Below are 72,089 nucleotides of genomic sequence, written 5' to 3'. Positions count from 1 at the left end.
ATCTGATTTGCTGGCATAGAGTTGCTCATAATATGTTCTTATAATTGTTTGTATTTCTTTGGTGTTGGTTGTGATCTCTCCTCTTTCATTCATGATTTTGTTGATTTGGGTCATTTTTCTTTTCTTTTTAAACCCCTGGCCAGGGGTTTATCAATCTTGTTAATTCTTTCGAAGAACCAGCTCCTAGTTTCATTGATCTGTTCTACTGTTCTTTTAGATTCTATTTCATTGATTTCTGCTCTGATCTTTATTATTTCTCTTCTCCTGCTGGGTTTAGGCTTTACTTGCTGTTCTTTCTCCAGCTCCTTTAGGTGTAGGCTTAGGTTGTGTATTTGAGACCTTTCTTATTTCTTGAGAAAGGCTTGTATTGCTATATACTTTCCTCTTAGGACTGCCTTTGCTGCATCCCAAAGATTTTGAATAGTTGTGTTTTCATTTTCATTTGTTTCCATGAATTTTTTAAATTCTTCTTTAATTTCCTGGTTCACCCATTTATTCTTTAGTAGGATACTCTTTAGCCTCCATGTATTTGAGTTCTTTCCAACTTTCCTCTTGTGATTGAGTTCTAGTTTCAAAGCATTGTGGTCTGAAAATATGCAGGGAATGATCTCAATCTTTTGGTACCGGCTGAGACCTGATTTGTCACCTAGGATGTGATCTGTTCTGGAGAATGTTCCATGGGCACTAGAGAAGAATGTGTATTCTGTTGCTTTGTGGGATGGAATGTTCTGAATACATCTGTGAAGTCCATTTGGTCCAGTGTGTCATTTAAAGTCTTTATTTCCTTGTTGATCTTTTGCTTAGATGATCTGTCCATTTCAGTGAGGGGGGTGTTAAAGTCCCCCACAATTATTGTATTGTTTTCAATGTGTTTCTTTGCTTTTGTTATTAATTGGCTTATATAATTGGCTCTCCCATGTTAGGGGCATAGATATTTACAATTGTTAGATCTTCTTGTTGCATAGAGCCTTTAAGTATGATATAGTGTCCTTCCTCATCTCTTACTACAGTCTTTGGTTTAAAATCTAATTTGTCTGATATAAGGATTGCCACCCCAGCTTTCTTTTGGTGTCCATTAGCATGGTAAATGGTTTTCCACCCTTTCACTTTCAATCTGGGGGTGTCTTTCGGTCTAAAATGAGTCTCTTACAGACAGCATATCGATGGGTCTTATTTTTTAATCCAGTCTGATAGCCTGTGTCTTTTGATTGGGGCATTTAGCCCATTTACATTCAGGATAACTATTGAAAGACATGAACTTAGTGCCATTGTATTGCCTATAAGGTGACTGTTACTGTATATTTTCTGTGTTCCTTTCTCGTCTATGTTGCTTTTAGGCTCTCTCTTTGCTTAAAGGATCTCTTTCAATATTTCTTGTAGGGCTGGTTTCGTGTTTGCAAATTCCTTTGTTTTTGTTTGTCCTGGAAGCTTTTTATCTCTCCTTCTATTTTCAATGACAGCCTATCTGGATATAGTATTCTTGGCTGCATATTTTTCTCATTTAGTGCTCTGAATATATCATGCCAGTCCTTTCTGGCCTGCCAGGTCTCTGTGGATAGGTCTGTTGCCAATCTAATATTTTACCATTGTATGTTACATATCTCTCCTTCTGAGCTGCTTTCACGATTTTCTCTTTTTCTCTGAGACTTGTAAGTTTTACTCTTAGATGTCAGGGTGTTGACCTATTTTTATTGATTTTGAGAGGGGTTCTCTGTGTCTACTGGATTTTGATGCCTGTTTCCTTCCCCAAATTAAGGAAGTTCTCTGCTATAATTTGCTCCAATAGACCTTCTGCCCCTCGCTCTCTTTCTTCTTCTTCTGGGATCCCAGTTATTCTAATGTTGTTTCATCTTATGGTATCACTTATCTCTCGAATTCTCCCCTTGTGATCCAGTAGTTGTTTATATCTCTTTTTTTCTCAGCTTCTTTATTTTCCCTCATTTGGTCTTCTATTTTGCTAATTCTCTCTTCTGCCTCATTTATCCTAGCAGTTAACAACCCCATTTTTTATTGCACCTCATTAATAGCCTTTTTGATTTCAACTTGGTTAGATTTTAGTTCTTTTATTTCTCCAGAAAGGGTTTCTCTAGTAACGTCCATGCTTTTTTCAAGCCCAGCTAGTATCTTTAAAATCATGATTCTGAACTCAAGGTCTGACATCATACTAATGTCCGTATTGAGTAGGTCCCTGGCAGTTGGTACTGCCTCTTGTTCTTTTTGTTTTGGTGATTTTTTCCGTCTTGTCATTTTGTCCATAGGAGAATAGATGAATGAGAGAACAAAATGCTAACAGGGTAAAAACATCCCCAGAAAATATACTCTAAATAAATCAGAAAAGACCTGAAACCAGGGAAAAGGAAAGGAAAAAAAGAAAAAAGAAAAAAAAAAAGAAAATGAAAAAGATAAAAACAAACAAAAACAGAATATGATCAAATATGATCAGGCTGGTGCATAGATCAGTGCCACACACTAGATTTTGGGTGTATTTTGGTCTGTTAGAAGAAAGTGCCTCCCAAAATTTTAAAGAAAGAGAAACTTATATATGTATAAAAATAAGGATTAATACAATGAAGGGATGGAATATGACTGTAAAGATGAGAATTATAAAAAATTTTATAAAAGGAATTGTTAATATAAGAAGTTGATTGAAAAAAGACAGTAGAGGATTTTTAAAAAAAAGAAAAAAAGGGGAGAGAATGTGATCAGGCAGGAGAGTAGAACAAAGCCATACGCTAGAGATTTAGGGTATATTTTGATCTGTTAGAGGAAACTGTATCTCAAAATTTTAAAGAGAGAACATCTTATATATATATGCCAAAAATAAGGGTAACTACTATGAAGGGATAGAATATGACTCTAAAAATGAAAAATAAAAATGTTTTTTTTTAAAAAAGGGATTGATAAGATGTTGGTTGAAAAAGGGAAAAAGAAAAACTCAAAAAAAAAAGTTAAAAAAAATTAACTTTGAAAGACTAAAGAATCATGATAAACAAGCCATGGATTCTATGTGCAGTATTCCCCTAGCTCTGGAGTTCTGCCATTCTCATTGATTGGTAAACTTGGTCTTGGCTGGTGGTTCTTGCTGATCTTCTGGGGGAGGGGCCTGTTGCCGTGGTTCCTAAATGTCTTTGCTGGAGGCAGAATTGCCCCGCCCTCGCTCGTCTGGGCTAAGTAATCTGCTCGGGTTTGCTCTCTGGAGCTTCTGTTCCCTGCAAGCTTTCGGTTTGGCTTTGGAGGACAAGGGTGAAAATGATGGCCTCCCAATCTCCACCCCAGAGGAGCCAAGAAGTTGGGTTCCCACTCCTCAGTGTGCCCCCAGAGAAAAGCAGTCAATCACTCCCGTCTCCCCGGTCTCGGGCCACACTCCGTGCTCACCCAGCCTGTGACCGAGCGTTTCTATCCCTGGCACCCGATCCCGTGTGGAGTCTCCAAATCCAGCAGATCCCTGTGGTGCACTCCCACGCTGCTCCTCCAGGGGAGGAAGGGGAGTCTCCCTGGATCTGCCGCTTGTTGGGTCCCTGCTGGAGGAGCAGTGGCCCAACTGTACCACGAATCACAGTTTATGGCAACCCCGAGCTGAGAGCCCGCACCTGGGCTCCGCCTCTGCAGCCGGCTTCCCTGCTCCGATACCTGGGAGCTCTGCCACACTCAGGCACCCCTGGTCTTTCTGTGACCCCAACGGTCCTGAGACCACACTGTCCCACGAGGGTTCCACCTCCCGCTTAGCCACTGGAGGAACGTCCCTCAGTGGACCCAACTCCTAAAAGTTCCAATTTTGTGCTCCACTGCTCTATCACTTGCCAGAAGTGGCGGGCAGAGGCCCCCTCCCCTGCCGCCTATCCTCCCAAATGTTGCCTCAGATTCACTTCTCCGCATGTCCTACCTTCCAGAAAGTGGTTGCTTTTCTGTTCAGAGAGTTGTTGCTATTCTTTTCTTTGATCTCCTGTTGAGTTCATAGGTGTTCAGAATGGTTTGATCCCTATCTAGCTGAATTCCTTGGACCAGACAAAATCCAGGTCTCCTACACCTCCGCCATCTTGCTCCACCCCTCACATTTATGTCTTTAATCTATTTTGAGTTTATTTTTTTTGATTGGTGAAAGAAAATTATCCAGTTTCATTCTTTTGCATGTAACTGTCCAGTTTTCCCAGCACTATTTATTAAAAAGACTGTCTTTTTCCCGATGTATATTCTTTCTTCCCTTGTTGTGCCTATTTTTGTGCCAACACCATATTATTTTGATTATTATAGCTTAGTAAGATATCTCAAAATCTGGGATTGTGATGCTGCCATCTTTGTTCTTCTTTCTCACAATTGCTTTGGCTATTTGGGTCTTTGTGGTTCCCTACAAATTTTAGTATTATTTGTTCTAGTTCTGTGAAAAGTACTATTGGTATTTTAGTAGGAATTGCATTGAATCTGTACATTGCTTTCAGTGGTATGGACATTTTAACAATATTACCTCTTTTAATCCATGAGCATGGGCTATCCTTTCATTTGTTTGTGTTATTTTCAATTTCTTCCATTAGTGTCTTATCGTTTTTACAGTATAGGTCTTTGACCTCTGTGATTAAGTTTATTCCTGGGTGCAATTGTAAGTGGAATTGTTTTCTTAATTTATTTTTCTGCTACTTCATTATTAGTGTATAGAAATGCAACAGATTTCTGTATCTTAATTCTGTGTCCTTTAACTTTAATGAATCCATTTATTACTTCTAGTAGATTTTTAGTAAAAGGATTCTATATTTAATGGATACTGGTATACATATAATATATAACTAGTAGATTTTAAGTATATGGAACTACTTGTACAAAATAATAGTAAAAAGAGCTAAACACAGATATAGACCAATTGCAATAGCATAAAACACTTTTGTACTGATAAAAATGAGGAGACATTGTGCAGTGATATAAATAATTGATATTGCAGTGTTTTTAGGGGTTTCATTTTTTTTTTTCTTTTTAAGTAGACATTAACTATCCAAACTCACATACACTCACAGACAGTGTAACCTGAGGAAAGGGATGGAATACAGTATTGAGGTCAAGGTGGCTCTGGAGCCAGACAGATTTAATTTAAGTCCTGATTTTATTAGTTCTTTGACCTTGAACAAATTTTTATTTGTTTATTTATTTTTTCTAGGTCTCATTTGCAAACTGAGAAACATAATACTACCTTCTTCATAAACTTATAAGCCTTAAAAGAGATTAATTTGGCAAATAGCAAAAGCTAAATATGTTTCAGCTAGTGTTATTATTATATACTTCGATTGATCAAACATTTACATATTAATTGCTATATGTCAGGTTCTTTCTGTAGCTTTTTTAATGGCATGTCTCCCTAACTAGTTCGTAGTAAGCAGACACTATATGTTGTAATTTTCTTGTGTTTTATATCTATAGTACCTAGCAAGGCAACTTACACATAATATTTAATACATACTATTAGATGAATCAAAATGTGTTGCTCCTTTCCTAAACATGAGCAGCTCTTCACCAAACTTATACTTCCATATGGAGGGTTTTTTGTTTTTTTGTTTTTTGGGTTTTTTTGCCCCAAGGAGTACTCATCCTGTATGCTGGTTATTGTCCTTTTATTATTTGTTGAAATCCTGTCCTTACTTTACCCCCAAGGAACGCAAGACCAGCTGGCACAGTAGGGAATGTGATCAGAACATGAGACTCAGAGTCAGCAGCTCCCATCTCAGTGTGGACTATGTCCTAATGCACAGTATGACTTTGGGCTAATTCTCAATTCCTTCTGTCTCTGAGCATCCATATGTCAGGAAGATTTTATGTGATAGTCCTCAAGGATTTAAAAGAAGGCTTCTAGAAATCAACATCTCAGAAAGAAATGAAAAAGCTTATTCTTTTATTACAAATGATTATTGGGGAAGAAAATCAGAGAAGGGAAGTGAAAGAAAAGCTCATGCCAGTGATCTAATTTTCCCCATACACAGTGTATCTCTCTTCACTTGCTGGAAAATTTTGATCGAGGAAAGCATTGTGAAGACAAACCACAGCAGATTAAATAAACAGAGCTGTACATTTCCATGTAACAAGGCAAAAACAAGTATGAAATCATCGATATAAAATTTTTGGCATCAGATGGGAAAGGAAGCTAATTAATTCCTGCATATGGGTATGGGTGTGTGTATGTGTGTGTGTGTGTACTTTCTCTTTGTTGTTGCTATGTTGGTTATCTTGTATTTCTGACCATCAGATGGAAAGTGTGCTTTATAGGCTGAAAACTGTATTGACCTCCTGAAAACAGATCTTTGGTTTTATTCTATATTATTTTCATTGTCACTAGGATCACTCATGTTTTGTGGAAAGAGAGGGAACAATAGAGGGCCCCCTATAATCAAAGCAGTGGCTACTGAGCAAATGGTACAAATGTTTAAACATGTAAATCCAAGAAAAAGACAATGGTTGGAAGTTCCTTTACCAAATGCTAACTGTATCATGCCTAGTAGAATGAATTGGGAAAAAGTCTGAAACTCCAGGCGTCCTTTGTCAAAGCCTTTCTTTTTTCCCCCCAGATCTAAATAGACTTTTCTCATCCTAAATACTCCAAACAAAAGGAAATCAGTTGGATAAATACCAATGTGTCTATTTGATGGAATAGTATTCAAACATTAAGACAGACAGAAAGAAATATCTTTCACAATACAGTATTAAGTTGAAATTCTATATGAAATAACATACACAGTATAATCTCTATCATCTATATGTGTACACATACCCTCAGAGAAAATTTGGAAAGGAATATATGTTATCAGTGGTGGTTTCTGAGTTATGGGAGGTTTTGTATTCTATCTGTTAATATTTTTTTGCTTGAGCCTCCATTACACTTTTTAACCAGCAATAAAATTGAGAATGTTAAGATGCTTCTGTTTAAAATGGTACAGTTTTCATTTTAATAGGTAGAGGGTTTGACGAGTGGTAAAATAGGTATATAATCAGGTAAATGAAAAGTTCTGTATTACAGATACCCAGAAAGAATCTGGGTCAAAGAAAGTAGTGACAGATGACACAGAGTCCGCATTTGATGAGAACTCATTGTTTTAACTCTAAGACTAGTTTATGATTATTTGACTTGGAAAAGACCTTAAGAATCAACTAGACTTAACTTGACAATTTACAGGTGAGGAAACTGAAGCTCAGGGAAGTAAAGTGATTTTCCCAAATTCCAGAAGCAAGATAGTAGCAGTGCTAAGAAGACAATCTAACCTTCCTAGACCTTAGACCATGCTTTTTTTTTTTGGTCCACAGCTGCCCAGTTCTTGCTCTGTCACCTATGTATACATTTCTTTAAGTCTGGGAGATTCCCTCTGATGCAGGGTAATTATAGATGGTCTATTCTATCCCTATTTAGGGGTCCTTTGGAAGACTAAATTAATTCTCAGAGAGGTGGGGGATTCTGATTCTCTGAAATGAGAATCTAAGACACAGGCATTGACCTGGTGTCTGCCTGAAGCTCCTAGTTTGGTTGCAAAGATGACCTGGGGACAAGCTAGACTTAGAACATCTGGGATTCTCAGGAAAAAAACCTAAGATTTATTCTGATCTGGATCATCTCTATTTTTTCCACTAGTTGTCATGGCAATGCCTGTACAATCTCAATGTCTGAATCTGACCATCAGTAGGGAAGGCCTTATGTCTTGGCTTACTTACAATGTACTCATTCTTTAATGAGTACAGTTAAAGCTTGAATGACATTTTCTATCAACAAGTACATATTGAATGAGTACTGATAATGAATTCAACATGGTGCTAGGCACTAGAAAGCCTCAGAAGAACTAAAGTACATGTTTCTGCTCCTCAGTGGTAAGCAGATTGGACTACATTGGACTGAGCTTTGTGCTTTCAGGCACACAGTTTCTTTGGGCCTGTGTCACATCTTTAAAGTAAAGGTGACATATCTGTAAAATGTTATTTCTAAGAAGCTAAAGGTTAAATTGTGGTGACAAAATTAACACACTTGATTTGACAAAAAGAACATGCAAAACAGCATGAAATGACATGTTGATTGTCTAACTAGTAAGGGAAAAGTCAGCTAAGATTTACTTAGGTTAGGTTGGTATCCATGGAAAAGCAGATCTTTTCAGTTAAACAGAATCTGGAGAGAATTTGGATGAGAGGAACATTAATTGGGTGTCCGATGGGAGTCGCGAGTAAGGCATGTAAATTCTCATGGTAAACAAGAAGTAAAAATTCTGAAGCAGTTCATGGTGGATGCTTCATTTAGAAGAGGAATTTATTTTAGGGAACTTAGTGTTTGTAAATTCCACTCCAAAATAAAGTTCAGTTGGAGCAGAGTCAATGTTTTACTGTTTTTCTGATAAATAAGTTCATAGAATCTAATATTATATGTATACTATGTGCCAGACACTCTTACAGGTACTCATTGTTAATCTACTCATTGTAGTAGATTAATCTACTCCACATGAACTCTAGAAGTTAGCAAACTGAGGCACAAAGAAATCAGGTAGTTTATCCAAATTTTCATAGCTAGTGAATAGAGGAACCAAGACCCAAACCCTGCTAATTCAGATGCTTCTTTTCTGTTTCCTCATGTTTATAGAAATATATTCATAGAAAACATGGCCCTTGTTTTTAAGAAACAATACCAGTGGCCTCTCATAGCCTACTGAAGTCATGGATGTTTCTATACATTCTCTGATCCAGTGCAGTGGTGCATGAGATGGTAGATTTTCCATCCCTGGTCTGTGAATTAAGGTTAGTAAGGAGCCATGGCTGAGGCTAAGATCCCATGGGCCAGTGCTGAATTTCAAAACTCTCAACTCTGCTTGTGGAATTCTGCTCACAGAGTCAAAGTGGGTGGGAGTGGGAGCTGAATTCCATATGGAAGGTGGAATTTCCTTATTCCCATTCTTAAGCAGTGAGGGTCTGGAAATTACAAGTCTCCTTCAAGGCAACTAATACTTCACCAGTCTTATGTGATGCTCAAAGAGGCAAGAAAGTTCATCATCATTGTCATCATCATTACCAACAACAAAAACAAAAACAACAACTAGTTATCAAGTACTTCTGCTGGGCAAGATGCCAGGTGCTATGTGGAATACAAAGCTGAGGAAGATAAAACCCTGCCCTTAAGTAGTGTACAGTCTAGAAGCAGATAACTGCAATTCAAAGAAACATGCCGCAAGTGTAATAAAGTATCATATCTCTGCTTCTGGCTTTTGGCCAGTTTTGTTCTTAACCAACTCCTGCATAGCTCCAAGGTGGGCATGAAAGAAAGGAGATGGAAGCACTGACTGGTAAATGTAGATGGGGCTGCATTTCCTAAGCATGGCTGGCTTGAGTCACACTAGGCACCCTGATAATCAGGGAAAGACAGGAAACAGAAACTTGATAGCAAGGGAGGATTTTTGAAATGACATACTGAGAGGCAATAAGAAACTAGAAAGAAGGGAGGGACTTTATCAAGTTAGGTTAAAAGCAGGTAGAAAGTACAAGATAGGCATGTGGATAAGAATCTTAGGTCTATACTGAGGAAACAAAGGAAATGACTGAGATGGCTGGTAAGAAGCAACAGCTAGAAAAGCCCCCTAATTCTACTGTCGTGGGAGAGTTGCAGGCTCCCCCTGGTAAGCCTGGCTAAAGGAAATCCAGACTGAATTTGAAGGGACCTCTCTCTGGTATCTGGTATCACAGGGCCAAATTTTTTATCTTCTTTGGTTTTAAACATTCCTGAGTCTGCTATCTCCATAGGCAGGGCTATATCCTCAAGAGCACTGGGGATCAGGAGATGTTGGTTGGAAATGGCAGAGTGCTGAATTTCCCTAATCTCCAGTCTACTTATTCATTTATTATCCAGTTTGTCTCCAGGGTCTCTACAATACAGTTATTCTATGAAATTCCAGCTTATTTTGAGTTTGGTTTTAAACCACCTCATTTTCCTTGATCTGAAATGAGCTCTTTCCTCACTTTACCAGGCATAGCAATTCTGTGCTTTTTGGACATAAATTCACCCCTACGGGGTCTACAATGCCATATAAATCATAGCCATAAAGTAACATCTTCCTGGCCTTCTTTTCAGAAGCCTGTGACAGGAACCAAATCCCTCTACTCTGAGGTTGGAACACTGACATATACACCTGATATAAGAGGAAGTCTGAACTGATTGTTCAATATTTCAACAGCAAGAAAAACAGGAAACAATGAGAAACAAAAGCACCCTCTAGGTCTGAGCTACAGGACCATCTGCTCTGGCAGGCCCTGTCAGTCACAGGCAAAGGAAAGTATAATTAGGTTATGCATGTTATTTGGTCTGGAGAAAAATCTATCCATCTGATGATGCTGTATGCCAACCACTTTAACTGGAGTGATAACAGAACCTCTATCAAAGAGCCTCAAACTTCCATTTCAGTCCCAAATTGCTCTCAATAAGCTGCTCTGGCTAGAAATCACTAGTTTATATCAAGGACTCAGAGTTCACTAGTCCAAAAACATATAGACTGAGCTATTACTTTTTACTGGCGACTCTTTATTTTTACATTTTCCACTATAATTTAGATAATAAATAATCTTCCATAATTTGGCATTTAGCATAACCACTAATATAATTTAAGTGTATTTATCCTATTTATATGGAGTTTTCATAGGCATATAATTACAATATACATAAAGTCTTAAACATTTTTTAGTTGTAGTCAAATATACATAAAATTTATTTTCTTAAAATTTTTTAGGTATACAGTTCAGTAGTATTAAGTATATTCACATTGTTGTGCAACCAACCAATCTCCAGTTTTTCATTTTGCAAAACTGAAACTCTATTAGTTTAGTCTGTTAGTTAAGCAATTCTTCATTTCCTTCTCTCCCCCCAGACCCTGAAACCACCATTCTACTTTCTGTTTCTATGAATTTCACTGCTCCAGATACCTCCTATAAGTGGAATCACACATTTTTGTGATTGGCTTATTTTACTTAGCATAATGTCCTCAAGATTCATCTTCAAGATTAGCATGTGTCAGAATTGCCTTCTTTTTTTAAAAAAAGATTATTTATTTGGGGGGGGGCGGGCAGAGGGAGAGGGAGAAAAAGTCTCAAGCAGACTCTGCCCTGGAAAGTCTCAAGCAGACTTATCACGAAGGGCAGAACCTGACACGGGTCTCAATCTCCCCACCGATTGGAGATCTTGATCCGAGATGAAACCAAGGCTCAACCAACTGTACCACCCAGGTGCCCCAGAATTGCCTTTCTTTTAAAGGAAGCACTCTATGGGTATACCCCACTTTTAATAGCCCACTGTATGGATATACCACATTTTGTTTATCCATTCATACATCAATGAATATTTGGGGCGACCTCTACTTTTTGGCAATTGTGCATAATTCTGCCATGAATATACATAAAGTGCTATGTCCTACCTTTCATTCCCATTATAATAACTATGTATATGCCTAGATAAATTTTTTCCAGGTTGATATGTAGTCTTCATAATAATCTTTTCTTCTCTGTTTTAACAACAACATGATAGTTCTTAAGCCCATGTACTTACACTTTTTTTATAGTTGGATATTTGATGTTTGATATTTTCAATTTTCCTAAATGCTATGATAAAAATCTTGTACTTATCATATTCCCCACATATTTTAGCTTATTTTCTTAGAATAGATTCCTAAGAAGTGAAGTTACTAGGTCAAAAGGTATGAACATTTTATGACTTAAAAGACAAAAGATAGAAACCCAAATTGCTTTCTAAAAGAATTGTAGGGCACCTGGGTGGCTCAGTTGGTTAAGCATCTGCCTTTGGCTCAGGTCATGATCCCAGGGTCCTGGGATTGAGCCCTGCATCAGGCTCCTTACTCAGTGGGAAGCCTGCTTCTCCCTCTCCCACTCCCACTTCTGTGTCTCTCTCTGTCACATAAATAAATAAAATCTTTAAAAAATTTTTAAAAAATAAAAATAAAAGAATTGTATCTGTTTGCATAGCTACTAATAGTGTATTAATAGTGCATAAATTTGCTTTCATTATATACATATCAGCTTCATTTTTTTTTTACATTAAGAAATTAAACAAGAGGTTGGAAAAACTGATAAATGAATTCAGTAAAGTTGAGGATACAAAATCAATGTGCAGAAATCCATTGCATTTCTATATGCTAATAATGAAGCAGCAGAAGGAGAAATAAGAAAACAATTCCATTTACAATTGCACCAAAAATAATAATATGTCTAGGAATAAACTTACAAAAATGTGAAAGACTTTTATTTTGAAAACTATAAAACACTGATGAAAGAAATTGAAGACAACACAAAAAAATTGAAAGCCATTCCATGCTCATGGATTGGAAAAACAAATATTGTTGAAATGTCTATACTACACAAAGCAATCTACACATTTAATGCAATCCCTATCAAAATACCAACAACATTTTTCACAGTACTAGAACAAACAATCCTAAAATTTGTATGAAACCACAAAAGATCCTGAATAGCCAAAGTAACCTTGAAACAGAAAAGCAAAACTGGAAGTATCACGATTCCAGACTTCAAGTTATATTACAAAGCTGTAGTAATCAAAACAATATGGTACTGGCACAAAAGTAGACACATAGATCAAAAGATCAGAGAGCCCAGAAATAAGCCCACAATTATATGGTCAATTAATCTCTGACAAAGGAGGCAAGAATATGAAATGAGAAAAATATAGTCTCGTCAACAAATGGTGATGGGAAAACTGGACAGCTACATGTAAAAGAAAGAAACTGGACCACTTTCTTATACCATACACAAAAATAAACTCAAAATGCATTAAGGATGTAAATGTGAGACCTGAAACCATCCTAAAAGAGAGCCCAGACAGTAAATTCTCTGGCATTGTTCATAGCAACATCCTGCTAGATATGTCTCTTGAAGCAAGGGAAACAAAAGCAAAAATACACTATTGGGATTACATCAAAATAAAAAGCTTCTGCACAGTAAAAGAAAACAACCAATAAGACTAAAAGACAACATACTGAATGAGAGAAGATAATTGCAAATGACATATCCGATAGAGGACCAATATTCAAACTACAGAAAGAACTTATACAAAAACCAAATAATTCAATTAAAAAATGGACAGAAGACATGAACAGACATTTTTCCAAAGAAGACATCAGGTATGGCCAACAGACATATAAAAAGATGCTCAACATCACTGATTATCAGGGAAATGCAAATCAAAACCACAAAGATATCACCTTACACCTGTCAGAATGGCTAAAATCAAAAACTCAAGAAATAACAAGTATGGGTGTGGATGTAGAGAAAAATGAACTTTCGTGCACTGTTGGAGGGAATGCAAACTGGTGCAGCCTCTGTGGAAAACAGTATGGAGTTTCCTCAAAAAGTTAAAAATAGAACTACCCTACTATTCAGTAATTGCACTACTGGGTGTTTACCCAAAGAATATGAAAACACTAATTTAAAAGGATATATACATCCCTATGTTTATTGCAGCATTATTTACAATAGCCAAACCATGGAAGCAGCCCAAGTGTCCACTGACAGATGAACAGATAAAGAAAATGTGGCATATATATACAATAGGATTGAATATTATTCAGTCATGAAAAATGAAATCTTGCCATTTGCAACAATATGGATGGATCTAAAGAGTATAATGCTAAGAGAAATACACCAGTTGGAGAAAGACAAATGCCATATGATTTTACTCATTTGTGGAATTTAAGAAGCAAAACAAATGAACAAAGGGAAAGAAAGAGACAAAGAAATAGACTCTTAACTACAGAGAACAAACGGATGGCTACCAAAGGGGAGATGGGTAAGGAAATGGGTGAAACTGATGAAGGGGATTAAGAGTATACTTACCTTTTTTTTTTTACACTTATTTATTTGAGAGAGTGAGCAAGTGAGAGAGAGAAAGAACACTAGTGGGGAGAAAGGCAGAGGGAGAGGAAGAAGCAGACTCCCCACTGAGCAGGGAGCCTGATGCCGACCTTGATCCCAGGACCCTGGGATTATGACCTAAGCTGAAGGCAGACACTTAATGGACTGAGCCACCCAGGCACCCAAGAGTATACTTATCTTGATGAACACTGAGTAATATATGAAACTGTTCAATCACTATACTGTACACCTGAAACTAATATAACACTGTATGTTATCTACACTGGAATTAAAATTTTAAGAATTAAACAGGAGGAAGATAAAAACTCATTCCTATTTAATAGACAACACTCTGATTATTAACAGTGATGAGCATTTGTGAGAACACCCCAGGCTTGGCTATCCTGTGAGTATAATTATATATATGTATTAGAAACATACCTTACATAGTGGGTGCTCAATAAATGATAGCTATTATTACTGTTGCCATTATTTCTATTAATGCATAAAGTATGATTATTTTTAGCTTGTACCTGCTCTCTCAGGCCCTCAGCTCCCATAAACCATGGCTTTCCAGTTATGTGAGGCATCCCCAGTTTGGTGGTATCTCAGAACAGTTTTTTCTTCACTGTGGAGGTGCTCCACCCAAGCCCTCTGCTGCTGGTGTTCACTCTTAATCATAGCTTTGCTTTGCTGGTAGCTTTCCTAAGCCCTCAGGGTTCCAGAACTGCACTTAGGGTGGATAGCACGGTGGCAGAAGTGTCACGTGGGCTTCACATAGGACACCACATTATGCCTAGAATCTTGTAAATGTCTTTATTAATATGGCTCCTCCATCTTTTGGCCACAACCCCCTCTCTTTGTAAAGGCTCAGGCCACAGGGACAGTATGCGATGCTCCCTACAGTAGGCAGAACAATGGCCCCAGAGATGTCCACATTCAAATCCCAGAACCTGTGAATATGTTACCTTACATGGTAAAGAGCCTATGTGGATGTGATTAAGTTCAGGATTTTGAGATGGAGGAGATTATTTTGGATCATCCGGATGGGCTTAATGCAATTACATGAATTCTTATAAGTAAAGGGAGTAGATAGGAAGCTAAGAATTAGGGAGATAGAGAGAGAGAGAGTGTGTGTGTGTGTGTGTGTTAAATGAGTTAGTGCTTTGCTGCTGACTTGAAGGTGGAAGGGAGCTGCATTAAACCAAGAAACACAGGCTGCTTCTAGAAGCTAAAATAGGCAAGGAAACAGATTATTTCCTAGAACCTCTAGAAGAATTGCAGTTCTGCGAACACCTTGATTTTTAGCTCAATACAACCTATTTTGGAGTTCTGACCTCCAAATCTCTAAGATAATAAATTTGTGTTGTTTTAAGCCATTAAATTTGTGGTAATTTGTTACAGCAGCAACAGGGAACTCATATGCTCCCTTAACGTCCTTGCCTCTTCCCCTTATTTCTCTTTCCAGGTTTCCTTTAAAACTCTTTCCTTCTTTTCTGACCCTAAATTGAAAGTCCCCAAGTTATTTAAAACAGTTAGGAGGGATCATAAATTGGAAACCTCTGCTGCTGCTCTTGTTCTTAAGTTCTTTGCCCCACTGATGACTCTTAATGTCAGAAAAATACAGATCTTTAGTCGTACTCCAAGACCCCGCAATGAGCCACACTCTCTCCTGTAGACATTAATTCAGTCATCCATACAAGAAGTACTTATAGGAGGCCACTACATGCCAGGCAATCAGCTAGCATTGAGATGCAAAGATCACAGCACAATCTATGCCTTAGAGAGGAAATAGAGGTTGGATTTTTATGATTTGAGAACAACATGCATATATTTTTTTATTTTTTGTTTTGGTCTGGTGGATGTTCTAAGATTTGTTTCTTTCCGGAAAGCAATTGGGGTACATGGAGTCCCTTTCACTAAGTAACAGGGGGCAGGAACTATACTTTGGCTTCATTCTATCTGCCAATTTATATTCAGACCTAGGCAAGAGTTAATGAATTCAGTGATAGATAAGCACAGATGAAAAACAGCACAGCCCAGTCTATCTTTCCTTAGGATAATTTCCCCCTCTCTTTATCCTCTCCAGTCCTGCTTTCCTGCCTCTGACGCAGGGAACTAAGGCTCTGAATGAAACCTGTTGGAAGTTCCAATTAAATCTTTGTGGACAAAGGGCACACATGACATCCTCAGATAACAGGTGGCAATAAATCCATCAGAACATCCACTCAGAGAACAGAGTCCCTTCTGAACTGCTAACAGCTGCCAATACCTCACTGAGTACCTCACATAAGATGGGCTCTAAGGTAAGATGTTTCTTTCCCTGGACACAATTTAATCCTTCCTTATAATTTGTCTCTCAACAGAGAATTTTGACTCTAAGGTAAAGTTTACTACTGACTGATTGGCAAATTCTTGGTTTGGTTTTGTTTGGTTTGGCTGTGTTTTTTCGATCTGTCTTTACAGTACTTATTCCATTTTCATCTTCAGTTTTCTATCCCTTTTTTTTTTAGTCTCTTTTTTTTCCCTTATGTATCTTAGGTAAATTTGTATTTAGAAACACCTTATTTACATAGAGAAATGAAAGATCTTAAATGATTGCATGCATTTTCTGGTTAAAACTTATCTGGGAATTTGGTTCAGTGTGGACCTCTTGGTCACTTAGAACTATAGTATGGATGATGTTCTTCTCCCAGCTCTGGTCTTAGAATAGAACAGAGTAGCTCAGTGCTTGGGATACTCGCAACATTTAAGACTCACTATTGAACTCCAGTGATAATCATTTAAAATTATTTACTTCTTGTAAAGTATGTTAATTATGAAAGTAGTTAATTAAAAAATATTTAGAAATTACAGAAAAATAAAAAAATAATTTAAATCAGTGATTATAATAGCTGACACTTGAGTGTGTATCTTTCTAATCTTTTAAAATAGACACATAATTTTTTATATAATTGAGGTCAAGCTGCAAATACAGTTTAATATCCTTTTTAACAACATTATATTGGGTATTTCTAAGTCATTGAAATTATTTGAAAAAATGATTTTTAAGAGCTGTTTATATTCCACCATTAAAATGTTTGATTTTTTCACTAATATAAATAATTCAGCAATTAGTAATTTTAAACATAAATCTTTGGCCACACTTCTGATCTTTTCCTTAAGATATGTTCTTAGAAGTAGAGTTACTGAATAAAACGTTACATAAATCTTAGACCCTGACGCATTTCATGACAGTGTATGAAACATGTATATTAAAACATGTATGATTGGTATTGTTGATATCACAACAGAAGCCATACACACACACAAAAAAATTCTTCCCTGAAATTGCTATTACCTGAAGTTTAACAAAATACTGTGACTTAATGCTGACTAATGACATGAAACCCTAAGTAGAGAACTAATTATGACAGTATTTTATTTATACACAGTAACACACCTTACTGGGCAGGGATTTATAGCTCAAACAACATAGAAGTGCTTCAAGTACCACAGAACAAGGGAAGATGGTGGACTATAATCCTGCAAGTTAAAAAGCTTGGAGTTTCATTCCAGTTTGATACTAATTGTGTGAAACAGATCTCCTAGCCTCCTGAGTCTTCACACTTATCTGTGAACTGACAGTGTTGGTCTAGGTCAGTGTTTCTCTGTGGGCAGCACAAGTAACACTTGTAGCACATGACATATTTGGGGGTAGTACAGACCATAGGCTATAATTTTGGATTGGTGCATACACATGAACCATAATTTGTTTTGTATGGCACATTTATATTTTTAAAAAACAATAGTATTTTGGTTTTTAAAAAAAGTGGATTTTGAGGAAAAGATTGAACAAGTAATAATACAAGTAGGCCTCAGATATTGACATAAATCATTGAAGTGATAGGCATTTGAGACACAGAGCTAAGTGAACAGAGCTAGAATCTGCTTAATGTGCTAGGTAGAATTCCAGATATAAAAAGCCAGTAAGCAATGCTTTCTTAGAAGGCAATCTGAGAACCAGGTAGAATTATTGAGATGTATAGGAAGTGAGCAGAGACACAGGCAAAGAAATGGTTCAAATACCATCCTAGTATTTGCAACGACTTGCACTTTTCATTTTAATAGTGAGTTTCACTTGTCTGGGCAGAATTTCTCCCCTCTTCTATAAAGGCTGCAGAAGACCTATAGCTGTAACGGGACCTTTCATAAGAAACTGGAGAGGACGCTCGCAGCCCAGCCATCACCATGCCCAGGGTGTTTTTGGACACTCCTCAGCGGTTGCTCAAGGAGGGGAGAGAGTCACGGAAGCTGGTACTGGTGGTGGTGTTTGTTGCTCTGCTTCTGGACAACATGCTGCTTACTGTAGTGGGTATGTTCGGGTGTCTTTAGGCTGGGGGTTAGTTTGCTCTGGGCCCCAGCAGGTAGCATACACCTGCTAAAGTTCAGCAGTGAGTGGACTTGAAAATTTTTCTTTTTATGCTTAGAAAACACAAAATAGAAAATGAGGTTCAGAAGTGTTATGTAACTTGCCTTAGGTGCCAAGTCGGGGTTCAGGCTGTGTCCAACTGACCCCAGAGCTGGAGCTTCTTGCACTATACTTCCCTGCCCCTACCATTTTCATGCTCTGCCATCCCTATATGATAGCTGAAACAGTAAGACAGAGCCTACATTCTTTGACCTCAGCTGTGAAAGTAAGCATCTGGTAACTTGAAATTTTCCCCACTCTCTGCATGCATGTCCAAGAAAACTTGTGAAAACTCCATGGGCATTGATTTTGTGATTACAACTAAATATTAGCAAGTCGGTGATTGGCCAATACAGAATTCAGGAGTAATGAGGACCAATTGTATGTGGGTTGGAATTTAGGTACTTAATCTAATAGGATACTTTGGGCAGGTACAGTCTTTTAGTAGGCTTCAAATCATGTCACTTAGACACCTTCCTCAACATGAATATAAAGCTCATAGTAATGCCCCTGAACCAGTTAGTGTTAAAAAGTGTGCTTAGCTCTCATCACTTGTCCTTCTTGATTTTCAGTGCCCATTATACCCAACTTCCTATATGCCACAGAGTTCAAAGAAATCAACACTCCTCTATACCTTGGCCTCACCACAATTTCTCAGCATGTCCTTACTTCTCCTGCCTTTTCCACCATCTTCTCCTTCTTTGATAACAACACCATGGCTATCGAAGAAAGTGCACCCAGTGGCACAGCATGGACAGATGACAATGCTGGCACCATCCCCCCTCCAGTCACTGGAGCCATCCCAGCACAACAAAACAACTGCTTGCAAGGCACAGAGTTTCTGGAGGAAGAGAACTTGCGGGTTGGGGTTCTGTTTGCTTCAAAGGCTTTGATGCAACTTCTGGTCAACCCTTTTGTGGGACCTCTCACCAACAGGTATCTCAATGGGTGCAGTTCTCTACATAGTACTCACTGGCTCAGGAGTAAGAGGATGATAGGCTGAGGTATCATAAAGGTAGTTAGAAGGGAAAAAGTAGGAAAACTCCCTTGTCAGTCTCCAGGCAATCAACTGTTTGGAAAGCTGGTTACCCAAAGGATAACATGGTATTGATGAAATGCCATAGGCTTCAAATTTTCTTAGTGATGTAATGACTATTGAACACCAAAAAAAGAACCAGTGATCAGAAGTATACTGCTGATGTTATTTCAGTGCCTTGGAACATGGCTCCAAGGCAGAACTACTGCAATCTAGAGCACTGGCTTATTAGCAGTGTTTGGGATTATCCTGATGTTTCAAAGGGATATACACTCCGACTAGGCCATCCTTTCTGGAAAAGAGGATTTTGGCCCTGTTCTACGGGTAAATTTGCATGTTTGTTCATTTACTTGTACACATCAATATGGCATATCCTATCTGTACACTTGCATTCAGAGACATGCTTTTCCACGTACTCAAATAACTGCATTTCTGTTCCCAATTACATGAAAAACTATGGTCCAAGTATATAGATGCCTATTGGGACTGTATATTTTTTCTTTGTAATTCTCTTTTAGAATTGGATATCACATCCCCATGTTTGCTGGCTTTGTTATCCTGTTTGTCTCCACAGTTAGTAAGTAATTTGCTTCCTTTTTTATTTTTGTCACTGATTACCTTTGATTTTATCACATGCGCTACAATGCAGAGAGTAGGGTCAAGGTAGCTAATTAGGCATCTGACTAAATGGCTTATGACACTGATTGAAATCCTTTGCAGTTTTAGATATGGGCATTAGAGCAGTAGTGGCAAATCAGTCTAGTTGGAATTTGTATATTCTGCTATAGAAGAACAGATACTTTACTTCCTTCAGCTGGGGAAAATTGTTAACAGTTGTTTTAATAGATATGCTGTTGTGTGTGTGTATCAGTAGTCCCTTGAATGAGGTTAGTCCAAATATCCCATCTTTGGGAAGAGGTTGTATTATTGGATACACAAAGGTAAAAAGCCACCAGCAAAGAATCTAAACTGAACAATAGTAACTAGATAATACCAAAAAGTCTACTGCCTTCAAGTAAGGACATTAAAGGTTATAGCTTAGAGAAATAAATTTGCTAAAAAAAAACAATAAAGAGGAAGACAGTCTATCCAGTATCAGATAAATGTTCTAATAAAATAGAGATGGAATAAGAGCAGTAAGTAAACAAATTATGTCTGGAAATTGACCCTGAGAATTAAAATAAGAAGGAATGATGGGGGGTGGGGTGGGGTGGGATGTTAATTGAAGGAGAAGGCAGCTTCTGGAGCCATTGTTGGCTCCCTGATGCTTCTGCTGACTCTGCTCCCAATAACATATCTCCAACCTCCTGTTTTTCTTATCAACTTTTTATTGCTTTTCTGCTTTTTCTATTGCTCCTCCTCAAGTTTTCTTCCCTATCAGCATATAGCTTGGCTCTTATCAACCAATGCTTAACAGGAATTTGCTGCAGTCAAGGCTGGAAGGTTGCAAAGAGCAGAAGCTTGATGTATAAAGTTCTGAGAACTGGAGCTTACTTGTGAAAATTCTAGCTAAATCAAACAAAATGAGGAAATTCAAGTTAGAAATGTTTATTGAACTTCTAAAATCTCAGCCTATGCCAAATAATAAATTAAAAACTAATAGGATTCTCTGTTTCATCAAATGAGACTCATAATTTTCTCTAAAAAACTTTATGGAGCACACATATTATGTCTTGATGGCAAAAGTCACTGCGGGAAGATAAAGAATGAAATGACATGGTTCCAGCCTAGGAGTTTATGATACATGCCTGGGGAGATGTAACAAACACCCTGCAAAATAGGATAATGCTAGAGTATCGCAAACTCTAGCATAAGGGCCTTGCTTGATTCTCTGCAATTAAATAATAATTATTGTTTCCATGCCATAACCAGTGTTGCTGTACTGAATTGGCCTAATTCTAGCAAATGTTTGGTCTTTAGGGAATCTTATGGGGCATCTTTTTAGGATTTTTTAAATACTAAAAAGAGGTTGCTGATGCCCCTTACCACCATTAAGGGCCCCTAGCTGAGACCCATGCTTAATGTAATTAGGAGCGAAATGGTAACCCACGTTAGGGGGTAAAGTGAGAAAGAAATTGTTTTGGTTTTCCTAAATAGGATGACCAACCATCCTTTGGGATTCAGGGTCCTCCCAGAATGTAAAGTCCTTGGCAAACTGAGACAAGTTGGTCACTCCATTCGCAAAGGATAGGAATGGGGCGCCTGGGTGGCTCAGTCAGTTAAGCATCTGCCTTTAGCTCAGGTCATGATCCCAGGGTCCTGGGATTGAGTCCTGTGTTGGGCTCCCTGCTCATCTGGGAGCCTGCTTCTCCCTCTGCCTGCCGCTCCCCCTGCTTGTGCTCTCTCTCTGTGTCAAATAAATAAATAAATAAAATCTTCTTAAAAAAACTTAAAAAAAAAGGACATAAGAATAGCTAACCTTGAACAGATTAGAAATCAGAAGGCCTAGGAGAAGGCATTGGAAACTCAGCAAAGAGAGACCAAGCACATGCATGTTTGGGAGACAGTGTGATCACATCAGGAAATAATGGAAAAAGATTGTAAGACATCAAACAACCAAATATATCTGTAATGAAAGGGCAAAGGGATTCAAATTCTGCTGATTCAGATACTTTGGGAGGAATCTTTCTTTTAATGGCATTGTCTTGAAATGGAGGTGAGACATGTCTGGAATTACCAAGCTTACCACCAACACCCTGTAATTTGGTTTTTGATAACATATTCCTGTTTGGTACTCAGTTTTGTGTATGCTAGTCTTGAGTAGATGGAACCTCTTAAAGGGCATGAACTGGATGTTCTCTTTATTTCACATTTCTAGTATAGTTGTATGTTTGATATTACTTAATACACATTCACTGATTTGATTTGGCTAAAATATTTTCCAGCATAAGGTAAGAGGAAATAATATCTGATTGGATCACAAGATACTATTTTCTACCCAATACCTATGGTCCTTCAATTACACATAGCTTTTATTCCCTCACTGTAGATGACCCAATGGAGCCCAACAATGGCAAAAGTTAAATCTGGGTGTTGAATATGAAGGATTGAGAAGTAGGGTCTAATGGCATTGTACTTTTTGGACATCCATGATTCCAGTGGACAGGATACTGAGCTTTGGGTCAGAAATGTTAAAATGCAGGCTTCTATCCACTGTGTGGTGAATTGGTTTGTGTTTCTGTGGTTTCTCAGTTTCATGTGAATTAAAATGCAATCCTGATTAAGGTGTGGGAGATTAGAAAGACAACTCCAAAAATAGGGGGCAATGATCATCCTTTATTAAAACATATACAAAGTGGCTCATATCTACAATATCATGGGCACATTTTCTGGTGGTGAGGGAACAAAGACAATTTGTTAACTGGAGCATTCTTGCTATTCTCTATACACAGTGTTTGCTTTTTCTGGTACCTATACCCTACTGTTTGTGGCCCGAACCCTTCAAGGCATTGGATCTTCATTTTCATCTGTTGCAGGTAATGCTGACATCTTACACACACACACACACACACACACACACACACGTGCATACACACACATACATCTCTTACCATCTCTTACTACCCTCAGACCCTATAAGATTTATATGAATAGATAAGAAAGTATCCTAGTGAGCAGAAATTATGATTCAAAAACAAGATAACTGTAGAGTTATTGTCAGTGTTATAAATCCCTAAGCCTGACGTAACTTCCTCTGATAAAATTCAGATACAGCCAGTTCAGGTCGAAGCAAGCCCAAGGTAAAACCATGAAGTAAGCCAGTTTTTTATTTAATGCCCCCTATGGTCTTTTCTCTGCCCCCTCTTAACATTTTATAAGAAAAGTAATGCTAATACTACCAGTAACACTATCACTTTGCAAAGTATCATCAAATACAAATACAATATTTAATATAATCCTATGAAGTAGCTATTTTATGCCATTTACACATGAGTAAATGCTAGAAGAGCCCAGCCCATGCTGTCTTTCACATCTTCTGTACTTTCCTCTTCTTTGGGCACCTCCATTGAATAGAATTGTGTCTGTTAGATTTTCCTTTGACCCACTCCATTCATTCAGGGAAATGTGTTAGGAAATGATAAAATGCAATGAAATGCTCTATCAATGGACAGTGGTATTCTGTATTACCCTTCCCAGAGACTTTCACACTTCCAACAATATTGTGAACAGAAGGAGTGAACAATGTGGGGGTTTGGGGGACCAGTGGGGACAGTATTTGTAAAATACTATGGACTAAGTTTTACAAAACCCCTCAAACTGCAACCATAGGTAAGATGATCCCTGAAGATATAATAAGGATAGAGGACTAAGAACTAATAGACCAAGGATTCAGTGAGAGACGCAGACAGAGGGCTCCTGTATGCTAACTCCATGTCACTCTCCTTTCAGGTCTTGGGATGCTGGCAAGTGTCTACACTGATGACTATGAGAGAGGGCGTGCCATGGGAATCGCCTTGGGGGGCCTGGCTTTGGGAGTGCTGGGTAAGTGGCACCTGGTCCCAAATCTAGGTTCAGAGGGTAAGATACTGCATACTCTTTGAAGATGGCTCCAGGAGGCAGGTGTTCCTAAGGGTCATGGAAGAGAGGATTTTCTTTCCTTTTCTGTCCAATCATGTTTTGAGTCCTTCTGAAATTTTTCCCAGGAAAGGCAAAATCTCTTTCCCGTTAAGAAGCTTAATAGCCCATGAGGTCCTGGGAATGGAAGAAACCTAGTCTATTCCAGTGATCGAATATCCCCATGTTAGCAGCCACTGCCTCACCTCTGCTTCCACACATGGCCAGTGCTTTCAAAATGAGAGAAGCTCTTTGTCAGATTTTGTGCTAAATACATCGCAGACATAATCTCTTTTAATCCTCACACCACTATGAAGGAGGAATGATTGTCTCCATTATAGAGATGAAGATCAAAAAAGTTAAGTAACCATCCAAGATTACATAGCTAGAAAATGCCAGAGCCAGGATATAGACTCAGATTTTCTGGACTCAAACCCCAAACTCTAAAAAATAACATACTTTCTTTGAGGTTCATCCCTCGTATAGATTGATTGACTATTCCAACAAGTCACATATTTTATGGAACACTTACTATATGCCAAGGACAATGCTAGCACACAGGGGATATAGGTAAGAAGCCTCACACATGGTTCCTTCCCTCTAGGAGCTCACAAGCTAGTTGAGGAGAAAACACCAAAGGTCTCTTCCTGGTCCATACTCACCCCCCACCACCACAACCCAGGAAGAAGAGGGAACAAAAATCCTGCTCTTTGTTAATATCCATTTTCCCAAACACCCAAGCTAAGACTTTGGTACATCCTGGTCTCCTTTATCACTTCTCACTTCCAAATGGATAAGCCCATTAATATTCTCTACAGCTACTTCCTCAAGGTAGGTTCCTCATCACACCTCAGTTGGAACCAGCCTACTGCCTAATCTCTTGTGCCTTCCCTCCTTCCCCCAAGGTGCCACCAGAAGAAGCTTCCTATGCCCAGAGCTGGTGGTATTTCTCTCCAGCTAAAAAACATGTTTCTCCATTGCCCACAAGACCAAGTAGATGCTTTATCTGGATATACAGGGCCTTTGACTATTTGGCCTCAACATTCCCTACCTCTCCCAAATACTCATATTTTAGTGACTGAACACTGAATACTGATTTTCTTCTATTTGTTATCCAACCACACTCTTTTTAATTTTTTTTTATTTAAAATCAGTTTAGTTAACATATAGTGTAGTATTAGTTTCAGAGGTAGAGTTCAGTGATTCATCAGTTGCATACAGCACCCAGTGCTCCTTACTTCAAGTGCCCTCCTTAATGTCCATCACCCAGTTACCCCATCCCCCCAACCCACCTCCCCTCCAGCAACCCTCAGTTAGTTCCCTATAGTTAAGAGTCTCTTAGGGTTTGCCTCCCTCTCTGTTTTCCTCTTATTTTATTTTTCCTTCCCTTCACCTATGTTCATCTGTTTTGTTTCTTAAATTCCACATATGAGTGAAATCATATGGCATTTGTCTTTCTCTGGATGACTTATTTCACTTAGCATAATACCCTCCAGTTCCATCCATGTCATTGGAAATGGCAAGATTTCATTTTTTGATGGCTAATATTCCATTGTGTGTGTGTGTATGTATATATATATACACCATTTTCTTTATCCATTCATCTGTCATTGGACATCTGGGCTCTCTCCGTATTTTGGCTATTGTGGACATTTCTGCCGTAAACATTGAGGTGCATGTGCCCCTTTGAATCACTATATTTATATCCTTGGATATATACCTAGTAGTGCAATTGCTGGGTTGCAGGGTAGCTGTATTTTTAACTTTTTGAGGAACCTCCATACTGCAACTATACTCTCTTTTATGGCACATCAATGATCTTCACTTATGCTTCTTCCCCACCTATATTACCCACATGACAAAGCCCTTGTGGCCACCTGAACTCATTGCACTGTGTTTGCACAGCACCTTGTAGATTGAACCTTTACTGTTGAACTCTACTCTTCACCATGTTCTAATTATATGGGTCCCCTTACCCCAACCCCACCACATGCATTTTCTCTACTAGAAAGTGAGCTCCTGAGAACCAGGACTTCTTCATTCCTGAATCCCCAGAACCTTACATGGAGGTTCATTGGTAAATGTGGACAAGTCACACCAACTAGGAATTGGTCCTTTCTTCTGAAATCCATGCCTGCTTTGCCTTTCCAGTGGGAGCTCCTTTTGGAAGTGTGATGTATGTATTTGTTGGGCAGTCTTCACCCTTCCTCATATTGGCCTTCCTGGCACTACTGGATGGAGGTAAGTCACCATAAGAGGTCACCAGACAGATGATAACTTAAGTCAGGTTGGGAATGTACTATGCTGTGGTGTTAGTCTTGACATACTTAAAAGATCAAGGACTGCCCCATTTTAGGAAAGAAGGAAGAAACTCAGGGAGTTAGATCTGTACATGATAGGGTAATATCAATGTGGCTATTATCGGAGCCTCCAACTAATCAGTGGACAAAATAAACTCTTTCTTTCCCACTTTCTTTCTTAGCACTCCAGCTGTGTATCCTACAGCCTTCCAAAGTCTCTCCTGAAGTAAGTAGACACTAAACTCCATTGCCAAGGGATATATAGAATGGCTATGTGCTAAGACCCCTAGATCATCCCTGTCAAACCATAAGAAGAAAGATGAAGAGGAGTGGAGTCAAGGAAAGTAAGAACTATACTTGGATTCCCAGATGGTATCATATTTAGGGTAGCACTGGGGATGGTGGGGGAGTCTGGACTGATGTTGGACAAAGATGGAGGAAGGGCCTTATGAAGAATCAAAGAAACATTACAAAAATTATATATATAAACTCAGAACCAGGAGACAATAACATTGGGACCTGTATGTTCATAGTTACAACACCTCAGAGCTAGAGAAGACCTTAGAGGCTGTTTAGATAATCTCTCCCCCCAAGAGTATCTTTACAGACTATCATTCTATCATGGTTAAATATCAGAGTTGGTATTTGTCTGACTCCAAGCCAAAGATGGCTCTGGGAAATCCATACCAAACCACAAAGAATGAAAGATAAGGAAGTACAGAAAATATGGGAAAGTTTGATCTAAAAAACCTTGATTTTATAGCCAAGTCAGACAGAAGTGTGGGTAACCTGGGAACCCACTATTTGCAATTAGGATCTGAAAGGGGGCAGTCTTGTGGGACTGAGCCCTTTACCTGTGGGGTCTGTGCTAACTCCAAGTAGTCAGTGTCAGAATTGAATTACATTATAAGACACTGAGTTGGTGCCCATAGAGAACTGAATAATTGTTTGGTGGGAAAGTCCCCACATTTGGTACCAAAAGTGTTGGGAAAGGAGAAATTATTTTCCTTTAATATCTTTCTGAATAGTTTTGACTTAGATGGTAATGTTCTACATTGAATATGTTCTACATATTCAAAAAATTTAATTTTTATTTTTCTGCCTTCCAGTATTTTGCAGTTATAAAGAGTGCTACAATTAATAACCTTAGGTATATGCATTTTTATAACATTGGAGGTAATCTATAGAATAAATTCCTAGAAGTGGAATTGTTAGGCTAAAGGGCTTATTGGACTTCTTTATGTGTATTTTGTGATTTAGATCTGTCTCTGTATTTTGAATTATATATTTCGCTTTAGTATCTCTGAATATTTTAATCCACCCCTGTAAGTATGCAGAGAGGGTTATTATATCAAAACTATTAAATCTATTACCAGATAGAATGTAGTTAGCACCACAGATTAGGAAGTTTGTTAGAGGGAGAAGTTTCAGCTACTGAGTCAGGGAATACAGTGGAAAAGAAGGAGCCATTTAAGACTGACTTTGAAGAATGGGTAGGAGTTGGACCTGTAGAGAGAAGGAAGGTAGTTTAGGCAAAAATAACCAACCATGAACATAGTTTAGGCAAAAATAACCTGCTGGAATGCATGGGAGGAAGGCGGGGTGATTGAGTTTAATTGGAATAAATATTTTCTGAGGGGAGGGGGAAATCAGAACTGAACACTTAGGCTTGCATTTTAATCTAGATGTTCAGACACCTTCAGCTAGACTTACCAGTATGGCTCAAAATGGTCAGAATAAAGCTTCCAGAATGCTTGAGGAGCTTTCTGAGTTATCACCTCTGTGCTCACCTTTGGGATTCAGCACTCTACCTGTGGTTCTCCCAAGGCAAACAATTAGTGCCAGCAAGATCTAGTGGTGAGGCCCAAGACCGAGAGTCCAGACACCCATTGTCCATTGCTGGCCTTGCTGACTACCCACTCTCATCTAGTTGAGATAATAATTTGAAAGCAGGAATCATGTCTGGAATATGTTGTCCTACTCTTTGTGACTACCACAGTGTTTGCCTTGCACACAGTAGGTGCACCGCCAGATGACTGTGACATTGGGCAAGTCACTTTATCTCCTTTGATTCGGTTGTTTGGTCTCTTCAGTAAAGGAGCTGACATAGATGATCTCTAAGGTCCTGTCTGCATATTTTCAGATTCTATGACAATAGGAGATATGTACACTGTACAAATGGAAGTTTTTTGTTGTCCATGTTCTCAGAGTGCCAGGGGGACACCTCTCCTTACACTTCTCAAAGACCCTTATATCCTGGTGGCTGCAGGTAAGCTGAAAATGCCTTTCTTTGGGCTGGGAGAGTCTGGGCTTCTGTGTAGCCCTGGTGACTCACAGAACTCTCTCTCCAGGCTCCCTCTGCTTTGCTAACATGGGAGTGGCCATGCTGGAGCCCACACTGCCCATCTGGATGATGCAGACCATGCGCTCGCCTGAGTGGCAGTTAGGTAAGTGACTTTGCTCCCCAACTTGGGCTTGGGCAGAGGTGTATGCAATGGGCCCTTTCCCAAGTAATTGAGATGCACTATCAGGCTCAGGTCTTCAGGGTCACAGAGACACAATGGGCTTCCTTTGTAGAATTATCTTCTCTGTCCACACCTGTAAATCAAAACTGAGTGGGCAGGCAACACCTCCAAGAAGCAGCCCAAGACGGGCAGGGTGGGAGGGATTGAGAGGGTCAATGGAGTGACAACATACCTAGCAATGTGGTAGAATGATCGATGATTTTTAGTCAAAAGATCAAGGGTTTCATTTCAGCTCCATTGATTGGCTATTTAAACTTGTGCAAACCACATCAATTTTCTTTCTTCTTTTTTTTTTTTTAAGATTTTATTTATTTATTTGACAGAGAGAGACACAGCGAGAGAGGGAACACAAGCAGGGGGAGTGGGAGAGGGAGAAGCGGGCTTCCCGCGGAGCAGGGAGCCCGATGCGGGACTCGATCCCAGGACCCTGGGATCATGACCTGAGCCAAAGGCAGACGCTTAACGACTGAGCCACCCAGGCGCCCAACCACATCAATTTTCTGAGCACCAACTTACTCATCTCTGAAATGGGCATTGGAATACTGTTTAGTTCAAAGGATAATTTGAGAAATAAATGGCATAATATGTGGAAATGCTTTGCACCTATAGAATATTAATATGCACCATCATTACCACCCACACTTTTCTCTCTTCAACTCCCCTTCCCCTAGATTTCTCTTTATCTATCCTTTTACCTCTAACAAAACAAGGTGCTTATGGAGGTGCCATGGAGCTTCCTCTGCTTCATGGAGAGATGTCCTTATGACTCATCTGAGTTTAGAGAGGAGGTTCTGGCCCTTCCCAGGAAGCCTGAGGAAAGGGAACAGAGAAGGCTATGTGCCATTCAGTCCCTGTAGGGAGGAGAGGCTTATAGGGCCAGAGGGGAAGTTGATAAGGACCTGATACAGCTCAGCATACAATGAAAAGCACTAAATCTAATTTTTTAAGGGGACAATTCCAAGCAAGTCTCCAAGCTGCACTCCTAGCCTCAAATTGAATTTTTCTGGGCTGCAAATGCCTCTGACCATGACAATTAATTGAGTTAGTTGGTGCTTTGTGCAGAAAAGCATCCTCTGCCCCAAGGCTATGACAGCTCAGGCTCTTGGTGCAGGTGGGCAAACACAGCTCAGAACAGCTCCTCCCCAGCTCTTCTTCACCACACAGGAGAGAATATTAAAAGCAAACCAGCCTTCAGTAACTGGTGAATTGTTGACTTAGGGTTTAATTATAATTGTCATGACAATTTCTATTAGGCAGCACTGTATCCTCTAGGTACAGAAAGGCATCAAGAGGCTAGTGAGACCCAGAGAAGCTCACTGGGCTGACTCTATGCAGTCCCTTATGCAGGTAAGGCTGCAGTAGAAAGCCCTCAGGAAATAAAGAACACTGAGAAGGCTTTGTCTCCCACCATCCTTTACAAGTTTCCTCAGTGCTATCTGCATCTCTAAGTCTAGCTTTAAAAGCTCTCACATCACCTGGTGAGCTTTTTAAAACTCAGAGTGCTGGGCCCCACCCAGAAATTCAATAGAATCAAACTTGCATTTTCTTAAGTTTCCTGGTGATGCTGATATGGTATCAGGGATCACACTGAAAAATATAGCACTAAATGCAGACAACCTGTCAAAATTACTTGGAGGAGAAGAGACAGCACGTTTGAGAGTGATTTGTAGTCTGTAACTGAGTCCTCTCTAAGTGACCCATTTTGTGCCCAGGACTCTTCCTTAGGGTAGGAAACAGGCCCACCTGGGTTTGAATCCTGACCACTTACTTGTTTGTGACCTTGGATGAGTTATTTAACCTCTTCAAACACCACTTTTTTTTTTCATTTGGAAAAAATGGAGATGCTTTCAGGGTTGTTGTCAGGATTAAATACATCTATGTTTTCTAAAGGGATTAACACAGGGGCACCTGGGTGGCTCAGTTGGTTGAGCATCCAACCCTCGATTTCGGCTCAGGCCATGATGTCAGGGTCTTGAGATCAAGCCTTGTGTTGGGCTCCATGCTCAGCTTGAAGTCTGTTTGTCCCTCTCCCTCGTCTCCTCCCTTCCACCTCTCCCTCTTCTCCTCCCTTCCACCTCTCCCTCCCTCTCTCTCAAATAAATAAATAAAATCTTTAAAAATAAATAAATAAAGAGATTAGCACAGTGGATGGAATACAGGATAGATATACTACTTAAATAAAAATTACTATTTTCATCATTGCTTTTGTTGAAATTATTTTGACAGTCACAGATATGTGTAATTCCCTGCTCCTTGGAAGATATGCTGTGAAAAATACATGTTTGTCTATAGACATATAGGTTGGAACACCTATTTTGCACAAAATGCTATTGAAATGCAAGCTATACCCAAGTTTTAAAGAACAAGTCACACTGGTTGAGGAAAATCTCATTTAGGAAATTCCACATCATTTAAAACAATAGTAAGGAGATGTATCTGGGAGGATAGTGAGCTTCCTAGAGGTGCTTTTCATCAGGTAAACAGTGGTAAACAGTGGAGTAGTTAGGTAAACAGTGGAGTAGTTATAGTTCTAAACTTTGAAAAGCAATTAAACATAAACAAATGGGTACAGTTTGAAACATATTGCAGCCCTATACAAATAGACAAATATACTAAGATATGCTTCACTTCCACCTCATCGAAGAGAATATTAAAATCAAACAAGCTATCAACCAGTAACTGGTGAATTGTTGACTTTAGGTTTAATTGTAATCATCATGACAGTTTCTATTAGGCAGCACTGTTTCCTGTAGGTACCGAAAGGCATAGAGAGGCTAGTGAGACCTGAAGAAACTCTCACTGCTGATTCTGTGCAGTCCCTTATGCCAGAGCCATCTGAAGGAGAAGGCCTGGGTTCAAGTGCTGACCCTGTTACTCACCAGTTATGACAATAACGGTTAAGGCTGATGCTCAGAGGGCACTTATTCTGTGCCAGACACTGTGCAAAATGGTTGGCATACATTATCTCATTTAAGGCTCACAACTAGCCTATCTGGTAGGAATTATTATTATCCACATATTTCAGAAATTTCTTAATCTAACCCAATTTCCTATCTCCCCCTCCAAAAAGTCCTGGGCCTTGTAGAACCTCCTGTCATTGACAAGTGTCCCCATGTCCTCAGCCTCATCTCTAAATACTTCCATCATCTTGCCCTGAGAGCTGTTTCCTGAGAACAGTTTCCCAGCTGTCTTGAGAAAATCCACATTCCTCTAGACTTTGCTCACCTTTGCTGCTTCTGAATCATTTCTTCTTCTCCTTCCCCTTCTCCTTCTCCTTCTCCTTCTTCTTCTTCTTAAGATTTTATTTATTTATTTGAGAGAGAGGGTGAGCATGAGCAGGGGGAGGGGTAGAGGGAGAAGCAGGTTCCCCACAGGGACCCTGACTCGGGGCTCAATCCAAGGACACTGGGATCATGACCTAAGCCGAAGGCAGACACTTAACCGACTGAACCACCCAGGCACCCCAGAATCATTTCTTCTTAATTCTCCTTCAAAGACCCAAACTCCCTTGAAGATTATGTCATTACATTATATCCTCCCTCCACCTCTCTTCATTGCAATCACCTATTGACCCCTTAGTTACCCCTTCTCATTCATTAAAATTGTCATCACCTGGGTCATATTCTTTTCTCCATTATTCCTGTCACCACTTTTGGTGGCTTCAATATCCAGGTGGATAACCCTACCAACATCTTGGCCTCTTCCTTAATCTACTTTCTTGCAATAATCTTTTGCAATGATCTTTTTCTCCTTTCCACCTTAACCTTTATATAATTTTGACCTTGGCATTAATTCTATCATCTCTGAAATTTAATTCTAAGCAGTCCAATTATCAACTCATATTCCCTGCTCAGGTATTCTAATATCCCCATATCAACAAATTTTGGTCACTTGGAGGTCACCAATCCATTGGCCTCAATTCTTTTTCTATTTGCATCACTTCTCATATCCTCACTTTTTTATTTACTCAGCTTGGATTCCATCATGATATTACTCCTTTGAAAGTATTGTTAATTCCTTTGCCTTGCTCCCCCTCTGGGGTTGTCAGCATTGATTCTGGTTAAGCCAATCTGGTTGCCTACTCCATGCCTATGCATGAGCAGTGCTTTGGGGCCGTGGGAAAACACACAGCGAGACTATTGGTCTCACCCTACATTTATGGCTACAAATCTAAAGTAGGTTTTCACATTGCCCAACAATCTTTCTCTAAGTCCCCAGTTATGTTCTCCTTCCCACTTTCTGAAATGACTATTTTATACTTATCCATTCAAACCTCTTCCACACCCTCATCCTTTTACCTTCATCATTCTCAGTTCCTAGTCATTGAGCAATAGTTAAAGCATCCCAACCCCTTCAGAGGCCAAACTACTACTACCACCACCACCACGATTACTTCTCCTTCTCCTTCTCTCCCTCTTCCTCTTCACCCTCCTCCTCCACCACTTCTTCCTCTTGTTGTTGCTGTTGTTGTTCTCCTCCTCCTCCTCCTCCATCCTCTTTTTCATTCCATCCCCTCTCAACTATTTCATTAGCTACTTCTTATCACCTTTATTATCTCCTCTTCCCTGATAACTTTTAAAGGTAGGAGTCCATGAACGCTCAGACCTTGGATCTCTATTCTTCTCTATCTGATGTTTCAGAGGTGATCCCAGCCCTTCCTATGGCTTTTTTTATTTTTATTTTATTATGTTATGTTAGTCACCATACAGTACATCATTAGTTTTTGATGTAGTGTTCCATGATTCATTGTTTGCTTATAACACCCAGCGCTCCATGCAATACATGCCATCCTTAATACCTATCATTGGGCTACCCCATCCCTCCATCCCCCTCCCCTCTAAAACCCTCAGTTTGTTTCTCAGAGTCCATAGTCTCTCATGGTTCGTATCCCCCTCCGATTTCTCACCCTTCATTTTTCCCTTCCTACTATATTTTTTTTGTTTTTTTAATATGTAATGTATTATTGGTTTCAGAGGTACAGGTCTGGGATTCATCAGTCTTACACAATTCACAGCACTCACCATAGCACATACCCGCCCCAGTGTCCATCATCCAGCCACCCCATCCCTCCCACCCCCCACCACTCCAGCAACCCTCAGTTTGTTTCCTGAGATTAATAATTCCTCATATCAGTGAGATCATATGATACTTGTCTTTCTCTGATTGACTTATTTCGCTTAGTATAATACCCTCTAGCTCTATGCACATCGTTGCAAATAGCAAGATTTCGTTGGTTATTCTTTTGATGGCTGCATAATATTCCATTGTATATATATACCACATCTTCTTTATCCATTCATCTGTCCATGAACATCTTGGCTCTTTCCATAGTTTGGCTATTGACATTGCTGCTATAAACATTGGGGTGCACATACCCCTTCAGATCACTACATTTGTATCTTTGGGGTAAATACCCAGTAGTGCAATTGCTGGGTCATAGGGTAGCTTTATTTTCAACTTTTTGAGGAACCTCCATAATGTTTTCCAGAGTGGCTGCACCAGCTTGTACTCCCACCAACAGTGTAGGAGGGTTCCCCTTGCTCCGCACCCTCTCCAACATCTGTCATTTCCTACCTTGTTATTTTAGCCATTCTGACTGGTGTGAGGTGGTATCTCATTGAGGTTTTCCTGTTGTTTTTTTTTTTAATTTTTTATTGTTATGTTAATCACCATACATTACATCATTAGTTTTTGATATAGTGTTCCATGATTCCTTCTTTGTGTATAACACCCAGTGCTCCATGCAGAATGTGCCCTCTTTAATACCCATCACCAGGCTAACCCATCCTTCCACCCCCTCGCCTCTAGAACCCTCAGTTTGTTTTTCAGAGTCCATCGTCTCTCATGGTTCGTCTTCCCCTCCGATTTCCCCCCCTTCATTCTTCCCCTCCTGCTATCTTCTAATTTTTTTAAACTTATATTGTATTATTTATTTCAAAAGTACAGATCTGTGATTCAACAGTCTTGCACAATTCACAGCGCTCACCATAGCACATACCCTCCCCAATGTCAATCACCCAGCCACCCCATCCCTCCCACCCCCCACCACTCCAGCAACCCTCAGTTTGTTTCCTGAGATTAAGAATTCCTTATATAGGTGAGTTCATATGATACATGTCATTCTCTGATTGATTTATTTCGCTCAGCCCATAACACCCTCAAGTTCCATCCAAGTCATTGCAAATGGCAAGAACTCATTCCTTTTGATGGCTGCATAATATTTCATTGTATATATATACCACTTCTCCTTTAACCATTCATCTGTTCATGGACATCTTGGCTCTTTCCACAGTTTGGTTATTGTGGACATTGCTGCTATAAATATCGGGGTGCATGTACCCTTTCAGATCCCTACATTTGTATCTTTGGGGTAAATACACAGTAGTGCAATTGCTGGATCATCTGGTAGCTATATTTTCAACTTTTTGAGGAGCCTCCATACTGTTTTCCAGAGTGGCTGCACCAGCTTGCATTCCCACCAACAGTGTAGGAGGGTTCCCCTTTCTCTGCATCCCCACCAACATCTGTGATTTCCTGACTTGTTATTTTAGCCATTCTGACTGGTGTGAGGTGATATCTCATTGAGGTTTTGATTTGGATTTCCCTGGTGCCGAGCGATGTTGAGCACTTTTTCATGTGTCTGTTGGCCATCTGGATGTCTTCTTTGGAAAAATGTCTATTCATGTCTTCTGCCCATTTCTTGATTGGATAATTTGTTCTTTGGGTGTTGAGTTTGATAAGTTCTTTATAGATTTTGGATACTAGCCCTTTACCTGATATGTCATTTGCAAATATCTTCTCCCATTCTGTCGGTTGTCTTTTGATTTTGTTGACTGTTTCTTTTGTTGTGCAAAAGCTTTTTATCTTGATGAAGTCCCAATAGTTCATTTTTGCCCTTGCTTCCCTTACCTTTGGTGATGTTCCTAGGAAGAAGTTGTTGTGGCTGAGGTCGAAGAGGTTGCTGCCTGTGTTCTCCTTTAGGATTTTGATGGACTCCTGTCTCACATTGAGGTCTTTCAACCATTTTGAGTCTATTTTTGTGTGTGGTGTAAGGAAATGGTCCAGTTTCATTCTTCTGCATGTAGCTGTCCAATTTTCCCAACACCATTTGTTGAAGAGACTGTCTTTTTTCCATTGGACATTCTTTCCTGCTTTGTCGAAGATGAGTTGACTATAGAGTTGAGGGTCCATTTCTGGGCTCTCTGTTCTGTTCCATTGATCTATGTGTCTGTTTTTGTGCTAGTACCATACTGTCTTGATGATGACAGCTTTGTAATTGAGCTGGAAGTCCGGAATTGTGATGCCGCCAGCTTTGCTTTTCTTTTTCAACATTCCTCTGGCTATTCAGGGTCTTTTCTGGTTCCATACAAATTTTAGGATTATTTGTTCCATTTCTTTGAAGAACGGTATTTTGATAGGGAATACATTAAATGTAGATTGCTCTAGGTAGGCATTGACATTTTCACAATATTTGCTCTTCCAATCCATGAGCATAGAATGTTTTTCCATTTCTTTGTGTCTTCCTCAATTTGTTTCAAGAGTATTCTATAGTTTTCTGAGTACAGATTCTTTGCCTCTTTGGTTAGATTTATTCCTAGGTATCTTGTGGTTTTGGGTGCAATTGTAAATGGGATCGACTCCTTAATTTCTCTTTCTTCTGTCTTGTTGTTGGTGTATAGAAATGCAACTCATTTCTGTGCATTGATTTTATATACTGCCACTTTACTGATTCCTGTATGAGTTCTAGCAGTTTTGGGATGGAGTCTTTTGGGTTTTCCACATGAAGTATCGTATGATCTGCAAAGAGTAAGAGTTTGACTTCTTTGCTGATTTGGATGCCTTTTATTTCTTTTTGTTGTCTGATGCTGTGGCTAGGACTTCTAGTACTATGTTGCATAGCAGTGGTGATAGTGGACATCCCTGCCATGTTCCTGACCTTAGGGGAAAAGCTCTTAGTTTTGCCCTGTTGAGAATTATATTCGCTGTGGGTTTTTCATAGATGGCCTTTATGATATTGAGTTATGTACTCTCTATGCCTATACTCTGAAGAGCTTTGATCAAGAAAGGATGCTGTACTTTGTCAAATGCTTTTTCTGCATCTATTGAGAGGATCATATGGTTCTTGTTCTTTTCTTATTAATGTATTGTATCACATTGATTGATTTGAGGATGTTGAACCAGCCTTGCAGCCCAGGGATAAATCTCACTTGGTCATGGTGAATAATCCTTTTAATGTACTGTTGGATCCTATTGGCTAGTATTTTGCTGAGAATTTTTGCATCCATGTTCATTAGGGATATTGGTTTGTAATTCTTTCTCATGGTTTGGGGATCAAGGTAGTGCTGGCCTCATAAAATGAGTTTGGAAGTTTTCCTTCCATTTCTATTTTTGGAACAGTTTCAGAAGAATAGGTATTAATTCTTCTTTAAATGTTTCATAGAATTCCCCTTGGAAGCCATCTGGCCCTGGGCTCTTCTTTGTTGGGAAACTTTTGATTACTGCTTCAATTTCCTTAGTGGTTATGGGTCTGTTCAGGTTTTCTATTTCTTCCTGATTCAGTTTTGGTAGTTGATACATCTCTAGGAATGCATCCATTTCTTCCAGGTTATCTAATTTGCTGGCATAGAGTTGCTCATAATATGTTCTTATAATTGTTTGTATTTCTTTGGTGTTGGTTGTGATCTGTCCTCTTTCATTCATGATTTTGTTGATTTGGGTCATTTCTCTTTTCTTTTTGGTAAGTCTGGCCAGGGGGTTATTAATCTTATTAATTCTTAATTCTTTCAAAGACGCAGCTCCTAGTTTCGTTGATCTGTTCTACTATTCTTTTGGTTTCTATTTCATTGATTTCTGCTCTGATCTTTATTATTTCTCTTCTCCTGCTGGGTTTAGGCTTTATTTGCTGTTCTTTCTCCAGCTCCTTTAGATGTACAGTTAGGTTGTGTATTTGAGACCTTTCTTGTTTCTTGAGAAAGGCTTGTATTGCTATATACTTTCCTCTTAGGACTGCTTTTGCTGCATCCCAAAGATTTTGAACAGTTGTGTTTTCATTTTCATTTGTTTCCATGAATTTTTTAATCCTTTAATTTCCTGGTTGACCCATTCATTCTTCAGTAGGATGCTCTTTAGCCTGCATGTATTTGAGTTCTTTCTGACTTTCCTCTTGTGATTGAGTTCTAATTTCAAAGCATTGTGGTCTGAAAATATGCAGGGAATGATCCCAATCTTTTGGTACTGGCTGAGACCTGATTTGTCACCTAGGATGTGATCTGTTCTGGAGAATGTTCCATGGGCACTAGAGAAGAATGTGTATTCTGTTGCTTTGGGATGGAATGTTCTGAATACATCTGTGAAGTCCATTTGGTCCAGTGTGTCATTTAAAATCTTTATTTCCTTGTTGATCTTTTGCTTAGACTATCTGTCCATTTCAGTGAGGGGGGTGTTAAAGTCCCCCACAATTATTGTATTGTTTTCAATGTGTTTCTTTGCTTTTGTTATTAATTGGCTTATATAATTGGCTCTCCCATGTTAGGGGCATAGATATTTACAATTGTTAGATCTTCTTGTTGCATAGACCCTTTAAGTATGATATAGTGTCCTTCCTCATCTCTTACTACAGTCTTTGGTTTAAAATCTAATTTGTCTGATATAAGGATTGCCACCCCAGCTTTCTTTTGGTGTCCATTAGCATGGTAAATGGTTTTCCACCCCCTCACTTTCAATCTGGGGGTGTCTTTGGGTCTAAAATGAGTCTCTTACACACAGCATATCGATGGGTCTTGTTTTTTAATCCAGTCTGATAGCCTGTGTCTTTTGATTGGGGCATTTAGCCCATTTACATTCAGGGTAACTATTGAAAGATAGGAATTTAGTGTCATTGTATTGCCTGTAAGGTGACTGTTACTGTATATTGTCTCTATTCCTTTCTGATCTATGTTACTTTAGGCTCTCTCTTTGCTCAGAGGACCCCTTCCAATATTTCTTGTAGGGCTGGTTTGGTGTCTGCAAATTCTTTTAGGGTTTGTTTCTCCTGGAAGTTTTTATCTCTCCTTCCATTTTCAATGATAACCTATCTGGATATAGTATTCTTGGCTGCATATTTTTCTCATTCAGTGCTCTGAATATATCATGCCAGTCCTTTCTGGCCTGCCAGGTCTCTGTGGATAGGTCTGTTGCCAATCTAATGTTTCTACCATTGTAGGTTACAGATCTCTTCTCCTGAGCTGCTTTCAGGATTTTCTCTTTGTCTCTGAGACTCGTAAGTTTTACTATTAGATGTGGGGGTGTTGACCTACTTTTATTGATTTTGAGGGGAGGTTCTCTGTGCCTCCTGGATTTTGATGCCTGTTTCCTTCCCCAAATTAGGGAAGTTCTCTGCTATAATTTGCTCCATTATACCTTCTGCTCCTCTCTCTCTTTCTTCTTCTTCTGGGATCCCAATTATTCTAATATTGTTTTGTCTTATGGTATCATTTATCTCTCAAATTCTGCCCTCGTGATCCAGTTGTTTATCTCTCTTTTTCTCAGCTTCTTGATTTTCCATCATTTGGTCTTCTATATCACTAATTCTTTCTTCTGCCTCATTTATCCTAGCAGTTAGAGCCTCCAGTTTTGATTGCTCCTCATTAATAGCCTTTTTTATTTTGTCTTGGTTAGATTTTAGTAATTTTATTTCTCCAGAAAGGGATTCTTCAGTATCTTCCATGCTTTTTTCAAACCCAGCTAATATTTTTATAATTGTCATTCTGAACTCTAATTCCAACATCTTACTAATGTCCATATTGATTAGGTCCTTGACAGTCAGTACTGCCTCTTGTTCTTTTTTTTGAGGTGACATTTTCCATCTTGTCATTTTGTCCAGAGGAGAATAGATGAATAAGAGAACAAGATGCTAATAGGGTAAAAACGAACCCAGAAAAATATACACTAAACAAATCAGAAGAGACCCGAAACTGGGGGGGGAAAGAAAGAAAAAAAAAGAATATGATCAAATATGATCAGGCTGGTGAATAGATTAGTGCCGCACACTAGATTTTGGGCATATATTGGTCTGTTAGAAGAAAGTGCCTCCCAAAATTTTAAAGAAAGAAAAACTTATATATGTATAAAAATAAGGGTAAATACGATGAAGGGATGGAATATGACTGTAAAGGTGAAAATTATAAAAGATTTTATAAAAGGAATTGATAAGATAAGAAGTTGGTTGAAAAAAGAACAATTAAAAAAAACTAAACAGAGAGAATGTGATCAGGCAGGAGATTAGAACAAAGCCATACACTAGAGATTTAGGGTATATTTTGGTCTGTTAGAAGAAACTGTATCCCAAAATTTTAAAGAGATAACATATATATACAAAAAATAAGGTTAACTACAATGAAGGGATAGAATATGACTCTAAAAATGAAAAATAAGGGGCACCTGGGTGGCTCAGTTGTTGAGCATCTGCCTTCGGCTCAGGTCATGATCCCAGGGTCTTGGAATCAAGCCCTGCATCAGGCTCCCTGCTCAGTGGGAAGCCTGCTTCTCCCTCTCCCACTCCCCCTGCTTGTGTTCCCTCTCTCTCTGTGTCTCTCACTGTCAAATAAATAATTAAAATCTTTAAAAAAAATAGAAATGAAAAATAAAAAGAGTTTTAAAAAAAGGATTGATAAGATGTTGGTTGCAAAAGGGAAAAAGAAAAATTAAAAAAATAGAAAAAGAAAAAAATAAAGAAAATTTAAAAAATTAACTTTGAAAGACTAAAGAATCAGGAGGAAAAAAGCCATGAATTCTATGTGCTGTATTCCCCTAGCACTGGGGTTTTGCCGTTCTCATTGGTCGGTAAACTTGGTCTTGGCTGGCTGCTTTTGCTGATCTTCTGGGGGAGGGGCCTGTTGCCTTGATTCTCAAATGTCTTTGCCTGAGGCAGAATTGCCCCACCCTTGCCAGGGGCTGGGCTAAGTAATCTGCTTGGGTTTGCTCTCATAGCTTTTGTTTCCTGCAAGCTTTCCATATGGCTTTGGAGGACGAGAATGAACATGGCGGCCTCCCAATCTCTGGCCCTGGAGGAGCCAAGAGCTCAAGGCCCCACTCCTCAGTGCGCCCCCAGAGAAAAGCTGTCAATCACTCTTGTCTTCCTGGTCTCCGGCCACACTCCGTGCTCACCTGGCCTGTGACTGAGCATTTCTATCTCTGGCACAGGACCTCATTTGGAGTCTCCAAACCCAGCAGATTCCTGCAGTGCACTCCTGTGCCACTCCTCCTGGGGGAGGAAGGGGAGTCTCCCTGGATCTGCTGCTTGTTGGGTCCCTGCTGGAAGAGCAGTGGCCTGACTGTGCTGCGGATCACGGTTTATGGCAACCCCGAGCTGACAGCCCACTCCTTGGCTCCATCTGTGCAGCTGGCTTCCCTGCTCTGATACCTGGGAGCTCTGCCACACTCAGGCATCCCCGGTCTTTCTGTGACCCTGAGGGTCCTGAGACCACACTGTCCCAGGGAGGGTTCCACCCCCTGCTAGCCACTGGAGCGAGTCCCTCAGCGGAGCAGACTTCTAAAAGTTCTGATTTTGTGCTCCGCTTCTCTATCACTTGCCAGTAGCCGGTTACCTCCCCCCTCGGTCATTCTTCCCAAATACGTCCTCGGATTCACTTCTCCGCACGTGCTACCTTCCAGAAAGTGGTCGCTTTTCTGTTCAGAGAGTTGCTGCTATTCTTTTCTTCAATCTTCTGTTGAGTTTGTAGGTGTTCAGAATGGTTTGATACCTATCTAGCTGAATTCCTGGGACCAGACGAAATTTAGGTCTCCTACTCCTCCACCATCTTGCTCCCCCCCTTCCTATGGCTTTAAGAACCATGGATAAACCAATCAGTCAAACATTTATATCTGTGCTTAGGATCTGTTCTTGGAAGTCTAGACCTGTACACCCACTGCCTGACATCTCCAGTTGGATTTCTAATATGCATTTCAAACCTTTCATGTTTCCCTAAGTTATTCCTCCATCTCCAGTTACCCAACTGAGTAAGACAACATGAGTGATCCTTGATTTCTCTTTCTCTCACTCCCACTATGCCCATACTCAATCCAACAGAAAAATCCACTGACTCTACCACCATAATAATACCTCTTGTTTTATTCACTTCTTTCCATCATGACATCTAAGCTGAGGCATTATCTCTTTCTTCCTGGGTTCTTCAAATAGTCAGTCTTGTCCTGTGAACCCATTCTTCTAAACACAACCAGAGGGCTTGAAAAAAATGTAAATTAAAATATGTCATTCCCCTCCAAAGTTTCCCATTGCACTTGGAATAAATTCCAAATTCTAGGCCTACATTTTCTATTACTCTTCACTTTGCTCATTGTGCTTCAGCCACACAGACCTCTTTTCTATTCCTATAACAGACAAATAGTTTCTTCTTTAATGTCTTTGTATTTGCATTAGATGTTTTTCTTTGTTTATTTCTTTGTTTCTGCTTGGAATGCTCTGTTTGGGTTATTCAGATCTCAGTTTAAATGTCGTCTCTTCAAAAAAGCCTTACCAGCCACCAAATTGAAGTTAGCTCTATTCCTGATCACACTTCCATGCCACAACATTAAATGTTTTTCACACAACTTAATATTTTTCTAAATTATCTTTTTTCTTCATTTGTTTACTTGTTTATTGTCTGGCTCTCTCCCTTGGAATGTAAACTCCCTAAAAGCTAAGATTTTGTCTAGCTTATTTACCCCTCTAATCTTAGAACACCTGACACATAGTAAAAGCTCATTAAAAGTACTGAATGAATGAATCAGACTCAGGGAGGGTAAGGTGCCCAAAGTCACCGAGCTAAAAAGTAGCCAAGCCACAGTTTCAACCCAGAACTGTGTGGATTCAAAGCTTTGAATGCTCTAGAGCACTTGACTCTACTGTCAGAGAAAGCAATGTGACCAGTGCTTCAGTTTACAAAGTACTTTAAAATATGCTATCCAATTTGATCCTCAGTGTAAATTGGTATGATAGAATCATAGCTTTGTTTTTGCCAGATGTGGATGTTAAAGCTCAGAAAGGTTTAGTAACTTATCCAAGATCACTACCAGAGCAATGGAAAGAAAGGTGAATAGCAAGGCAGGAATTTCATTTCCCAGGAAATACGTATTTCTTTCTGTAAGGCTGATGATGTTCTTATGCTGATAATCAGAAGGATTTTACACATGAGAATGGCTCATTAGGGCGATCCTTTAGGAAATCTAAGTGGGGAGCTGGGAGTATATTGTATTAAAGCTAAACAAAACCCAGATCCTGAGGAAAATGGAAGTATAGAGCCTCACGTTAACTGTTCTGGGTTTGCACAAGGATCTCCAACACACAAAACAATGTGGTTTGGAATCCTTGAAGGTAACAGAGAGACTTCAGGTCTTATAGTAAATAAAGTATTTTATAGTAAACTGGGCATGTCTTAATCTTAGACTGTGTTTTTCTACAGGTCTAGCTTTCTTGCCTGCCAGTGTATCCTACCTTATTGGCATCAACCTCTTTGGTGTGTTGGCCAACAAGATGGGTCGGTATGTAGTCTTGGAATCTGTGGAGAGTAATAGGAATGTAAGATGGGAGAGCCTTTTTGAGGTTGTCCCTGCACCTAGGATAAGGAACAGCTTCTCTGAGGTTGAAAGTTTAGGACAAGTACACATGGATAAAAGTTGCCTACAGGGAGGATAGGAGTGGGTAGGTGGTGAGGGGGCTATGGATAAAGGAAGAACCTGAGTTGGTTGTGAATATATGAGGCATAACCTTTACTTTCCAGATGTTTGTTGTCTAGTTGAAGAGCTAAAATAACCCCACAGAACAACTGTGAAAAAGCTCAGTACTTTGGGGGCAGTGGTTGTGAAACTATGTTCACTGGAGCCTTAGAGAGTTTTAAAGAGGTACGTCAAAAGCCACCAAGTGGAAAGGGTTTGAGAGCTAAAAAGTATGAGTCTGGATCTTGTTCTACTACAGTGAGAACAGTTTCAATTTTCAATTATATCTTTGAAGCTCAGCATACAGATTTTTAAGATAAGCTTAAAAACCCCTACTATAGGAAATCAGAAAAGGAAAGAAGTTTGGTATTTTTTGTGGGTTTTGAGATGGACCTTGAAGACCAGATAAACTATGAATAGGTGAGAGGTAGTCTGAATTGGGAAACAGCATGAATTAAATTTGAAGTTTACTTCCAAGGGGCAAGTACCTTCTAAGTAAGCTGATTCCTCTGCTAGGGGAAGAAAGAATATGTCCCATTGCACCTCCTCTGCTTCTACTACGGAAAGAGATATGGAGCCAGTCAAGGAGGAGGGCAGGGAAAAGGCTCACCTGGTTATAAACAGATCATGTAGAGATGTCTTCATCTTCTCACATCCTAAGGGGTTCCTGGAATTCGGGGTGTAGGACTGGCTAGTGTGGAGATAGGGTGGCAGGTAGAAGGGATTTCTCCCTTTAGCACAGTTTGCTGATGGCTCTTTCCTTCCAGGTGGCTGTGCTCCCTGATTGGGATGATTGTAGTAGGCACCAGCTTGCTTTGTGTAAGTATAATAAGGTCTAGGAGAGAGGGAGAGAAAGGGAGAGAGAGAGAGAGAGAGAGAGAGAGAGACCCAGACATTTAAAGACCATGTTCCTTTAAAATGAACAGGAGCTTAACTTGGCAATGACTGTTGGAAAGACTCTTTCTGCATGGGTAAGAATTTAGCTCAGGGAGAGATGCCACCAAGCATCCCATTAAAGGAGGTGGGGAAGGAGAGAAGAAGGGCAATGGAGCAGGTGTAGCCAGAGGTCTGAGGCACTATGCATGGCCACATGAAACAATTCATGTTGTCATCTATTTATGGGGCCATCAAAGTGGTTCATTTTATGACTTAATTCACCTTATGAGGTCCTGTTAGGGTGGGATAAGTAAATTAAGTCATAAAATGCTTGTGTAAGTCTCTGGTGCCATAATGTTTGGTAGAAAAAGAAAAAAAGAAGAGCTTTCCTATTTTCAAGAGCCCCCTTCAAGCTCTCTAAGCCTTTATTTTCTCCTCCCCATAATGGGGATCATAAGCACACTTGCCTCCTAGGCTTAAAGGAGATGAGACTAGAGCTGTAAAGCACTGAGTACTGTGTTCAAGAAAGGCTGGAAGTCTTGATCAGGAGCATGAGTTCCACATTCATTCCCAGCTTTGCCATTTGCTGATTGTGGGATTTTGAGCTAGATATGTCACCTCTTTTTGTTTAATATCCTCATCAGTGTAGAGAGGGTTCTGATAGCCTCTCATAGGACTGTCCATATAAACTACAGCACACAGTGGGCCCACAGTAAACCTTAACCCAAACTATTGATAAACTATAATTATCTTTTGAGGAATAATCCCTAAAATTTTATTAGCCACAAACATCTAGATGGTATGTTAAACCTCTGAGGGGTAAATGTGTTGGGGTAGCAGGTTTAGGTAACAGGTGCTCAGGGAGGGACCTAAGGAAGCGGTGAAAGAGGAAAGGAAGTCTTTCACTGGAGGATTGGGAAGGCAAAAGAATGAGTTTCACAAGCTTGCTGAAGCAACACCCCAAATCATGCCACCTGCCCCTCTAGATTATAGGTAATTGGTTGTTGGTGTCTTTTCTTTGTCTTCTTGCCCCAGTAGCTACCAAATTAGGATTTAATTAAAACCTTTGAATGTTGCTAATAGAAAAGAGAGGAAACTCCATTCAGTGAAGAGTGAGGACAGAAGTGTGTCCGGGAGGGGGGTTAAAGGAAGTGGAGGAAGAATTCATGCAATAGAAGAGGTCCATTATTATGTATAATGGAGTCAAATCTGAGATTTAGACTTAATCTTGCCACTTACTAGCTTTTTAACTTTGGATAGGGCATTTAACCCAAATGGCACCAATCTAGCTTTCATATTTTAAAATAAAGGTAAAGATTCTTCTTCATAAGGATAAGTGATAATCCAGATAGATAATATATGTGGTACATAGCACATGGTTAATAAATGCTTATCATGTCAAAACCCTTTGTTTTGTGGTAACTAATTGGACTCCTGATAAACTCTTCCTTCTTCCCTGCTGCAGGTTCCTCTGGCTCACAATATTTTTGGTCTCATTGGCCCCAATGCAGGGCTTGGCTTTTCCATAGGTAAGAGCACTTCTAGAGGAGACAAAAAGCCCCTGAATTTTGGCTTTGGGTCAGATCAGAGGAGGTATACAGAAAGCAGAAGGAGCAGGAGGGTGGCTGGCAAAGGTGTGGGCTCCTAACTCTTACCAGGAATAGGTGTTAGTGCTGAGTGGGAGGATAGCAGGCAAAGGGAATAGACTAAAGGAAGGGTGCCACAAAAAAGAGAAGGGACTGTGGGTAGAGCTGACAGTGTCCTGTTTCCTTTGGCCACAGGCATGGTTGATTCCTCTATGATGCCCATCATGGGACACTTGGTGGACCTGCGTCACACATCAGTGTATGGGAGTGTCTATGCCATAGCTGATGTGGCTTTTTGTATGGGCTTTGCTATAGGTATGTTGGCAGGGGAGAGGGGAGCACCCAGGACTTGGTGCTTATCTACTGTTTACTAGCTGAGAGTAAAGCCAAGAGGCTGATTCTCCTAGGGTTCTGGAGATATTTGATTTTGGGACATCCTCTGGGCCACACATTGCCCCCTTGCATAATGTTTTCTTTGTGATCAAGTGTCAGTAAACACTTGTGAATTTGGTTTATTCCTCACAGGCCCATCCACTGGGGGTGCCATTGTGCATGCCATTGGCTTCCCCTGGCTTATGGTCATCATTGGGGTCATCAACATCATCTATGCTCCTCTCTGCTACTACCTGAGAAGCCCCCCAGCCAAGGAGGAAAATCTTGTAAGGGGCTCTGACTGTTGCTAAAAGAATAATAATCTTCTGTTTATTTGTTTGTTTTTCATCTCTCTCATTGCTTTTCATCATATGCTATTTCCTCCCTCTTTGGAAGTCTTTTTTGCTTTGCCATATTTTCTGATCCCATTTTCACCTTTATTTTTCCTTTGTGCTCTTCCTTATTTTCCCTTCTTTACTAAACACTTCTCCTCTTATACTGGGTGGTTAAGAAGGGCCCTAAGTAAAGAACAAAAATGAGAAGCTTATAAAGAGTTGGGGGCAGGGGCCATCAAAGGCATCCTATACTTTAGTTACCAGCAAAATGTGAGTTAACACATTATCTCCTCAAGGTGGGCAAAATTCCACTGGGCTCATTCATTCATTCATTCATGTCTGCCATTATCCTTAGCAGGTCATCCTTTAAAGTACAAAACCCTTTAAAGTATGGAAGAGAACCATAACTTGTGATTTTAGTTAATAAGATACTTTATTGCAGCATGAGGACCCTAAGGGTCTGGGTGGCTTAATGGTGGATGTAGGGGCTGATCACAGGGACAAAAAAAGACAGGGAGGTCTGATAGGGGATAGTACCAGTTTCAGCTGGCTCCCTGCTGTAGCTTACACTACCACTGTTATGATTCAATTAAAAACATACTAGATATTTGTCTTGACCAGGGTTGGTACACCTAGGTGCCTTGGGAGGTCTGTGCCTGCAAATGAAGCAGAAAAAGAATCTTATGCTTGTTTCTTGAATCTTTCCTGAGCAACACTAGACTTGGATGAGCTAGTGAGGGAAGGGAACAAGGAGACTGGTAAAAGATATGCAGTAATTTCTCTTCCTGTGTCTTGCTTCAGGCAATTTTGAGCCAGGACTGTGCCATGGAGACTCGGATGTGTGCAACTCAGAAGCCCACAAGGGAATTCCCTCTGGGGGAGGACAGCGATGAGGAGCCTGGCAGTGAAGAGTAGTAGGAGAAGGTGGTCTCTGAAACTTGTCACATGTGGATTCATCAGCTTTGGACTGATCACCAGATCACCATGGGCTGCTCAATAGGCTTCACTTCCCTTTCCCCTGGGTATCTCCTTTCCTCCCCTCCCACGAGTGCCATTTCTTGGTTCTCTCCTTACCTGTGTAACCTGTAGTTCTTCCTCTAAGCTTTGTTGCCTCAGGTGCCCATCTTGTATGAGAGGACGTAGTGATGCTTTCTCCTAGGCTGTTGTGAGGCTGATTAAACTTGAGCTGGTGGGTGCTGCAAGGAGTGACTTATTCCACGGGAATAGCAGTGAGCACAGTGTGCCCCTGAAACCAGTGGGGTGACTGACAAACCTCATTTCATTTGCTATCTGATTTTCTTTGGCACGTTCCCAACAGACCATAAAACTTTTGTCCTCTGTTCCTCCATGTGGTCCTTCCTGAGTTTTCTCAGCTGAGTTGAGAAAGTGTCCTCAATGTTATACTGCTGCCAGATTGCCAATTTGGGAAATTGTTTGCCTGGTTTTTAGAAGCTGAGCGGTTTTTCTGTGGCTAAACCTATAGCTGCTGAAGTGATTTTGCCCTCAGTGAATAGAAGGCTGGGTTTACACCTTTCCTAGGAAAGGACAGAAAAAAAAATTATTAACTCCAAGATTTTATTGGAGGAAGTGAAAAGCAACCACCCTGAAATCCCTTCCCACAGTGGATTTCCTAATACAAGGATTATAATGAGGAATTGTTCTCACTTGTTAATGAATAAGTTATTACCTAATTCAGACATGGTAGACTAAATGCTCTTATAGCAAAAGAGAATGTGTGGGCAAATACATAGATACTATAAATATTTTTGACATTTTTTACCTTTTTAAACATTTATTAAATGTGGGGTTTCAAAGAGATGGGAGACATGGCACCCTCTTTTAAGTAGCTTCCCATCTATTTGAGCAAACAGGATATACACAGTATAGAATTGATCAATACTGCAACTTAGTATACACTATGTGTTCAAGTACAAAGAGGAAGGGATGTTCATAGTCTGGGTGGGGAATAATGGTGGAGATGGAGGCAGAGGTAGGAATGGAAAGACCCACAAGTGCAGGCTGTGGGGATACCTGGATATCAGACTGAGATGTTCAAACTTTACTCTGGAATGATATCTGGCTCTGTTCATCGCACTCCTTTGCAGGAGTTTGGTGGGCTCAGTGCAAGCCTCAAATCACCAGAACACTTTCAAGCTGAACCTCAATGAATCCTTATCACTTGGACAATGGATATCTGATTTATGGATATGTTTTTAGAGGGTTAGCATTAACTAGACTTACCTGATTTTCAAAACCATATGTGCTTATGTTGTCATTTATTCAAGACATTATTTGTCTCAGAATTTGAAGAATCCCGAGGTAAAATTAGAAAGTCCTTTGTCAAAATATGTAAGCTGTAACTAAATGTAGACTGAGTGAATGGCCACTGGACCCCTGTACAAAGAGGGAGTGAGGTAAGTTAGGATGTGGAGGAGTCAGGGGCACTGACAATGGTACACTCCTTACTCCTACATGGGGAGGAGGATTTATAATAAAGACTGGGCTTGTTACAAAAACTGTTAACACATTTATAAAATAGGAAGAATTTTTAAAAGGGGAACTCATCCCTGACCTGCCAGTTAACATTGTTTAAGCAATATAAAACATATATTTTGGGGAAAACAATGGCAATAAATTATAATTATAATTTATTGTAGAAAAGTCAACACCACATACTACAAAGTAAGTCAAGGAACATTTTTTTAAATTTTAGATCACAAATAGATCATAAACACAGTCTATGTATGGAAGAGTATAAAAAGGAGAATCCCATAAAAATAGACAATGGGATTGGTCTTTTTTTTTTTAAGATTTTATTTTTTATTTATTTGACAGAGAGATAGAGAAAGAGCACAAGCAGGCAGAGGTGCAGGCAGAGGGAGAGGGAGAAGCAGACTCTCCACTGAGCAGGGAGCGTGACACAGGGCTCGATCCCAGGACCCTAGGATCATGACCTGAGCTGAAGGCAGCCACTTAACCGACTGAGCCACCCAGGCACCCTGGGATTGGTCTTTATCAGTGGCTTAATAAATGATATGAAGAAAATAATACATTATAAGCTTCCCACATTCACAGGTGACACTAAGTTCTTCTAAACATGAAAATATCAGTCCAGCAAAAATGAGTCACAATAAGTTTTTTTTTTTTAAGTAACATAAAATGTCATATGACCTCCCCTGTGGAAAGGACAAAGAAATGCATTTTCCCCTTTGGAAAGAGAGGAGTTGAAGAGACCATAAACATGTTTATAGGATGATAGTCTCTGAATTATCAATTATGATGCAGCAGAGAAGATAGTGGGACTAATGAGACATTGTGTTCAATAGGCCAGAGAAATATTGGGCATTCTCAGAGGGAGTATTGGAAACAGACCAGAAGACATTTTGTTTCCAAAGTACAAAACCTGGGTGGAAGCCACAGCACCACAAATTAAGGCAGTAACTGTGGAGTTGGAGAAAATGTAGAGGGGGCACAGGAGGTGATGAATCAGTGGCAGGGAGAGTGATGTAGAGAGAGACAGGAAAATTCTTATAGGGAGAGACCCAAATATGAGGGGTTATGATTAAAGTAGCTAAAATATTTAAGAAAGTCCCAGTCTTGGTGACCATAGTCTTAGAACACTTCCACGAAGGGCCACTCCAAAAGTGCTAAGAGCTAAGATGAGAGTTAATATTAGGAAATACTATCTCCCACTGTATTGTATTACTTATGGAATTCATTATTCCCAGATATAGCCCAAATCAACTTAACTCTATTCCTGGAGGGAGCTAAAAAATGCTTGTGTAAGTCTGTCCTCTGAGGCTGACATGAAGAAAGGGCAATGCAGTCCTTCCCCCTAGCATTCCTAGATGGCCCTGGATGGGATGTGGCAAAGTACCTCTGTTGTCTCTAACAGCTGTCTGTTCTCCCCCAGAGGCTGAGCTTCATGGGCAGCACACCAGAGCCACTCTTACACAGCTCATCCCTACAGTCTTGTCTGTGGGAGAAAAACTATTTCTGGAACAAGGGAGGACTAGAATGAAGTAGCTTTGGAATACAGCACTCTCCACAGTCTTAAGGGTTTTAAGAGAGGAATGATCATAAATCATAAGGTGATAGAAAGAGGATCAAGTCAGGTACTACAGACCTAGTCCTAATATTTTCACCTAGCTCTCCCATGTTCTAGCTGTGTGGCCTGGTATAGATCATTTCATATCTCTGGGCTTTTGTATCACCATTTTCAGATCTGTTTCCTTCCTACCACTGGCTCATTTGGGGACATCCTTAGTGAGGGCTAGGGGCAGGGCCTTGGGAGGAGCCTGAGTCAAAGCTGAGAGGTCAGTCCAATGCTCCACATCACCTCAGAAATACAAATGTTACTTGAAGTTTTAATTTCTGCTTTCAGGAAATTACTGGAAATAAAATGTGCTGCTTCTTCTTGCTCTTTCTCCTTCCCCTTTTTGACTTTGTTCTTCCTCTGGAGAGTGAAGAGCACAGTGTTAGCAGAGGTAGGAGGAGTGATCAAGGACTATTTGCATTTATCCTCCAAAGTGAGTCATCATGCAGTCTCCTGAAATCACAAGGGAGAAGAGTGAAGTTGAATCGAGTCTTGCTGGTTTTGGTTACTCAGACTCTTGGCCCAGTTCAGTAACTGGCAACTATTCCCAGGAAGAGTGTGCTGTGGGTCAGCAGACAGAGCAGATGACACAACAGGTGGCTTAGCAAATCTTCACAAGAAAAAAAGGAAAGTAAGGTATAGTGCATGAAAATGTGCAGGTGGTATGGTGCTCAACCTAGATCTACCATGAAGTCATGACATGGAATGTCAGGGACCTGGGGAGAGGAAAGCAGTCTTACAAAGCAAAGCAGTGGTAGAATCCCATACATAAAAGTGATGTCGCAATAGAAACTTCCTTATTTGTAAGGTGAGAATAATAGTAATGCCTTTATAACAGAGTTATAATGAAGATTAAATAAGATAAATAAATGAATAAGAATGCACTTTATAAACCATAAAGTCCTATTTAAGTACTACTTTCTATTATCAGTTATTCCAACTCTCATCTCACAGAAGAGGAAACTGAGGTCCAATAAGGGAAAATGAGCTGCCTAAGATCACACAACTAGAATGAGGCATATTCAAATCCCTTACAGATATATGATTGTCAAATATTTTCTCCCATTCTGTGGGTTGTCTTTTCATTCTCTTGATCGTGTCCTTTGGAGCACAAATGTTTGTAATTTTGGTGAATTCCATGTATCAATTTTATCCTTGTTGCTTGTGTTTTGGCACCAAAGCTAGCAAATCATTGCCTATTTTATGGTCATGATGACTTATATCTGTAGGGCACATGATGTGATGAGCACTGGGTGTTATACACAACTGATAAATTATTGAACACTACATCTGAAACTAATGATGTACTATATGTTGGCTAATCGAATTTAAAAAACAGCCAAAAAAAATCCAAAAAACAACAAAAAAAGACTTATATCTGCATTTTCTTTTAACAGTTTTTAGGTTTAGCTCTCACATTTAGATACAATCCACTTTGCATTCATTTTGTATATGGTCTGATGTAGGGAGTCTCACTTCATTCTTTTATATGTGGATATCCAGTTGTCCTAGCAGGATCTGTTGAAAATACAATTTTTTCTACCATTGAATTTTTTCAGAACCCTTTTTTGAAAGTCAATTGACTTCATATGTCAGGATTTATTTCTGAGATCTCAATTCTATTCCATTAATCTATTTTTACTCCATAAGCCAGTATCTCCCTGTCTTGATTAAAACAACTTGAACAATGTAATGTAAACTTTATGTCAGCATCTCTCTGTCTTGATTAATGTATCCTGTCTTGATAAATCAGATAGTTAAAATGAAAAAATAAATAATTCCTCAACTGTATAATAATAATAATAATAATAATAACAACAACAACAACAACAACAAATGTCTTTTGCTTCCTGCTTCCTCACCCCTGAATCCTATGCTCCAGTTCAAATTTTAGGTAATTTATTTAGTTAGTTTTTTTGTCTGTTTTTTTTTTTTAATCTAAGAAACTTACTTACCCAGATCTTTCTTGATTTAATATCTTTCTAAAATTATTTTTAATTAAGTTTTTAAAGTTTAATTCCAGTATAGTTAACATACAATGTTACATTAGTTTTGTGTGTACAATATAGTGATAAAATTCTATACATTACTCAGGGCTCTTGATGGTAACTATACACTTTAATCCCTATCACCTACTTCACCCATGCTCCACCCACCTCCCCTCTGGTAACCATCAGTTTGTTCTCTATAGTTAAGAGTCTGTTCCTTGGTTTTTCTCTTTTTCTCTCTCTTTTTTTCCTTTGCTCATTTGTTTTGTTTCTTAAATTCCAAATAGGAGTGAAATCATATGGTATTTGTCTTTCTCTGAGTTATTTTGCTTACCATTATACTCTTTAGCTCCAACCCTGTTGTTGCAAATGGTGTGATTTCATTCCTTTTTATGGCTGAATAATATTCTACTGTGTGTGTGTGTCTGTGTGTGTGATTACCACATCTTTTTTATTTAAAATCAATTAATTAACATATAGTGTATTATTAGTTTCAGAGATAGAGTTTAGTGAGTCATCAATTGTGTATACAGCCAGTGCTCATTACATCAAGTGCCCTCCTTAATGCCCAATGGCCAATTACCCCATCCCCCCACCCACCTTATCTCCAGCAACCCTCAGTTTGTTTCCCTTCTGGTTTGTCTCCCTCTCAGATTTTGTCTTATTTTATTTTTCTTCCCTTCCCCTATGTTCATTTGTTTTGTTTCTTTTCTTTCTTTCTTTTTTTAAGATTTTATTTATTTGACAGAGAGAGCATAAGCAGAGGGAGAGAGAGGGAGAGGCAGGCTCCCCGCTGAGCAAGGAGCCCAATGCGGAACTTGATCCCAGGACCCTGGGATCATGACCCAGACCGAAGGCAGCCACTTAACCAACTGAGCCACCCAGGTGTCCCCATTTGTTTAGTTTCTGAAATTCCACATATGAGTGAAATCCTATGATATTTGTCTTTCTCTGATTGGCTTATTTCACTTAGCATAATACCCTCTTGTTCCATCCACATCAATGCAAATGGCAAGATTTCCCTTTTTTTTTAAAGATTTTATTTATTTATTTGACAGAGAGAGAGATAGCAAGATTAGGAACACAAGCAGGGGGAGTGGGAGAGGGAGAAGTAGGCTTCCTGCCGAGCAGGGAGCCTATGTGGGGCTAGATCCCAGGACCCTGAGATCATGACCTGAGTGGAAGACAGATGCTTAACTGACTGAGCCACCCAGGTGCCCCAAGATTTCAGTCTTTTTGATGGCTGAGTAATATTCCAATATATGTATTACTTCTTTATCCTTTCATCTGTCGATAGACATCTGGGCTCTTTCCATATTTTGGCTATTGTAGACATGATGCTATAAACATTGGGGTGCATGTGCCCCTTCAAATCACTATGTTTGTATCCTTTGGATAAATACCTAGTAATGCAATTGCTGGGTCATAGGGTAGCTCTCTTTTTAACTTTTTAAGGAACCTCCATACTGTTTTCCAGAGTGGCTGCACCAGTGTGCATTCTCACCAAGAGTGTAAGAGGGTTTCTCCACATCCTCACCAACATCTGTTGTTTCCTAAGTGGTTAATTTTAGCCATCCTGAACAGTGTGAGGTGGGATTTAACTGTGGTTTTGATTTGGATTTCTCTGATGCCAAGTGATGGTGAGCAGTTTTTCATGTGTCTGTTGGCCATTTGTATATCTTCTTTGGAGACATGTCTGTTCGTGTCTTCTGCCCATTCCTTGACTGGATTTTTTGTTTTTTGACATTGAGTTTAATAATCTCTTTATAAATCTCGGATACTTGCCCTTTATCTGATATGTCATTTGCAAATATCTTCTCCCATTCCATAGGTTGCCTTTTAGTTTTGTTGACTGTTTCTTTTGCTGTGCAAAAGCTTTTTATCTTGATGAAGTCCCAATAGTTCATTTTTGCCCTTGCTTCCCTTACCTTTGGTGATGTGTCTAGGAAGAAGTTGCTGTGGCTGAGGTCAAAGAGGTTGCTGCCTGTGTTCTCCTCTAGGACTTTGATGGGTTCCTGTCTCACCTTGAGGTCATTCATCCATTTTGAGTTTATTTTTGTGTATGGTGTAAGAAAGTGGTCCAGTTTCACTGTTTTGCATGTGACTGTCCAATTTTCCCAACACCATTTGTTGAAGAGACTGTCTGTTCCATTGGCTATTCTTTCCTGCTTTGTCAAAGATTAGATGACCATAGAGTTGAGGGTCGATTTCTGGGCTCTATATTCTGTTTCATTGATCTATGTGTCTGTTTTTTTGCCAGTACCACGTGTCTTGATGCTTGCATCTTTGCAATACAGCTTGAAGTCCGGAATTGTGATGCCTCCAGCTTTGGTTTTCTTTTTCAACATTCCTTTGGCTATTCAAGGTTTTTCTGGTTACATTCAAATTTTAGGACTGTTTGTTCCAGCTCTATGAAAATGCTGATGGTATTTTGATAGGGATTGCTTTGAATGTGTATATTGCTTTGGGTAGCATAGACATTTTAACAATATTTGTTCTTCTAATCCATGAGTATGGAATGTTTTTCCAGTTCTTTGTGTCTTCCTCAATTTCTTTCATAAGTGTTCTCTAGTTTTACCTCCTTGGTTAGGTTTATTCCTAGGTATCTTATGGTTTTTGGTGCAACTGTAAATGGGATCAGTTCCTTGATTTCTCTTTCTTCTGCCTGATTGTTAGTGTAAAGAAATGCAACTGACTTCTGTGCACTGATTTTATATCCTGCCACTTTGCTGAATTCCTGTATCAGTTCTAGCAGTTTTGCTGGAGTCTTTTGGGTTTTCTACATAGAGTATCATGTCATTTGTGAAGAATGAGAATTTGACTTCTTCTTTGCCAATTTGAATGCCTTTTATTTCTTTTTGTTGTCTGACTGCTGAGTCTAGGACTTCCAATACCATGTTGAACAACAGTGGTGAGTGGACATCCCTATTGAGTTCCTGACCTTAGGGGAAAAGTTCTCAGCTTTCCCCTGTTTAGGATGATATCCACCGTGGGTTTTTCATATATGGCTTTTATGATATTGAGGTATGTTCCTTCTATCCCAACACTGCAGAGAGTTTTTTTCAAGAAAGGGTACTGTGTTTTGTCAAATTATTTTTCCTCATCTCTTAAGAGGATCATATAGTTCTTGTCCTTTCTTTCATTAATGTGGTGTATCATATTGACTGATTTGTGGTTGTTGAATCACTCTTGCAGCCCAGGGAAAAAATCCGACTTGGTCATGGTGAATAATCCTTTTAATGTACTGTTGAATCCTATTGGCCAGTATCTTGGTGAGAATTTCTGCATCTATGTTCATCAGGGATATTGGTCTGTAATTCTCCTTTTTGGTGGGGTCATTGTCTGGTTTGGGGATCAAGGTAATGCTGGCCTCATAGAATGAGTTTAGAAGTTTGCCTTCCATTTCTATTTTTTGAAACAGTTTCAGAAGAATGGGTATTAATTCTTCTTAAATGTTTGGTAGAATATTGCTGGGAGGCCATCTGGCCCTGGACTCTTCTCTTTTGGGAGCTTTTTATTAATGATTCAGTTTCTTTGCTGGTTATGGGTCTCTTCAGGTTTTCTATTTCTTCCTGTTTCAGTTTTAGTAGTTTATATGTTTCTAGGAATGCATCCATTTCTTCCAGATTGCCTAATTGTTGGTGTGTAATTTCTCATAATAGTCTCTTAGAATTATTTGTATTTCTGTGGTGTTGGTTGTTACCTCTCCTCTTTTGTTCATGATTTTATTAATTTGGGTCCTTTCTCTTTTATTTTTGATAAGTCTGGCCAGGGGTTCATCAATCTTATTAATTCTTTCAAAGAACCAGCTCCTAGTTTTGTTGATCTGTTCTACTGTTTGTTTGTTTTTTTTTAATTTCTATATCATTGATTTCTGCTCTAATCTTTATTATTTTTCTTTTCCTGCCAGATTTACAGTAAGGGATTCTCTAGTGTCTTTTATGCTTTTGCAAGCCCAGCTAGTTTCTGTGAATCATTGTTTTAAATTCTATTTCAGACATCTTACTTATATCCATATTGATTCTGGCACTGAGGACTACCTACTGTTCTTTCTCTTGGGGTGAATTTCTCTGTTTTGTCATTGTTTCTGGAAAACAAAGAAAAAGAAAAAAACACACAACAAAAACAATAACCACCACAACAAAAACCTCAGGAGGTATTTCTGGTGTATGCTGTGTGTACACTCTGTTGTTGTGTTTTGGCTGCTCTTTCCCACTGGTCCTTCCTCTACAAAGTTCCCCCTTGGTTGTTGTGGGGAATAGAAAACATTTTCCCTTAAGTGAATTGACAGCAATATGACAAAATATACCTTTGTGAACAAATTGCAACATTTATTTTTTTCTCCCTACAGAATTCTCCAGAATTCAGAAATTCTCAGCAGATATTCTTATATTTTAATGGCAGTATATTTATTTGCATAAGCTCATTTAGAATCTGTTCTCTTTCTGACAAGACACAATTGGAAACATTGGTTATATTACCAAGGCTTTGTCCAGAATGTCATATTTGAGAAAGACCTGCATAGACTCAGATATGATCAGACAGTTTTAAGGATCCAAGGTTGACTTTATGGATCCAATAAAGCCCCCTTGGAAATATTAGCCTGATACCTTGCTTACAGAGTTCCCAACATACTTACCAGGTGAGTAAAGAAGGTCACTTCTTAGCAGGTGTAGGAGCCTCAGGATATTTGGGGGACCTTGAGAAGAGAGTAATTCACCCAGATCTATAGGTATTACAGGCAAACTCTGATGGCAAGTATTTGGCTTGGCTTCTGGCCTCCAGATGCTATTAATATTCATTCTAGAGATTCTTTATGAAAAGTCCCAGCAAACAAGTTTTATTTATTTATTTATTTATTTATTTATTTATTTATTTATTTATTTATTTTTCTTTCCAAATTTTTGTTCAATTCCAGTTACATACAGTGTAACATTAGTTTCAGGTGTAGAATTTAATGATTCATCACTTACATACAACACCCAGTGCTCATCACAAGTGCACTCCTTAATGCCCATCACCTATTTAACCCCTCCCCTTGCCCACCTTCCCTCCGGCAACCCTCAGTTTGTTCTCTGTAGTTGAGAGTCTGTTTCTTGGTTTTACTATCTTTTTTCCCCCACTATGTTCATTTGTGTTTTTTCTTAAATTCTAAATATAAGTGAAATCATTATACTCTCTAGATCAATCCATGTTGTTGCAAATGGCAAGATTTCATTTTTTATTGCCAAATAATATTCGTGTGTGTGTGTGTGTGTGTGTGTGTGTGTGTGTGTACCACTTCTTTTTTATCCATTCATCAGTCAATGGACACACTTGGACTATTTCTATAATTTGGCCATTGTTGATAATGCTGCTATAAACATTGGAGTTCATGTATCCCTGTGAATTCATATTTTTGTATCCTTGGGGTAAATACATAGTAGTGTGATTACAGGGTCATAGGGTATTTCTCTTTTTAACTTTTTGAGGAACTTCTATACTGTTTTCCAGAGTGGTTGAACAAGTTTGCATTCCCACCAACAGTGTAAGAGGGTTCCCCTTTCTCCACATCCTTGCCAACATCCATTGTTTCCTGAGTTGTTAATTTTAACCATTCTAATCAGTGTGAGGTAGTATCTCACTGTGGTTTTGATTTGTATTTCCCTATTGATGAGTACATGTTGAGCATATTTTCATGTGTCTGTTAGCCATCTGGATGTCTTCTTTGGAAAAATGTTTATTCATGTCTTCTGCCCATTTTTTAACTGGATTATTTGTTTTTTGGGTGTCGCATTTGATAAACTCTTTATGGATTTTGGATATTAACCCTTTATCAGATATGTCATTTGTAAAATCTCCCATTTCCAAGGTTGCCTTTTATTTTGTTGGTTGTTCCCTTCACTGTGTAGAAGTTTTTATCTTTTTTTTTAATTTAAATTCAATGAACCAACATGTAGTACACCATTAGTTTTTGATATAATGTTCAATGATTCATTAGTTATGTATAACACCCAGTGCTCATCACATCACATTCCCTCCTTAATGCCCATCACCCAGTTACCCCATCCCCCCACCCACCTCCTTTTCCACAGCCCTCAGTTTGTTTTCCAGAAGCTTTTTACCTTGATGAAGTCCCAATAGTTTATTTTTGCTTTTGTTTCCCTCAGCAAACAAGTTTTAAAGAGTGTATATGGTCAATCACTATTCTTACTGCACTTATGTAAATAACCAAACCAAGTTTTTTTTGAGACTAGACTTATTTTGCAAATACATTAGTGTCAATTTGACTATCTTTGGTAAAAATGAGGGTGATTATAGAGAGAAAATATGTTTCAATAACACATCTTTGTAGGTATTAGATTTTAATACGATTCATTGTAAACTTGACTAGATCCTGATTTCTTCTAGTGTCTTCCAGTGCCTAACTAACATTTTGATATTTCTTCCAACTTTCTGACTTGGAATCATTTTGAAACTAAAACTGCCCTTTTTTTCTGAAAACCTGCAAACTAAATACTAATAACTTGATATAAAGAAATCACCATAATAACTCATTCATAGACAATCTTTGTGCTATTGCTTTATGACAAAATCACCAGAGACATTTGAACTACACACCAGGAACATCTGTCAGATTGCCTCTACCTCCCCTCACTCTATGTGAAGATGCTTAAAGTCTGACATCTAGAAATCTTCTCAACTGGCTACTCTTAGAACTCAGACACTGGCTTAACGTTTGATCCAATTATTGACTTGTTTTTCCTTTATTTCCATAGAAATGTCTTTTATTTAATACCCGATTACTCGAACCATAGACCTAGCTTTAAGAATACACGTGCATCACTGTTTTCTGAAATGAGTTTAACTAAACTGACCTATTATCAGAACAAAGCAACTAGATAATTGAGATGAAACAACCTACCAGCTCAACTTTTAATATGTGATACTCCCATGGAAGTTTCATATGGGGGGACTGAAGGGGATCAGGACAGATACCCCTCCCCAACCATGAATGTGCCACTTTGGCATGTGGATTATTTTGAGCTGAAGTCACTTGAGACCCTGTGAACTCAAAAGAAACTTCTGTGCCTTCCTTAACCACACAGAAGAAAAGAATCTAAATCTCATGGTCTTTCCAAACCATGAGAGACTCTTAACTGTGGGAAACAAACTAAGGGTTGCTGAAGGGGAGGTGGGTAAGTGGATACGGTAACTGGGTGATGGGCATTAAGGAGGACACCTGATCTGATGAGCACTGGATATTATATGCAACTGATGAATTGTTGAACACTACATCTGAAACCGATGATATACTATGTGTTGGTTCATTGAATTTAAATAAAAAAAATAAATAAATTGGGGGTCTTTCCCAGAATAAGTATTATTCACAGAGATAAATTTTATCTGAATGGCCATTTGTATGTTAGGGCAAACACCTAATTACCAAATATCTGCACTTCTTTTCATCCTGTCAAGTGAATTCTTTTCCTCTGAAATTCCAGGTCTCACCCCCTTCTCCTTAGTTCAGAATGACATATATATCTTATTTTGCCTGACTGTCTTTAGTATTTCCATGTCTATGTGGATTTCCCCAAACATATGCTTATTAAATTTGATTTTTTCCTGTTAATCTGTTTCATGTCAACTTGATTCTTAGTGCAGCTAAAAGGACCTTTGAGAAGACAGGTATTCCTCCTTCCCAAAAACCTGTAGAGTCTCAGTTGCCTTCAGCTCAAAATAATTTTCCTGTAAAGTGACCCATCTTTGGGCCCTTGGCCACTATAGAACTATAGGATAATATATTTATATTGTTTTAAGTCACTACATTTGAGATAATTTGTTATAGTAGCAATACAAAACTAATATACATACAATAGTTGATGAAGACTGAGAATGCTGAATAAATGGGTAAGAGGATGGGATTAGGAAAGACTCAGTTTATAGAGATCCACCAGGAGGAGCCCTGACCACACTAGAAACCTACCTCCTCTCCTCGGAAGCTTCCAGCTTTTTCAATTTCAGGGAGGTTTTTTTCAGGCATAGAAAACTGTTACTCCACAAAAAGGCTCAAGGGAAAACTTGTGAAGTATTTGTTTTGATCATTTTTCTATCTTCTTTCAATCAGAATGCACAGGCCTCCAGAGGCTGGGTATAACCACTCCCACTTTTAGGACATGGCCTGGGGTTCCTGAGGCAGTTCCCCAGTACTAAATTGCCAACTGGCTTTCTGTGAAATAAAACTTAACTAGCCCTATCATTTAAATACAACTGGTGATCTGATAAGCTAAGTGATGCTACCCTGTTCATTGCTTCTGCTTCCCCTTTTGTCTATCTCCATCTCTTTTTCCCTCCTTCCTAAAAGCCCTTAAAAGAAAAATTTAAATGTATTAGTTCATTCATTCAGTAATGTATTTTCATGATCATCATTATCATTTATTTGGCTCCTATGATGTACAGTTACTGTACTAGAAAAACAAAGTTAGACAAAACCTGGCTCTTACCTGTCCAGCAACTCATTAAAGAAGGCCTTGGGGCTGGGGCTCTATTCACAGAAGGATGAAAGTGTTGCAGATGCACAAAGGGCACCTCAGTTCAACCATTTTAGGGGGAAGAAGTTGGAGGAGAGAAGAGGGAGTTGGCCAGAGGAGATGATATTTGGGTTGGACCTTGAGGGATGGATAAGAGTGTGCTTCTCACAAAGGGGAGGTGAGCAGCACAGATGGGGAGGCATAGGTTTCAGGAGTGACAGGTCCTTCTGAGGGCCTGGAGAGCTATATGAATGGTGGGATTGGTTGCAGGCCATCCAGTAAAGGACTTTGTAAAGAAGCTTAAAGGCCAATCCATGGAATTCAGAAAGTAAATTATAGTGAATCAGGGTTATTTAAGGCTTTCATTCATGTCCTGATATGGCCATGTTTGTACTGTCAAAGGATCTGACAGCCATGTAGAGGTTCCACTGTGTGGGGATATATTATGAGCAGGAACATCCATTGGGAGTTTCTTTATTATAAGTGAGAAAAGAGAAAAACTCAAAAGGGGCAGTAGCTGAGATAACAGAGGACACAGGATAAGTAAAAGAAAGTAGAATTTATAGGACGTGGAGACTGAGGAATAGAAGGAGGTGTCAAAAAATATGGCTTCCTGACTCCAGTTTGTGGCATGATGTCTATGGCCAAGAGCTGGAATAAAGATGAAGAAGCAGCAAGGGGATAAACTTTAAATTAAAGCCAGTGAGACACACAGGAAAAAAAAACCAGGAGAGATAGAACAACATCAACAAATCTAGAAAAAAATAAGTTTGCCTAAAGCTGAGAAAGAAGACAGTGTAACAAGGTTGTGATCAGTACCACTGAATGCCAAGGAAAGCCAGGAAGGAAGGAGGCTGTAAAGATACCCTTATAGGTGACAACTAAGAGTCCCTTGGGAGGGCGTGGGTCAGTGGACATAAGAACTGGACATAAGAGGATAAAGAGACACAGCAGCACTGTGATACTACTTTTCCAGAGTTGGAACACCAAAGAAGAGGCCATAAATAGGGGGATAGGCAGAGGTGCAGAACGTTGTTTTTTTGTTTTGTTTTGTTTTTTGTTTTTAGAATGGAGAGAGTTGAATGTTTCATGGGGGCTGAGGGGAAGAAGCCAACAAATAAGAAGAGTGAATGCAGTTAGTACAACATAAACAACCAAAGAAACAATTATGATATGATTACCAGCAGTCACTGCTGGCAAGCTGTTGAAGGAAAGTTTTCAATCATGGCAGCCCTGAAATCCTACCAAGTGGGCCATGGTCTCCTCCTTGCCTGAATGAGCAGCCCTGGCTCTTGCATGTCCCAGGGGAAGGGATTGTATGAAGATTTTGATTTCTGGGAAAGATTTGAGAGAGAGGTGGAGCCAGACAGTCTTGGGTCATCGTCCCTGTCTACAGTCACACTAGTCAAGGCAGGTCACCTCTGTGCCTCAGTTTTTTCCTGTGGGAAAATGAGATTAACATCTGTTTTGCAGGTGCTGTGGTGAGGCTTAGCAGCATTGCACCTGAAACGTTGCCCTCAGATGTGGCAAGCAAATTCTAAGTTTCTTATTTTCATACTTATTCTTAATAAGCAGTTCCTGACAATAAGATTTCTTCCTTCTCAGGTGTTGTCTGCAGTCCTGGTGGTGTTTTGCCCATTTCTGTGTTTATATGTACTTGCAGATCTTTTCTACATACATCAATGTCAGGGCTCTTCCTAGCCAGAAAATGGAACTTCTAGTTGTAGCAGTGTGCTTGATATTTAGTAGAGAGCTAGGCAGGTTGAGCACTCAAAAACCCAGCTAATGAACTGTCTCATCCAGTAGGCTTAGGGAGGGAGTTGAGTGAACCAGCCACAAGAAAAACAGCATATTTACCATTAGAAAAATATTGGTCCTGCCATCTTTCTTAGAAAACCTTCCCTGGCGAGTCAGTACATTGGCCTGTATTGAACTCCCACGGGAGCTGAGCAGCCGATTCTCTTGGCACAGGCCCTGCAGACAATTTCTCTACTTGTACACAGTTCCTGTTGCCTAGTAGTATTTAGCTAACCCAAACTTCTATTTTCCAAATTGAAAAACCTGTCTGCTGGTTTTAGGAATCTTGTTTTTCCCTTTCCTGTAAGGATAAGTCTCCAAAACTTTTCCTATTGAAGAGTTAAACTTAATCCAGGGAATTATGGATGGAGGTAAGGGTAATAGGAGATTCTAACCTGGCAGTTCAAACCCTGGCAGGGTGCCGGCCATTGGAGGGGATGACAGGGAGAAGGGAGTGGCGGCGGGCTCTCAGGGGCTCTGGAAGTCATCTCTGAGCCCCTCACAGCACTGGGCCAGTGCTTTGGATACCGAAGTTACTCAAAACGTGTTGGTGAGGGAGTGAATACATGAGGGTATGAATGAATGAATTTGAATTTGACTTATTTACTCAAGAGACAAAGACCAACATGGAATAGCAATGAAAATGGGCTTGGGAAGAGATACACTGATAGATCATAGTACTGGGGACAGAGCAGGGAGAATATGTGGGCTAGCACGTATGTTTCAGTGTGTTCCTAAAGCCCATCAGCCTTGGAATTTGGTGTGCTCAATCTCACAGAGTTCCAAATGACTGTGTCACTTGCATTTCACATCCACGGATATGATGTAGGAAAAGTGGAGTTTAGAATACTGAGAAAATACTTCCTAAAGAGACTTCTTATCTCTGGCTTAGAGAGGCCATGTAGGGGATTATTCTGGCAAAACCACCCACCACACTTTCTCACTTGGGACATGTAAATGCAGCTTGTCAAACTTGGGGTTGAGAACAAGAGCATCCTGGTGATGTTCTCTGGGAATCTGTGGATTGGCTGATGCAAAGGTTGACTAGAGCAGGTACAGTGTTAACCTAAGTTAAAGGCTAATGTAATTCATTTATGGCATTGTGGTTGTTTCCCTTGAGGAATCTCCGGGCTTAGCTCAGTGAGTTGGGCTGAATGCTTTGGCCTTATCAGCAGTGGCCACAGGAAGCTATGTCACACAGCCAAGAGAGTCTGTGGTAGGTGTCCACAGCAGGCAGCAGCAAACTGCAACAGAGTTTAAAAGGTGCCTCAGTGCTTCTTGGGCCTAGAAGCATCAGGTCGGTCAAAGCCCTTGATTTGGGGGAATTTATTCTCAGTTTCATTCCTCTGTGACCCTAATTGAAACTTTCCAGAAGTAGCCTATAAAACCTTGTACCCTGCCACAAATAAAAGGGGCCACTTTTCCTTCCTTCTTCCCCGGAGTCTAGGGATATTTCACCTTTAGGGTAGTAGAGAAGTCGCTGAGACCACTTTACTTAGACAGTTATTCAGATGTTAATTTACTCTCTTGGTTTAAAAATTTGTTTCCACTATTATGAGTTGCTTTAAGTCTGATACATAGCATCTTAATTTAAGCATGCAAAAGCATGCCATTAAATGTATGGAGAAATGTCTTCAAATTCCCTAGGGAATTACCAGCAGGCCCAAAGGCTTTCAAATCAGGGACAGTTGCACCTTGGGCCTCACTAGGAAAGATCAGGAGCTCCTTTCTTCCCCAGTAATCTGGGGAAACAGTGGCCTATCCCATGTGAGAGATATTACCTGGAAAGAGAGATATCAGTGAGGAGCATCAGGAACAAACACAAATATGAGAAACACTGGAAGCATTGAGCCTTGGGTCTAGTTCTTTAGCAAAGAGAATAAAGAATGTGGGTAGCCTGCATTGTGGGGAATCCCTCATTAATCTAATGGGGAGAAATGGGAGGAAGCTCATTGGAAAGAGACACTAACAGAGAAGAGCAGAAGGCCATTGTGAGGCATTTCTGTGCCATACATTTATACTCCAGCCTGGATATAATGGGACTACTTTTTAACTAGTATCTTCAGAACTTTGGGAACCAAATTCCCCTCAGTTGCAATAAGAGAATTTATACTAAGTCATATTTTACAACAAATAACATCTGAGTGGGATTTCAGGTTGGGGGATTAGAATTTGTTATTTAATCAAACCAAAACTTATTGAATAGTTAGTTACACATGCAGAGTGCTGTGTTAAGCACAGCAAGGAATATAGAGATGAAAAATGTGTGAACCTACTTCTCCAGGAGCCCTCAGCTGGTAAGTGAGCAAGACCCACATGACAATAACCTGGAAAAGAACATAGTTAGGACCAAGATACAGGCCCAAGCAGTATGCTGTGGAAGTATGATGATGGAGAAATCGATTCTAATAAATGTGATCTGCTAAGGCTTCTTAGAGGAAATAGTACCTAAACAGGGCTGTGAGAGCCCTGTTTTGCCAGATTCAGGGCAGCGATTTGGGTAAGGCAGGTAAGGCACTTTGACTAGGGTGCAAAATGTAAAAGAGTGCTACTAAAAAACTCAGTTATCAGATGAAAGAATAAGGAAAATGTATGTATATAACGTATATAACGAAACATTATGCATCCATAAAAAAGGATGAGATTGTGCCATTTGAGACAACATGGATGACCTAGAGGGTATTATACCAAGTGAAATAAGTCAGACTAAGGAAGACAAATATCATATGATTCCACTCACTAGTGGAATTTAAAAATAAAAACAAAAACAAATGAATAAACAAACAAAAAGCAGAATCAGACCTATAAATACAGAGAACAAACTCATGGTTGCCAGAGGGGAGTTGGGTGGGTGGGTGGGCAAAATCAGTGAAGGTGAGAGGGAGATATAGGCTTCCAGTTATGGAATGAGTAAATTATTGGAATAAAAGGTACAGTGTAAGGAATACAGTCAATGATAATGTAACAGCATTGTATAGTGACAGATGGTATCTACACTTGTGGTGAGCATAGCATAATGTATAAACTTGTCAAATCACTTAGTTGCACACCTGAAACTAATGTAACATTGTGGGTCAACTATAGTCCAAAAAAAAAAAAAAAGAAATGAAAAAAAGGAGAAAAAACTCAGTTATCAAGATAACTAGTATTTTAATGAGATATTTTTAAAAAATTGAACACAAAAAAAGCCCATGATAAACAGAGCATCAAAATTTCAATAAGTGATGTTTGATTGTTTTATAACACTGCATTCTTTTTTTTAAAGATTTTATTTACTTATTTGAGAGAGAGAAAGAGTGTGAGAGAGAAATAAATCATGAGCAGGGGGCAGAGGGAGATGGAAAAGCAGACTCCCCACTGAGCAGAGAGCCTGATGTGGGACTCGATCCCAAGACCCTGGGATCATGACCTGAGCCAAAGGCAGACACTTAACTGCGTGAGCCACCCAGGCACCCAATAATACTGTATTCTTATATAATGGGAACAGTCAGTTTCAATCAGTTCCTGGGTTCCTAGTTCCTTACCATATAAATAATGGGGATTGACAATGCCCTGCAAACAGAGTGGGCAACACAGAGCTTTATAGATAGTCATGTTTTTTGATTATAGAGCTTTAATTAACTTTTGCATTTGATTCCAAATATGAGAGCATACCTTGATAACTGTCCATGAGGGTGTGTATTTTTCCTTTTGTCTTGACTCCAATGTAGCTTGGCACAACACTGGCCAGGCTGGTAAAGAGGGAAAAGACACATGGAAGGAGAACAGCTTGAGCAAAGGTAGGAAGGACTAGACCCCCTGGGGTTATGGATAACATGTATGAGATGTAATAAGAGAGAGGCTTGAACAGGTTAACGAAGAGACATTGTGGAGGGCTTTCAGAAGTGTTCTGAAGATGTTTGGAATTAATGTTGTAGACTCTTAAAGGCCATAGAATGTTTCTGAATAAGGATGCTGAGCACAGTCACTTTGGGCCAGTAAGTGCTGGGGCAGTAGAGAACAGTGGTCAGAGAGGCAGGAAACAGAATCCCCAGAGAACAGCCACTGCAGTAGAGAAGAAGTGGGAGGGTACTCTAAATCAGGCCTAGGTCCTCAGGATTAATAAAGTGAGCTGTTAATCATATGCTTTCTATGGATAACATCTGACAAACTAACATTCACTTGAGGACAAAAAATGCATTGTGGACTTCTTTCCCCATGAGGGAACAGTAGCGCCACTGAATTAGGCCTCTTGTCTAATACACACTTATTTTCATCAGCTGCTGACATCTCTGGGCACCTGGCCTTCCTCAGTTTCTAGGTGGAAGTGCAATGAGTTCCCAGAAGTCAGTCCCTTCCTCCTGCTCTTCTTGGACACATTTCAGGACACATTTCAAAGAGTCAGAACCCCACCTTAGAAGTAGGGGAGAAGTGGGAAACAAACCCTCAGCCATTTTGGAGGGCTTTTTTTTTTCTTTTCCACATAATAGTGGGCATGTTAAGAAAAAATAAAGCTTTTGCAAAATGTGGACTGATTAAGAAAGAAAACTCAGTTTGTAAAATGCTTATATTGTTAAACTTCCCAATTCTGACTCAGCTTCCTGAAAAGTCACAGTGGTTCAGGATGGAGGTAAACGGACCTTAACCTTTGTGATTATGAAGAAAAGGCTTTTGTGAAGAACTCACGTAAACAAGATGGAAAGTTGGAGTTTCAAACTGTGTCGGAAGGGTGAAAAAGTAATTTAAATTTTGTCAAGAATAAGGACTACACATGATTATCCGATTACTAAGGGAATTGGCAAATAATTTCTATTTCTACATTAAAGACTCAAAAAGAGTTTTCTTAAACAATCTTTTTAGGAAACATTATTCTACTTAGGATACGATCTTGAGGATATAGAGCCAACCTCTTGAATTATTTTCAAAAAACATACTTCCATAAATATAGACATATCTTCCTTCAATTGGCCTAAAAGACTAAGTGGAATTCAAATGAGACCAATTAATTCTTGAATATCAAGCCCTGTGGGGGGATGCTAAGGTGTTTAAGGCCAGGAGAGTTAGTTATCCTGTTGGGAAGGTAGGAAGTAAAACAAGAGAAAATGTTACCCAGCACAAGACTTAAAATATTTGTCTGAGTCAGCACAGGCGGCCATAACAAAATACCATAAACTAGCTAGCTTAAACAACAGAAATTTGTTTTCTTCCAGTTTTGGAGGCTGGAATTCCTCCTAGAGATTAGGGGCCGGCATGGTTAAGTTCTGGTAATGGCCCTCTCTCTGGCTTACTGATGGCCACCATCTTGCCTTGTTCTCACAAGCCCTTTCCTAAGTGCCTGCCTGCAGGGAGGAAAGGGAGGAAGGAAGGGAGGGGAGGAGAGAGAGAGAGAGGATAGAGAGAACTCATATCTTATAATCTTATAAGCGCACTAATCTCATCAGACCAGGGCACCTGCCCTCATGACCTCTTCTAACCCTAATTATTTCCCCAAGGCCCCTCTCTAAATAACATCACATTGATGGGCAGGGCTTCAACAAATGAATTTTAGAGGAAAGCAGACATTCAGTCCATAGCATTATTGAAGAGTACAATTGTGGGAGGTTGATTGGTTGACTGAAGTGAAAAATACAGAAAATTTCTGAGACAGTTCAAAGGAAGGAGAGATCACTTCATGTGACGGAAGGTACTACTGAAGCTATAAGATTTGAACTGCACTCTCAAGAAGCTGATTTTACGTTATGCAAAATAAGTCAGTCAGAGAAAGACAAATACAATATGATTTCACTCATGTGGAATTTAAGAAACAAAACAGATGAAAATAAGGGAAAGGGAAAAAAGAGAGGGAAGCAAACCATAAGAGACTCCTAACTCTTAATGATAGAGAACAAACTGAGGGTTGATGGAGGGAGGTGGATGGGGGATGGGCTAGATGGGTGATGTGTGGACACTTGTTACGATGAGCATTAGATGTTCTATGTAAGTGATGAATCACTAAGTTCTATTCCTGAAACCAATATTACTCTCTATGTAACTAACTGGAATTTAAATAAAAACTTGACACCAAAAAAGAAAAAAGAAGCTGATTTTCAGCTGGGCAAAAAAAGCTTGGAAATATATCTTAGGAAAGCAAACAGATACTTTGAGCAAAACAGCAGTGACAGTGGGAAGAGGGAGGCAATGGGATAGGAAATAAGTCTCGTGTTGAGCAAAATGGGAGCCAAAGAAGGAGCGGTGTGCTGATTCTGGGTCATAAGAAACCTCAAAATCCAGGTTGGGGAAAGTTGGCCTTTATCTTACTGATGGTAGGAAAGGAGCTCCATGACAGTGATGGTCCAGGAAGATGATGTTGGCAGGGCTGTGCAAGACAGAAAGGGGGCAGTAGGAGACAGGCTGACTGGGGAGGAGGCTGCAGAGGTGCTCCCTCCTGGGAGAAGCAGAGCCTGAAACAGGGCTTCAGGTCTTGCATTGCAGTTGCCATATTATAGCTGTTAATTCCTGACTTTGTGTTCTCTCAGAATTGAGGAGATGGCACAATCTGGTGTAGGGTGCAGAAGTCCAAGGGGCTCTTTCAAAATCTTTATCTTGTTTGGACCAAGGAAATGAGAGAACAGCATGAGGAGAGCCAAGAATCATCTGGCAGCCCAGAGAGACCATAGCAGATATCTCTAGATGCTAGAGACATACAATTTTGAGGAGATACACTGCATTTGAGGGATCACTATGGGATTAAAGTGTTCACTGGTGGAAATCTGTTTTCTCTGTCTAGTAGGAAGAATGAAGACACTGACAGAAGACAACTTCTATGTTGTCTCTCCTACATACAGGGGAAGGGAACTGGAGAAAGCAGAGAGAATTGGCCTGATTTTGTAAGATTCACTTTTCCACTAAAAAAACAAAACAAAACAACAAAAAACCACATTCTCTTTCTATCCAAACAGGATATCACTGGATAGTTCTCTCAAAATCATTTCATAATTCACAGTGCTGAGCCAAGTGCTCCTAAAATATATGACCATTTTTCCCCTGAGAGCTGTGGTAAAGACATTTCGTTATGTTTGGCAAGGAAAGCTAGAGACACATCCTTTTAGGTGAAAGAGGACCTGATCAAATTCCCCACACAGTTCTGTAAGCCCAAATCAAGAAAAAAATCCAAACCAATGGCAAGCAGTATCTGCCTTGATTTTTCAGTGCCCTAGATGTGGTAAAGATGTAGTCATTTCTGACACTAAAGCCACACTGGAGTGTGGTCCATGGTCAAATCACCCTTGTACTGCAGAGCCCCAGGACAGGAAGTTGGTTGAAAAACTGTCTGCCCTGAAACTGGGTCTGTTGAAGCAATAACATTGTATCATGTCTTATCATATGTCAGGTTGTGTTCAGATCAAGACAGAGAGTTCTGTTTCTGGCACTCTCTGCTGAAGGGTATTGAGCCACGCAGCACATTCAGTTCTGAGGAGGGGAACTTCCTGTAACCTCCTATCTCCTTGGGGGTCTGGGACAAACAAAACCACAGACAAGGTCTCCTTTGGTCTTAGGAGAGATGGAAATTTAGTATAGGATATGCAGATGAAAGCCCCTGATGGCAAATAATAATAATACCATCTTAAATTTTTGTGGCATTTTACAACATATAGAAACCCTCTCACTTGATCCAGATTGAACAGGGCAGGAATTATTTGCTTCACTATGTAAATAGAGACACAGGCATTCCATGAGGTTCAGTGTAATGCTCAGGGCACTTAACTAGTAGATGGCAGAGTCAGAATGCAAATCCAGGTCTCCCTACTTCAGTCTACAGTACTTTTTTTTTAGATGTTATTTATTCATTTTCATTATTCATATTCATACGGTACTTTCTGGACACTAAAAGGAAGATTCTATAAAATGTGAACCTATTTCCTTCTCTGAGTAAATGATCTGTAAAAATGGTGGCTACAATAGTCATTTATAATACATGTTTGACCTGATTTTTAGCCAGCTGATAATCATCATTTATGATTAAAGTAACAAAACACCTGATTTTCTGTTCCTTCCAATCCTGTCAGGAGAAGGAAAGGAGGGAAGCTCTGAGCTAAATAATACAAAAATTATCCTTCCACTCCTACCTCTCTCACAAACATTCAAAAACGTACCTCGAACCATTTCTAGATCATTTACATAAATGAAAGCTGATTCACATGCCAACCCTTCAACCCCCCCTAGATCCAAGAGTTTGGAGAAAGAAGGGGCGGATAGGCAGAAATATATAGCCATATATTTCATTTCTCTTACTGAGTTCACAGAATTTGTTTCTCTTACCCAGTCCTATGAAGAGAGGGTCTGCTCAATTTCTAGCCTGGAAACGGAGTTCTAGCAACACATTCTTTAGAATGAACTTCTACCAAAACAAATCGTAGACATTTTGGGTTGTCACAATAACATATGATTTGGGTAGTATCTATTTCTTTTTAGAATCTGCAACTGGAAGATCCCTGTAAAATCTTCAAATTATTCTCCTTCCTCTGGGCTAGACTATCTTAAATCATGTAACCTTCCTTTTTGAGTTATGTTAGCATTATTATATACATATGTACCTACATGCATAAATAACATTTTAGAAAAGCAAACCTAACAAATATTTCTGAGAGTTTGGTGTCAAAATATGCAAATGAAATTCTAGGTGGTGCTAAGAAAAGTGGAATTAGAATCAGTGATCAGAAGTGCTGGATAAGAGCTTGCAGACCATTTAGCCCAGTGTTGTGCAGTGTTTTCTGTCCAGATCCCCTTTGACAAATATAAGGATCTCATAGCCTGTTTCTAGGTTAGTCAAAATTTAAAAAGTGTTGCCATTAATTACATTGTTGATGGGAATGCAAGCTGGTACAGTCACTTTGGAAAACAGTATGGAGTTTCCTCAAGAAGCTAAAAGTAGAGTTACCCTTTAAAAACAAACAAACAATAAATAAAAACAAAGCAGAGTTTTGACTTATTGCATTTATTTATTTATTATTCATTTTTGTTTTTAATGGCAACACTTTTTTATTTAAATTCAATTAGCCAACATATAGATTATTAGTTTCCAATGTGGAGTTCAGTAATTTATCAGTTTCATATAACACCCAGTGCTCATCACATCATGTGCCCTCCTT

General features: G+C 39.4%; 1 protein-coding gene across 2 annotated transcripts; it reads left to right on the top strand.

Annotated features, from left to right (window-relative positions):
* The first annotated feature begins 18,096 nt into the window (after positions 1-18,096).
* On the top strand, positions 18,097-47,506 carry SLC18A1 (solute carrier family 18 member A1). 2 transcript variants are annotated; one of them, XM_021698931.1, is made up of 15 exons: positions 18,097-18,220; positions 18,889-19,252; positions 19,871-19,929; positions 22,745-22,828; positions 23,742-23,834; positions 26,058-26,147; positions 26,389-26,432; positions 28,415-28,475; positions 28,558-28,653; positions 43,170-43,248; positions 44,190-44,241; positions 45,764-45,827; positions 46,080-46,199; positions 46,410-46,543; positions 47,393-47,506. In XM_021698931.1, the coding sequence occupies exons 1-15, from the start codon at positions 18,097-18,099 to the stop codon at positions 47,504-47,506; spliced, it is 1,578 nt and encodes a 525-aa protein (XP_021554606.1). The 2 variants fall into 2 exon arrangements, with proteins under 2 accessions (XP_021554606.1, XP_021554607.1); XM_021698932.1 differs by lacking the exon at positions 28,558-28,653.
* The last annotated feature ends 24,583 nt before the right edge of the window (positions 47,507-72,089 follow it).

Source organism: Neomonachus schauinslandi, chromosome 2 (assembly GCF_002201575.2).
Source record: "Neomonachus schauinslandi chromosome 2, ASM220157v2, whole genome shotgun sequence".
Lineage (NCBI taxonomy): Eukaryota > Metazoa > Chordata > Mammalia > Carnivora > Phocidae > Neomonachus > Neomonachus schauinslandi.
The sequence above is the reverse complement of the archived record's forward strand: the minus strand, read 5'-3'. Positions and strand labels throughout refer to the sequence as shown.

Excerpts from the sequence above, each read along its gene's own strand:
- SLC18A1 (XM_021698931.1), top strand. The coding sequence starts at position 18,097 with ATGCCCAGGGTGTTTTTGGACACTCCTCAGCGGTTGCTCAAGGAGGGG. Across the intron at positions 26,433-28,414 it reads CTTCCAAAGTCTCTCCTGAA|AGTGCCAGGGGGACACCTCT; the intron begins GTAAGTAGACAC and ends CCATGTTCTCAG. Across the intron at positions 28,476-28,557 it reads TTATATCCTGGTGGCTGCAG|GCTCCCTCTGCTTTGCTAAC; the intron begins GTAAGCTGAAAA and ends CTCTCTCTCCAG.